The following is a 72,089-nucleotide window of genomic DNA, read 5'->3' as shown; positions in this document are numbered from 1 at the left end:
CTCATGTAACCTGCCTTTTCAAAAGAGTTACATTTTGAAATGTGTTTTACATAACCATATGTTTGAAGCCTCGCATAGCTTATATGCCTCAAACGCAACTTATGTGCACCTGACGAAAACCCATATCTAGTTGATGTAGTTTATCTGTTTGCCCCCGAGACGTGATATTATCACATCCGAAGTCTTGTGACCCCTCATGACCTGAGGCACAACTTGTCGTGGTAGTGTATAGAACTTACTCTGCCTAAGTCACAGTCAAACTGATCGTACCATGTTGGGTTGATGCCATAGTTTAAAAGAACGTAAGATAGAGATATGAGTATGGCGATTGGTAAAGGGAGCTGGAAGTTGTTGTTGGGGAGCTATTATGGTTGGGGAGCTATAAAGATTAGTAAGGGGAGATAAGACTTTTGGATTATTATTTTAAAGACCTTTAATGTTACAGATTTTAAATGTGAAACTCATAATCTGAAGGACTCAAGTGTAATATAGTCAAATATCTCAGAAATAACAAAAAGAAAAATGCTTTCTTCCTCTTTTACTCGTTCTCTCTTCTGAATTCGAATCTCCTAAATATCCCTCTTGCAATCTTTTTCCTTCATAAACTACAAATTTACGACGAATTCTACCCAAGTATTTTCCCCAATGAAGAAGACATCAACCAAAATCGAGAAACTATTTTACTTTTTTCTAAATAGAGAAACTTCACAAATAGATAAACTATTTGATTTTTTCCCCTGACCTGGGGGGAAATTTTACAAACATTTCCCTAGGGAAATTGTTGAACGAACAGAAATAGTTTGCCTCTTTTTGGGCAAATTTTTAAAGTTGAAGGAAAAAAAGAGAAATAAAATTTAACCGGAAATATTTGTCTTGCGAATTCCTTACATCTAGAGAGAGATCTTCATCTATACTAACACTGTTTGATTGGGTTGGTGGTTGTTGGTTCGATTGAAAAATATATTTTTCCTCCATTAAATAAGCAACATCATAAATATCTTGCGATATTGGTAATGGTTGTTTTGTAACTTGATTGTGGAGAAGAAAATAGAGGTATTGTTGTTGAAATATTTAGGGTTTAAGAAAAAATAGGAAAGAAAAGAAAAATTACTATTACACTTTTTTAATTGTAACTATTTGTTTTAATCCCTCTCTATTTCATTATTTAATTTCAAATCCGGAAAAATAACTCCTAATACTAAATTGGTATGGGGAGCTGTAGTACAAAAAACTGGTTTTACACTACAGCTCCCCAACAACAATTTCCAGCTCCCCTTACCAATCACCTATGAGTATTTACAAAAAAATTAGGAAGGAGAGAGAAATTACGGGTAGGGGACAGAAAGATGAGAGAGGAAGATGAAAAAATCTAGAAAGAGAAAATAGAATAGAAAAAATGGTTTATAGAGAAAAAATTTGACCTCGACACAAGAAAGACAATAATAAAGGAGATATATACATAGAGAGATAAAATAGTTGCGAAAGAAAAAAAGAAGAATATAAAGTAAACTTGAATATTGTTGAAATATTAGAAAAGCTTGTAGTCAATTGATGATCAATTCGTGAAAATTTTAGAAATGGGTCATATGAGTATTTCGCTAAGAAAATAGAACCAAACGGGCAAGTGGTCCAAAACAAGGGCTATAAAGGAAATAAGTAATAGTCATTTTTATTTTGATTCCTAAATTGTGATCAACTGACCGTTTGAGTCTTTTGAGCTTCTTTTTTACTCCAAATTTTGATTTTATCTAGTTTTATCCTTTTAATTTTTAACTTTATTTTTTAATTCTTATATCCACCCAATTTTTCTCTTTCACTCATCAGTCACCCCTCCATTTTACCTTTTTAGGGTCTTTTTGCTCTTGATTTGTGCAACCGGTCATTTTGATTCCATAAGTGTCTAACAGTTGGTTTTGCCACCCCATGAGCCAAAAAGAACTCGTCTTTTATGGAACCTACTCTTATGGCATTTCTGTAATGTTTTGTTTTTCTTTATTTATCTACCTCATCACTAGGGGTGGAAATCGGTCCGGACCGGTCGGTATCGGACTCTAACTTCATCGAACCGGTCGACTCGGACATAAACTGTTGGCGACCACCTATTTACTCGGGCGGACTCGGACGGTCACTTTCAAGAATTCTTTGTCCATTGACCGTCCAAGACCGTTTATTTTACCGGTCCAGTCGGACACCGGACGGTCTCGGTCCGGACTTTCCAACAAATTTACTTAATTCAGAACTTTATTTTTATTACCACAAACAAAATTACTTACAAATGAAGATGTTTAGCCCAAGAAATCAAAAGTAAATATAAAAAAGAAAAAACACACTTGATCATCATTTGACAAGATATAATTAAGCCATGCACTAATGTTTGGTCTTCCAGAGGACTATATGACTATAGCCAACGATCATCATATATTCATATGTCTATAAAATTCAACGGTCAATTTCTAAAAATGAGGACAGTTTAGTCGGTCAACCTATTCGGTCACTCGTACCGGTCGGTCAGCGGTCGGTCCTTCGACATAGGATTTTGACCGTGACCGTCCGCCAATTCTTTCGGGCCGGTCGGACACTGACCGTTATGACCATCGGGTGTCCATGGACACTTTTTATCTCGGTCGAACGGGTCGGATAGCGGTCTTCCGGATCTTTTTCCCACCCCTACTCATCACTCCTCCACTTTGTATCTCCCTCTTCTCCACTTCGTTTCTTCTTAAATCTCATGTCACCCGTAGAAGATCACTGACCGATCGACCCTCTACTGATGTCCATCGCAATATTTTTTTTAACTCCTCCCCTATCCTAGTCCCTCTTTCATTCTTTCTTTCTCTCTCCCTCCTTCTCCTCTCTCTATATTTTTTTTTCTCTCTCGATCCCTCTTCTCTGATCTTTATCTTTCTCCATCCCTCTCTTTTTTCTCTCTTACAATGTTTTGACGAAGAGGAAGTCCCCTTCGCCAGAATAGTTCATGTAAGAAGGGGGGAAATTCATCTCCCCTTCTTAAATGAAGATTTGTTTGGGGGTTCTCCAAACCTTAGAAAAAATCAAGTTTGGGAAAGCCCCAAACCAGACGAAGATCTTCTCTTCGTCTGGTATGAGGATTCCGCACACCAGGCTGTCTCAGATGGGGCAGGATTCATCCCCATTCTTTAGCGAACACTTTCGGCGAAGAAGACCTTGCCTTCGCCAAAACTATGTGGAGAGAGAAAGTGTGGGGAGAGAGAAAGAGAAAGAGAAAGAAAAAAAGAAAGAGAGTGGTGAACAAGAAGAAGATATTGCTCGTTATCGTGGTAAAATATTGGGGCAGAGTTTGACATTTTTTTCTTGAGACCAACGACCACCAGCGACCTTCAACGACGACATGAGATTAAAAATGATGAGGTAGAAAAGAGAGATATGAAGTTGAGGAGTGAGAAAGTATAAGATCGTTAAATAAAGAAAAAAAAATATTACAGGAACACCACGAAAATAATATGCAAAAAGGTAAAAAAATCTATTTCAAATGCAAACTAAATAAAATAATTTTTTTTTTATTTTAACTGTTATTTAATGATTGGGCCACTAAAGTCTGATTGAATTCCAGCGTAGGCCCCTTAAGTGAGAGAAATACCCAGATGGTTTCTTTTTGTGTTTTTCAATGTATTGACTAAAAAGTTAGATTTAACTTTCTGAGATTGCCCTTTTGTCTTTTTTTTTCTCTTATTTTTATTTTAGTCCTTTATCTTTCTAACTTTTCATCTTCATTTTCTCCACTTTCATCAAGAAATTTATTAAGATCAATACCTCATCTTTGGATCTCATCGGATTATTACAAGTAGGAGATTACGCCGGTAATGTTTGGGCTTAAAGAGCCACTTTTCCTCAGATTTTCTCTCCAAATTAAAATTTCCAATCAATGTTACAATTAAGTGTCTAATTTTGACCTTTTTTGTTTCTCTTTCCTAAATATCAATATAGAGACACTCTAATTTTTGTTGGTCTCCAATGGAGATCTCTAAAGTGAGTCTATTTAATACACATGTTCTTCTTCAATTAAATAGATAAAAAGTAGTTGAAAAGCAAGATTTTCTATTGGTTGAAATTTAAAAGTAACACTTAGAGAGTCTCAAGTAGACACTCTCATTTTAGAGTTTCTCTCTCTAGACACTCTATAATAAATGTGTCCACCTCATATTAGAGTGTCTAATAAAGTGTTCCATTGGAGATGATTTTTTAACAAAAACTCCAAAAAGTCTATGTGGCACTCTAAGTGTTAGAGATTGAGTGTCCCATTGGAGATGCTCTAAGTATTACAGTTTGAGTGTCCCATTGGAGATGCTCTTAGGCAATTCAATTGTGATCATTAAATGGGAGATTGGCTATTTAGGGTTTATTTCTAAATTTAATACCAAATGTATTTAACTAATGAGTTCTTTAATCCACTCAACAAAATTCCTATTTAATTTTTTGTTCATTATTCAAATGATCATAAATATCTTTTAATTTGCATTGAGGGAAGAGATGAGACATATATTTTATTTTAGTTTAGACTAAATATATTTTTAGAAGATCTCCGTTAATGGAGATCCTCTTGTAGAGAGAAAGTGAAGAAGGTAAAAAATTAGAAAGAGAGAAGCTTAGGGACTAAAACAAAACAAAAGAAGAAAAAGACAAGATGACAATGTTGAAAAGTTAAAGTCTGACACTTCACTCAATAAATTGAAAACAGAAAGGGAGGTTATCTTAGTATGTTTCATACTTTTGGGAGTCACGTGGGAACCTGATCAGACTTTAGGGGGGGGGGGGGGGGGGGGGGGGGGGGGGGGAGTATGGGCGCCTACGAGTAGACTTGAATCGGGCTCGGATTGGTCGGGTAAGTTAGGAGTTTGGTGAATAGAGTAGTGGGGCAAATCCGGTGGGTCTTTTGAAAGTTATTCTGCCCATAGCCCGCCCATGCCCATTTATATACTCAGGCATTCCGGGTTCGAGTGAATCGGGCATCGGATTACTCACCGACGATAGGGTTTAAGAATATTAGGTAGGGGTGAGCAAAAACCGAACCAATTGGCCGAACCAAACGAAGTCGAACCGCACCGATCGATTTTTGGGCCGAATCGATTACCGTTCGACTTGGTTCGGCCGAAAAACCGAACAACCCAAAATCGATTTGGTTTGGCCTCGACTTGAGTTTCTAGAAACCGCCCAAACCGAACCGACCGAACTCTAAGGAAAAATGAAATAATAATTTTGTAAAGTTAGAAAGTGTTAAACTAAAGAGGAAAAAAAAATAAAAATAAAAAACCCTAATTTAAGTCCTCCATACTATTATCCATCCTCATTTCTAGTTGTTGTTGTCACCTTCATCAACCACCTATTCAACTTGACTGAAAGGTCTCAAAGGTAAGTCTTCACTGATTTTCTATTTACCACAACCCATTCTTAGTTAGTAACTTAAAATTATAAATTTTGTACTCACACTTCTCCTTTTTTTTGTAATGGTAGAAAAGTACGATGAATTTTTAATTTTCATTCTCGACATATGTAATGGCGGAAAAGTATGATGGGTTCTTAATTTTTATTTTCGGCATATGCAATGAAATGAATAACATTAGTTTACAGTTTTCTTTAAATTGTGTTCGGCTAAACCGAACCAAACCGAATCGAACCACGTCGGCCGGCCGAATGATCGGCTCGACTGCGGCCAACAATTTAGTCAAACCGTCACTTATTGGTTTGGCTTCGGCTCGAGCCAAAACCGACAAAAACCGACCGTTGCTCACCCCTAATATTAGGGACCCTTTAGTGCACATACATTTAGCTTAAGTGCATAGCCATTTGGCAAGAATTAACTTGATAAAAGATATGACGCCCTACCCTTGTATAAACGATTTCAATCTCAATCTCCTTTGTAAATAAGTCATGTGGGACTATGTAACTTAAGCAATCTTGAACTTGAGTCTTCAAGAATACAATACCACATTGAAAACAAAGAGGAAATCTTGTATGAAGTTGGAGTTATAAACCAACTACCTTAACACTTGAATTCATAAGAGACAGTCCTTCAATACAGAAGGCTCATTACATCCCAGCTATTGAAATAATAAACCAATTATTACGAGCGCTCGTCAGACATTAGCATGCGGGCTTGCGTGTGGGCGGGGGCGCGAGTGAGCCTTTTCATCCGAGCCCGCCCATTCATATTCGTTGGGTTGGGCAGATAATATCAGTCTCGAGTATAGGCGACCATCAGGGCCGACCTAGGCTCAAAGCCACCAAAACGGTGGCTTTGGGCCTCATCTTTCTATAGTAAATATCAGGGCCCCAAATATATTGTTCCCTTTAATAAAAAAATCATACACGAAACTACAAGTAATGAAATTAGCTCTGCTACTAAGATGCCTCTACTCAATTAAAGAGGTCTTGAGTTCGACCCACCATCCCTATTTTTAGGAGAGGATAAATCTAAGGCCCAAAAAAGGAGCCCAAATAGGAAATCCAACCCAATAGGGAATTATATCCCAAAAAAAACCCAAAATGTTAGATTACCTTCCTATCCCTCCTAAAGAAAACGTTACCTCTCTTGTCCCACACTCATTTCCCGCCCAAACAACCAGCCTCTCTCTTTCTCTCCCTGACTTGATTGACACAACCCCTCTCACATGCCAGCCTCTCTCTTTCTCTCTCGGTCTCCGCGCTCTCTCTCTTCATTTAAACCCTCTCTCTTGATTACACACAAACCATCTCTCTCTATCACTCTTCATTCAAACGCTTCCTCTCCATCTCTCTCTATCTCTCTCTCTATCTCTTTTTCAACCGAAACCATTGCAGCCATTAACCACTGAGAATCGAAACGTTACCGGCGATTCTCTCTCTCTCGTGAAAAGCAGTTTAAGCAACTTGATCTACTTATTTCTCTCTCTATTTCGCTCTCTTTCAACAAATCTGGTGCTTCTTGATGGGTCATGAAAATGTCCCATCAGAGTCGTTTAATTTATCCAAGTTAGTCAATTTCGAGTCTTTATTGTAATAAAATGGTTGGTTTTCTTGATTAGGTGTCTTTTGCGGAGTTAGACGTGAAAAACGGTTAAAAACGAGAAACAGATGCATGAAGGGTATTTTGGTCATTTTGAGTCAAGGAAATTCTGGTAATTTGGCCAAGGTCAGTGCGTGGTTGAAAAGTAGAGGTCGAGACGAGTCCGTAGGAGAAAACGGAAGTCAAATCGGAGTCCGGACGAAGGAATAAATCAAGGTCAAAGTTTTGTCAAAGAGGGTTGACTTGCGGGACAATAGCGGGCACACATTTGGCACGCGGGATACAATAGGACACGTGGCGCGCTCTAGGTACCGGTACATCCAATTCCCGTATTTCCGCCAAGCAGCGAAATGGCCCAAAGAGCTTGATCTAGTGTATCCGAAGCAGTTTAATCCCGTAGTCCCAGAAGCAACGTTTTAATCTTGTACGTCCGTTGCCGCGTATCCAAGATCTGACGGCTGATGACCGTCCCGTCCTTTATTAATTATCCCATGTCGCCCGAAGCAAATAGTCTCCGTGCACCCGGACGCGTGGCCCCTTCCTATACCATCCAGATCCGGCGTACATCTTCCATCCGACGGCTACTGTTCCCAGATTGCTTAACCCTCTCTCCAGCCGACACGTGTCTCCTTTTTCTCTGGTTTGAGAAACCAAACCCTAAATTCCCTTACCCTCTTTCCTTGCGACACATGGCAGTCCCTTATCCTTCCCCTACTAACCCAGCCGCCACCACACTTTGTGCTTTAGGGTTTTCTTTTGATTTAAGCCCTTAGAATTCCCAAAGTAACCCTGCCTTTACCTTTTTCTACCATTTAACCCAACCAAAACCAAAAACCTCCTATAAATAAATCACTTTCTCCTCCATTAAAACCTAGACTTCAACAACCCTCTCAAATGGCTTCCTTACCTAATTTCTAAGCCACTTCTCTTTCTATCTTCTAACCCTAATCCCCCATTCTTTTCTTCTACTTTCTCTACCACCTTCATCTATTCTTTCTAATTTCTTTCTCCTTCTAATTTCTTCTTCTAACCTTCTAATTTCTTCATACCTTCTTCTCTAAAATCTCTTCTTCTTCTATCTCTCTTCTAAATTTCTCTTCTTTTATCCTCTAATAAGCTATTATTTGGAGTTTTGAGTAATATTCTTGAGATACTTGGAGCTTAAATTGGACATCAAAATGGAGATACATGGGAATATGGATTGGGAACATTCTTGGTGATTTCTTTCCATTAATCTTTTGTAATTCCATTTATTTTATGAATTCAATGAATATTATTTTAGATTCCATGAATAGCTAAATTTTGTATCTAGGGTGTAGAGGAAACCCATATTTGGGCTTATTTTGAGATATGTTATAAATCAATGAATCCTTATTTTGAGCTTCAATGCCTATTGATTGTCATTTCATGTTGATTCTATAACCTTATTATCATTCATGTATTATAATTAGATATTTCATGCTTTTATTGATTTATTAGATGAGATATGCCTTTTAGATCTTGAATGATAGTGTAGGAAATTAGTTTTATATGGTAGTCAATCATACATTCTTGATTTTGAATTGTGTTATTAAAGAATATATTCCGAAATCTAAATAGTTTATTATGTTAGATTTTGAGTTATACATGAGAAAAGGGATTTGTTAATTAATGCATGTTTTAAGTAGTCCATTTATGTGGTGAAATCGAAAACCCTAGATTCTTCTTCTCATCTTGATTTCATTCTTATTAGTCTTTTAGTATTGCTTTCTTTTTAAAATAGTTTCTTAAAAAAAACAAATCAAAATTAATGAAAGGGGGTTTTAATTCGAGATTTAGATAAAATAGCTTGTCCTTGGGACGATTTCCCGATTTACTAAAATACTATAACTTGACCCCGTATACTTGCGGGAAAAGACCTATTTTTAGGCCCATCAAGTTTTTTGGCGCCGCTGCCGGGGATAGGTTTAGTAGTTAGGATATTGTTTGCTTGTTTTGTTCTTTAGTTTAGTGTTATTTGTTAACTTAGACGTTTTCTTTCTTTATTTTCGTAGTTTCTTATCTATTTTTTTTTTTTTTTTTTAGGTACCACTTTAAGAGAAAAGCCCAAAAACAGGAACATAGGAGCGAAGGGGAACAAAAGAATCAGAAAGGAATCGGAAGGAAGAACGAAACGAGAGGAGCATCCGCTAGTATCGTATTCTATCTCTTTCTTTCTTACTTGTGTGTGATTGGTTGGATGAGTTTTGATTTGCATTGATAGCTTGTTTGTTAGTTCCTTGAGCATTGTGAGATCATGGCCCGTTCTTATAACGGTTGGCCATTTGATGATGATGATGAGCTTATTTCGAGGATTCCCCGCACTAACCGACCTGATATGACCTTAGGTGAATACCAAAGGATGTGTAGGGATGTTTCGATTAGTGAGGGGAATAGACCATTTGAGTCTGACAGATCTCGTATGACCCTAGGAGAATACCGACGGATGTGTAGAAATGGTCAAATTAGTGATGGATATGGTCCGACAGTAAATATGTATGAGAGACCTTATAGTCCACACTATTCTGAGACCAATGATTTTAGAGGCAGGTATGATCCAAGTATGTACGGTGGGAGTTATTATCAAGAGTCTTCATTTAATTACACTTGTGAGCCTTATCATGAAGAGACTCTTGAAGATAGATCTCAATTAGAGTTTGCGAGTCGTCTGACTGAAATGATGTTACAACATGAACAGACGCAGATTCAAATGCAACAAGAGTTACATCAGAGGTTTGAGTCTCTAAATCATCAATTAGAGTCTCTAAATCATCCATTAGAGATGATGCTGTCACAGTTATTAGCCGACGAGGAAGGGGTTTTACCACCCCAAACTCAAGAGGGTATTAGGTCCGATGGCGAGGGTAATACGTCTTACCCTAATACTAAGTTAAATGTCGACGAATCAACTGAGAGGGCCCAAGAGCTTGAACAAATTGATAACCTTGTTGTCTCGGTTCCTCACCATGTGTCATCTCATCATGATAGGACTACATTAGACGTTGATGTTCAGGGTGATGGCTCTACGAGCAAGTTTGAGGATGACACGATTCCAAACTATCCAATTTTTGACACTTGTAAGGAGTCAGTCTTAGATGCAATGCTAGGAAGGCCTGATATTATAAATGACTGCGAGGCCCCAGATGTCTTTGAGGATATTGATGACGTAGTAGTTAGAGACATGTTGGATAGTTTGTCAGACTATTTACCTAAGGAAACCATGGACCTTGACTTGGTCCCCGAGCATACTGCCTTACCCTTAGAGTCTAGTTCGACTTTCCACATGATCTCAAACTCGGTTGTTGATCCCTTTTGGGACATTTCAGACGTCTTTCCAAAGACGTCTATGGACATAGTGGATATTCTGTCCACTAAGCTTCCAGATGATTTTTTGCCTTCGACTGATATTTTGACTCTTCACATGTATGTCGATCCTTTTGATGATTTCTTTGTTGTCGTTCCTTCTATTTATACCTACTTAGTGGACTGTGCACCCACTAAGTTTGGGGATGGCTTGTTTTCTTTTATCGTCTCATGTGCACTTCGTATTCTTTATCTTTTTTTGAGACGATTAGCACCTGTATATATCTTTTTTTGGGTTGACCCCCAAATATTCCGTCTTTTGCTTTATGATCGTTAGGCCGATTGATGGGCCTTGATGTTTGTGGGTAACATCTCTGGAAACCCTCCACGAGACATAACTCGTGTTCTTGTGTGAAATCAAGAGAACTAAAGGCTAATTGCATAGCTCAATGCAATCGTGTATACCCACGTTAGTGGTACATTTATATATGGTCATATGTTTTATGTGCTTCATTCTTATGATATTTGTTGATATTTTAGGAGCAATTCTTATATGTTTACTTCTAAGGCGTGGTTTGTTCCAAGTTTGGGGATGGCGCGAGCTTGGCATCAACTTGGAACCTCTTTATACATGAGCCTTGGTAGTATCATCTTTTATCTCCTTCGGTTATGGTAATATCTCTCCACTCTTCTCTTTAGATTGATGTGTCTCTTTATCTTTTGGTGAGTGTATGCTTAGAACATTGAGGACAATGTTAGTTTTAAGTTTGGGGATGCGGGATATGACCATAACCAATGCATGACCATGGGTTCAAAGACAAAAGGGTTCAAATTAGCCAAAATTTGAAAATTTTGAACATTTTGAGTAGATTTGCATGTGATTCTAGTGATAGTTTTAAGAATTTTGATGCGTATGTGTCGAGTTGATGAGTTTTGTGATTGCTAATGGCCTTTGCATGAAAGTCGAGTCTTTTAGTGTTTGTGTTGTGCCATGTGAGTTACATCTTAGTGAAGAAGAAACATTTCTAAGAGACCTAAAGTAGTCATTAGTGGAGACTTAACCCATGTGAGAGCCCAAAGCCTAAATTGCCATTCGAGTGTACTCTTCCGCGCTAACTCCGAGTAGAATGAAGAGCTACTCAACCTCGTAACTTGTAAAAGAGCTCATTTGATCTCGTGTGCTCAATTTCCTTAGCCACTAGGAGTGACATTAGGATAGCGAATTAACCTTGCCCTTGTAGTCCATGAAACCCAATGGGAATGCCAACTAGAGGAAAGCGGATACTCCATCACCATCCATCATCTTATATCCCGAGAATGAAGACATGAGATAAAAGAATAAAGAATGTCAAAAGCAAGTATTGAAATGAAAAGTTGATTGCAAGAATAGAGTTGTGTGTGTTGTATTTTGTTTTAGTTGATTGTATTTGTGTTATGAAAAAAAAAAAGTGATATGAAGAAAAAAACAAAAAAAGAAAGAAAGAAAAATAGTGAAATAAAGTGATTTTTGTGCATGTGTTAGCTCTTTTGTGTGAGTGATGTGATTGTATATATGTGTTGGTGTTTTTGTTCATGAATAAGTATTCGAAGCAAGAAACAAATGTTGAGATGCTTAAGAGGTTCTATCATGAAGAGGTCGACATTCTCGGGAATCCACCATCATTATTCCATCTCTAGTATCCGTTAACCTTTAGAAGGCATTTTTAGAGGGTAGAATGGGTGAGAAGGGTGAGTGAGCTTCCCCACTCTATTTAGTGGCTAATTCCTTTTCGAAGATCATTCGTTCCATAATGTTGTCCTCACCCCTTTTTATGTGTTGAGTCTATAGTCGTGATCACACTCACACATACGAGCGAACCATTCTTGAGTGATTTCATTTTTTGAGTGTATGTCCGTGAGGCCGAAGTCGAGGCGAAATGTACTAACTTGGGAATCAATGTTTTGTGACTTCGGAACATAGATGTGCTTATTATGGTATGACACTTGCATTTTAGGGTAAGATCATTAGTGAAGAGATCTTTAGCTTTCACTTGAACTTGTTTACTTGATTCATTATGTTTTGACATGCTTAAACCCTTTACTATATCAATCATGCTTATCTACGATTTGGATTTTGGACCCTTATGTATTTGAAACCATGATGTTTGTGGGTGTAATCTATGGAAACCCTCACGAGACCAAACTCGTCCACTAGGGCAACCTAGGGGTTTAACGGCTTGTTGCATATGCTAAATGCAACCGGGATTCCTCCGAAAGTGAGTTAGGCTTTTCTTTTATTTTGTTTTGCTCGAGGACTAGCAAAATCTAAGTTTGGGGATAGGGAAGTTCTTTTGCTAAGTCCTTCATTTTGAACCCTCTTGAATTTTCGAAATGAAGGACTTAGCAAAAGTACTTCTCTAATCAAAAAACTTGATGGGCCTAAAAATAGGTCTTTTCCCGCAAGTATACGGGGTCAAGTTATAGTATTTTAGTAAATCGGGAAATCGTCCCAAGGACAAGCTATTTTATCTAAATCTCGAATTAAAACCCCCTTTCATTAATTTTGATTTGTTTTTTTTAAGAAACTATTTTAAAAAGAAAGCAATACTAAAAGACTAATAAGAATGAAATCAAGATGAGAAGAAGAATCTAGGGTTTTCGATTTCACCACATAAATGGACTACTTAAAACATGCATTAATTAACAAATCCCTTTTCTCATGTATAACTCAAAATCTAACATAATAAACTATTTAGATTTCGGAATATATTCTTTAATAACACAATTCAAAATCAAGAATGTATGATTGACTACCATATAAAACTAATTTCCTACACTATCATTCAAGATCTAAAAGACATATCTCATCTAATAAATCAATAAAAGCATGAAATATCTAATTATAATACATGAATGATAATAAGGTTATAGAATCAACATGAAATGACAATCAATAGGCATTGAAGCTCAAAATAAGGATTCATTGATTTATAACATATCTCAAAATAAGCCCAAATATGGATTTCCTCTACACCCTAGATACAAAATTTAGCTATTCATGGAATCTAAAATAATATTCATTGAATTCATAAAATAAATGGAATTACAAAAGATTAATGGAAAGAAATCACCAAGAATGTTCCCAATCCATATTCCCATGTATCTCCATTTTGATGTCCAATTTAAGCTCCAAGTATCTCAAGAATATTACTCAAAACTCCAAATAATAGCTTATTAGAGGATAAAAGAAGAGAAATTTAGAAGAGAGATAGAAGAAGAAGAGATTTTAGAGAAGAAGGTATGAAGAAATTAGAAGGTTAGAAGAAGAAATTAGAAGGAGAAAGAAATTAGAAAGAATAGATGAAGGTGGTAGAGAAAGTAGAAGAAAAGAATGGGGGATTAGGGTTAGAAGATAGAAAGAGAAGTGGCTTAGAAATTAGGTAAGGAAGCCATTTGAGAGGGTTGTTGAAGTCTAGGTTTTAATGGAGGAGAAAGTGATTTATTTATAGGAGGTTTTTGGTTTTGGTTGGGTTAAATGGTAGAAAAAAGTAAAGGCAGGGTTACTTTGGGAATTCTAAGGGCTTAAATCAAAAGAAAACCCTAAAGCACAAAGTGTGGTGGCGGCTGGGTTAGTAGGGGAAGGATAAGGGACTGCCATGTGTCGCAAGGAAAGAGGGTAAGGGAATTTAGGGTTTGGTTTCTCAAACCAGAGAAAAAGGAGACACGTGTCGGCTGGAGAGAGGGTTAAGCAATCTGGGAACAGTAGCCGTCGGATGGAAGATGTACGCCGGATCTGGATGGTATAGGAAGGGGCCACGCGTCCGGGTGCACGGAGACTATTTGCTTCGGGCGACATGGGATAATTATTAAAGGACGGGACGGTCATCAGCCGTCAGATCTTGGATACGCGGCAACGGACGTACAAGATTAAAACGTTGCTTCTGGGACTACGGGATTAAACTGCTTCGGATACACTAGATCAAGCTCTTTGGGCCACTTCGCTGCTTGGCGGAAATACGGGAATTGGATGTACCGGTACCTAGAGCGCGCCACGTGTCCTATTGTATCCCGCGTGCCAAATGTGTGCCCGCTATTGTCCCGCAAGTCAACCCTCTTTGACAAAACTTTGACCTTGATTTATTCCTTCGTCCGGACTCCGATTTGACTTCCGTTTTCTCCTACGGACTCGTCTCGACCTCTACTTTTCAACCACGCACTGACCTTGGCCAAATTACCAGAATTTCCTTGACTCAAAATGACCAAAATACCCTTCATGCATCTGTTTCTCGTTTTTAACCGTTTTTCACGTCTAACTCCGCAAAAGACACCTAATCAAGAAAACCAACCATTTTATTACAATAAAGACTCGAAATTGACTAACTTGGATAAATTAAACGACTCTGATGGGACATTTTCATGACCCATCAAACATCCCCAAACTTAGATTTTGCTAGTCCTCGAGCAAAACAAAATAAAAGAAAAACCTAACTCACTGTCGGAGGAATCCCGGTTGCATTTAGCATATGCAACAAGCCGTTAAACCCCTAGGTTGCCCCAGTGGACGAGTTTTGTCTCGTGAGGGTTTCCAGAGAATGTACCCACAAAATTCAAAAACATTTCTAAAATACAATAGGGTCCAAAAGCAGTCAAAGTCAACGAAGACAGACCAAAAATGTTTATCTCCTAGAAAATTTTAGCAAGCTAATAGGAATCAGTCAACGTTAACCACACTATACAGATGTTAAAGATCTCTTCACTAATAATCTAGACTCAAAGTGTACGTGACTAGCCACAATGAGAATCACTTCAGTTCCAAGCAGACAGACCCTTGATCCCTATCTTAATACATTTCGCCTCGACTTTGGCCTCACAGACATACGCTCTAAAAGATGAATCACTCAGAAATGGTTCGCTCGTATGTGCGAGTGTGATCACTAAACTTGAACTCAACACATAAAAAGGGTGAGGACAACATTTTAGAACGAATGATCTACGAAAAGGAATATAACCACTAAATGGAATGGGGAAGCTCACTTACCCTTCTCACCCACTCTACCTTATAATAATGCTTCCTAAAGGTCAACGGATACAAGTGATGAGATGGATGGTGATGAGGTCTCGAGAATGTCGACGCCTTCAATGCTAGAGAACTCCAAGCAACTTCCATACTTAGCTTTTTGCTTCAAACACTTATTTTACATAACAAACTAAAGTTCACATGAACTTTTAGACACACTTTCTGTTTTTCAGAGATTTTGTTTTTTTTTTTTTTTTTTTTTTTTTTTCAAACACACTATAAAACACAACTATAAACCATGCAATCAATGCAATACCAACACTAGTATTCTCAACAATCAACTTTTCCATTTTTCGCACTTTGCTTTCACATTCTTCTTCCTTTACTTTTCATGCCTTCATTCTCGGGATTCATATGATGAATGGATGGTGGAGTATCCGTCTTCCTAAAGTTGACACTATTATCGGGCTTCATGGACTACAAAAGTAAGGTTTATTCGCTATCCTGATGTCATTCCTAGTGGCTATGGAAGTTGAGCACACGAGATCAAATGAGCTCTTTTTACAAAGTTGCGAGGTTGAGTAGCTCTTCACTCTACTCAGAATCAGCGCAGAAGAGTACACTCAAAGGTAACAGAAAGGCTCAGAAATCTCACACGGGTTAAGTCTCCACTAATGATTAATCTAGTTCTCTCAGAACCATCTACCCTTCACTTCCATAACACTCACATGGCTAGCACACAGACGACCTCAAGACTCGACATTCATGAAGGAACCTTTAACAACCGGATAGTACAATCAACTCGACTCTATAACTATTAACAAACCAAAAACAACTATTAGACTCACATTTTCGGTCCAAAGTTGAAAAAATTTTGAACCCTCTTGAATTTTCGAAATGAAGGACTTAGCAAAAGTACTTCCCTATCCCCAAACTTAAACCGAACATTGTCCTCAATGTTCTGAAGACTATGCCAAAAATAAAAAGATGAGAGGGAAGATATTACCATACTCCACTGTCCTATATCAGAAGCATGGGTTGCCTCCCAAGAAGCGCTAAGTTTATCGTCTTCAGCCAGACGATGATGAAAGAAAAAGGAAAGAAAAGTTACTGTAAACCTACTGGATTAAGGGTTGATGACTCCCCATACAATAGTAATCGGAAGATTTGAGGGTCAACCCAAAAGATGAAGTATCCAGGAAGGTTCAGTCTCACGTCCATGGAATGATATGGCATTTTAAGTGAGACTTCCAATGTGAATGATTTATCCCCAAACTTAGATGAAGCAACAATCATTAAGTTTGGCGATAAACTAAAGTTGAAAGACATTGGATAAAACGGATCCTCATAAACATGACAAATTGATTGAGAGATTGTGGAAGAATACACAAGTGATTGACACGAGGTTACTTGGACTTCCGAGGGACATGGTGCATAACTATATAAGAGGTTAGACTCATCTTGATCAACACTCAAACTAGGAGGTTCTAAAATAGCCTCATTTGGGTTTAACTTAGGTAAAGACTCAGAAAAACTTTCTAAAATTTCTCTTATTATGATGTCATCGGTGTCCTTAAAGAATTCTAAGGTTTCACCTAAGTCAAATGAGTCATCACTCTCTTTAGACATTCCAACTAGCCATAGTTCTTCATCTTCATCTTTAGTAAGAAATCTAGATTGATCCAAAAGATTATCATGGACAAGATGAGTAAAAGGTTTAGACTCGGGAGACAAAACAGACTCAACTTTTGGTTTCTCTAAAGGTGGTTCAAGAGTTTCCTCAGCAATGGACTCATATGATGATAGCGGCGACTCTATGGTTGGCAAAATACTATGGTCAGAAACTAAACATGGAGTAGGATCAAACAAAGTATTCGCCTCATTTATACTACCGTCCTCATCATCATAAGACTCATGATATTGTGTATTGTACTCCATATTATCAAAGGACTCATCTTCCATGATGTTTGGTTTCTTATTAAGGGGCAACTCTAGATTTCTATCAATTCTTTCATTTAGAGCTAATCTTTCAGCTCGTAGCTCTTGACCTTTCTGCTCAAGCTCTATATTTAACCTTACAAGACGACTATAAATTTGGTCTAATGAAGATGATGAAGAGTCATTAGTTCTAATGTTATCCCATTGAGGTGGTTGGGACATGTTTGGTTCATAAAACTCTTCATTATATCGACTGTAGGATGAACTATTGACATATGCATAATGTGACTCATAACCTCCTTGAGGTTGACAATACTCCCTATAATTATCACCATAGACATTATCCCTCGGATTTTCAAAATAACTTTGATAGTTAAAACGTTGATAATTATTGGTATTTTGTAACTGAGGGACACAACCTTATTGAGGTTGATGATGATTCCAATAGTTATCGACGTTATGACCATCATTACGGGACTGGTCAAAATTATCTAGAGTAGTGTTAGTCGCCTCAAGTCTAGACATGCTCCGTAAAAGTATCTCTTGTGTTCTTAACAATGATTGTTCCTTCCGTCTCTCTTCCAATTCGTCCTCATAGAAGAATCCTTCCATTTTTTTGGTTTTTTTTTTTTTTTTTTTTTTTTTAAAAGAGTAACGAAACTACGAAGATCCTAAGGAGAACACACACACAAGCAAGCTGACTCAACCAAGCAACCTAGACACAATCTAGACGACTGGGTAGTCTTTTTCACCTAAAAATCGATCTAGACAGCTTCTACTTCTTACCAAAACTTGAACTATGATTCTTATGAGGAGTTACTCCGTCACAGTACAACGATCAAGAATTGTGTTCTTGGATCGTTCCCTCTTCCTGGGAAAACTCCAAATACTAATCAAGTTCGAGATTTGTCAAGAATGTCCTATAAGCTCGTTACCCTTTGGCCAATGTCTAAATCGATTTTTAATTTTAGGTGAGGCTTGGGATCGGCGATGTTGTTACCTAGATGGGCAAGAGACCGGTGATGAAATCCGACTCCTATGTGTAATGGGTTAATGCCCTTACTAATATGATAGTTAAACTAACGGTTCGACAATCAATTAGCAAGCAAAAAACATGACAAGTACCCACTTACAGGAGATTCGTGGGTGATCTAGAAGTTACCTCCCGTTCAAGACAGGCGACGACCTTTGTAGACGACCCGGGCCACTCTCCCGTGAGTGTTCGAACCCGAGGCTTCATTTTGGTTTTCGGTTACAATTAACAAGCCCTCTAATTTAGGGTCAAAACGTTTAAACCAAAAATAAAAACTAGAAAGTCTAAAAGTCTCTCTCTCACCAAAAATAAAATAAAATAAAAATAACTAAAAAGGGTCTTCTTGATGTCCTCTTCCTCGATGCTCCCTCCTTTGTGAATCTACAAAAAGAAAGGAAAAACAAGTCAAAGTAATCAAAATAGACAAAAATAAAAATAAAAACCAATTCAAGATTGAAAATAAAATTAAACTTATCCCCGACAGCGGCGCCAAAAAACTTGATGGGCCTAAAAATAGGTCTTTTCCCGCAAGTATACGGGGTCAAGTTATAGTATTTTAGTAAATCGGGAAATCGTCCCAAGGACAAGCTATTTTATCTAAATCTCGAATTAAAACCCCCTTTCATTAATTTTGATTTGTTTTTTTTAAGAAACTATTTTAAAAAGAAAGCAATACTAAAAGACTAATAAGAATGAAATCAAGATGAGAAGAAGAATCTAGGGTTTTCGATTTCACCACATAAATGGACTACTTAAAACATGCATTAATTAACAAATCCCTTTTCTCATGTATAACTCAAAATCTAACATAATAAACTATTTAGATTTCGGAATATATTCTTTAATAACACAATTCAAAATCAAGAATGTATGATTGACTACCATATAAAACTAATTTCCTACACTATCATTCAAGATCTAAAAGGCATATCTCATCTAATAAATCAATAAAAGCATGAAATATCTAATTATAATACATGAATGATAATAAGGTTATAGAATCAACATGAAATGACAATCAATAGGCATTGAAGCTCAAAATAAGGATTCATTGATTTATAACATATCTCAAAATAAGCCCAAATATGGGTTTCCTCTACACCCTAGATACAAAATTTAGCTATTCATGGAATCTAAAATAATATTCATTGAATTCATAAAATAAATGGAATTACAAAAGATTAATGGAAAGAAATCACCAAGAATGTTCCCAATCCATATTCCCATGTATCTCCATTTTGATGTCCAATTTAAGCTCCAAGTATCTCAAGAATATTACTCAAAACTCCAAATAATAGCTTATTAGAGGATAAAAGAAGAGAAATTTAGAAGAGAGATAGAAGAAGAAGAGATTTTAGAGAAGAAGGTATGAAGAAATTAGAAGGTTAGAAGAAGAAATTAGAAGGAGAAAGAAATTAGAAAGAATAGATGAAGGTGGTAGAGAAAGTAGAAGAAAAGAATGGGGGATTAGGGTTAGAAGATAGAAAGAGAAGTGGCTTAGAAATTAGGTAAGGAAGCCATTTGAGAGGGTTGTTGAAGTCTAGGTTTTAATGGAGGAGAAAGTGATTTATTTATAGGAGGTTTTTGGTTTTGGTTGGGTTAAATGGTAGAAAAAGGTAAAGGCAGGGTTACTTTGGGAATTCTAAGGGCTTAAATCAAAAGAAAACCCTAAAGCACAAAGTGTGGTGGCGGCTGGGTTAGTAGGGGAAGGATAAGGGACTGCCATGTGTCGCAAGGAAAGAGGGTAAGGGAATTTAGGGTTTGGTTTCTCAAACCAGAGAAAAAGGAGACACGTGTCGGCTGGAGAGAGGGTTAAGCAATCTGGGAACAGTAGCCGTCGGATGGAAGATGTACGCCGGATCTGGATGGTATAGGAAGGGGCCACGCGTCCGGGTGCACGGAGACTATTTGCTTCGGGCGACATGGGATAATTAATAAAGGACGGGACGGTCATCAGCCGTCAGATCTTGGATACGCTGCAACGGACGTACAAGATTAAAACGTTGCTTCTGGGACTACGGGATTAAACTGCTTCGGATACACTAGATCAAGCTCTTTGGGCCATTTCGCTGCTTGGCGGAAATACGGGAATTGGATATACCGGTACCTAGAGCGCGCCACGTGTCCTATTGTATCCCGCGTGCCAAATGTGTGCCCGCTATTGTCCCGCAAGTCAACCCTCTTTGACAAAACTTTGACCTTGATTTATTCCTTCGTCCGGACTCCGATTTGACTTCCGTTTTCTCCTACGGACTCGTCTCGACCTCTACTTTTCAACCACGCACTGACCTTGGCCAAATTACCAGAATTTCCTTGACTCAAAATGACCAAAATACCCTTCTTGCATCTGTTTCTCGTTTTTAACCGTTTTTCACGTCTAACTCCGCAAAAGACACCTAATCAAGAAAACCAACCATTTTATTACAATAAAGACTCGAAATTGGCTAACTTGGATAAATTAAACGACTCTGATGGGACATTTTCATGACCCATCACTTCTCTCTCTATTTCTCTCTTTCAAACACAAGTACGCCTCTAATCTTCCTCTAAATCTTGATCCTCTCTCTGTTGTTGGTAAATTATTTGGATTGTTAGAACATTTTTGGGGTTTCTTCTTTCAGATCTTTGTTTGTTGGTAATATTTTAGGGTTGTTGGTACAGTTTTAGGGGTGTTCGAAAATTTGGGTGTGTTTTCAAACAATTAGGGTTTATTATTTCAAGTTCAGTACTCTGATCTTGAGTTTGTGATAAAATATTTTGGGTTGTTTTTCAAAAAAGTTTTAGGGTTAAGTTGCTCTACAGTTTGTGATAAAACATTTTGGTTGTTGTTTTGTTATTTCGGAAGCATGCATCTTCACTATAGGTATTTTGGGTGTTTATGGTTCTTCATCAAGCTTCTAGGTTAGGTTTGTTTTAACATTTAGGGGTGTGATCCGAAAGTTAAGTTTCTGTGGAGACATTTAGTACTTTGTTTTCGATTTTTGGGGGTCTGTCTTTGGTGATGAAATGAATAATTTGTTTTAACATTCTGGGTTGTGTTAAAGAAATTTAGGATTATGTTTAGCCATTTTGATAGTTGTTTATGATTTCAGAAGCATGCATCTTCACAGAAGGTAACTTGGGTGTTTATGAATCTTCATCAAGTTTCTAGGTTAGGTTTGTTTTAACATTTAGGGGTTTGATACGAAAGTTAGGTGTCTGTGGAGAATTTAGTACTTTGATTTGGATTTATGGGGGTTTGGCTTTGTTGATGAAATGAATGGTTTTTTTTAAGATTCAGGGTTGTGTAAAAGAAATTAGTATTATGTTTAGCCATTTTGGTTGTGTACATACATTTTGGGCTTGTTTCAAACATGTGGGTGTCTAATACAAACATAACAAATTTTGCAGATAAATTTACCAAGGTGGTTAAAGCTGCAACCGAAAAAGGAGATGGTCCAGCAAGCAAACAACAGACTCCAGTAAGGGCTAGCCCTAGAAAGAGGGCTAGTGAAGAGCCATCATCCGCTGGGCCTAGCAAAAAAGGCAAGAAAGTAGCGAGTCCTAAACAAGCTAAGGTATGTTAGTCTATACACATCTGTGAGAATGTCCTCTAATTAATGTTTGTGCTCTCACATTTCATATAATGGTTTGACATATTTGTTAGTGTGTTGTCATTCTGTAAAATGTTACTTCACTTAATGATCTGTCATTATTGTGTAGACCATTGGTCTAGGCTTATTGTGTAGACACATTGCAAAATGATCTGTCATTATTTATAGTGATGTAGCATTTAGTGTAGTGTTGAACAATTTGGTGAATGCCCTGACATATCTGTTACTGTTTGTGTGAAGCATCGATCGTATACATCGAAAACGAGAGAGCCAATGGTGGAGGCTCAACCAACAGAGGGATTATTAACCCACCCAAAACCCAAAAATCAACTAATATCTCAAATCAAACCCAAATACACATCCCTATGCTCAATCCGGACCCAACTCGTCTCTCTAAGACCTAATTTGTTTCGAGACATTTTGGAGTTTGTCCTCTCAGTATTGTTTGTGGTTTCGTATAATGTTTTTGCATAATTGCTAGTGTGTTGTCATTCTGTAAAATGTTACTTCACTTATTCCTACTCTTATTCCTAGGGTTTTGTGAAAAGTTCTGAAAACCATTGGCATCAGCTTACAGTGGTGTAGCATTTGTAGTCGTGTTGGAACATTTTGCTGAATGATCTAACATATCTATTACTGTGTGTTTGAAGCATCGATCTGCGACATCCAAATCGAAATAGCAGATGATGGAGGCTCAACGTACAGAGTCAAGGGAGCAAAAGAAGAAAAATTATTTAAATTACAAATGTAATTTGAAAGCAGTTCACAAGGTAGCAAGGGACAATTTGGAAGCATTTGTAGTCCAGTTTTTGTTCTCTGGAATGTTGATGAAATGCATTGGTTGTTTTAATAATTTGGGTTGTGTTTCAGAAATTGGGGTTATGTTGAAGCATTTAGTACTTAGTTTATGATTTTTGAGAGTTTTACTTGATTATTACAGTGATGTTATTGGTCAATGTGACAGACAATTTGGTTTATGTTTTAACATTTAGTGGGGTGTTGATGGATTTTGTGGTTATTAATGAGTAAAAATTGATATGTTTTTGACATTTTGGGTTGTGTAGAAATATTTTGTGCAAAACATTTAAAAAATAGAAGCACCAGCAGCAAGACAATAGGTTGTACAAAGAGCTAGCTCTAGAAAGAGGGCTAGTGAAGAGACAACTGCAGGGCCTAGTAAAAAAGGCTAAAAAATATTAAAGGTGACTGAATCACAGACCAAGGCAAGATGCATTCCTAAACATTTTGCATAATGTTTAAGAATGCATACGAAATGACATAAGGTTCTGTGAAAAAAGTTAAAATTTGGGAAAAACAGTGGCATCAGATTTTTGAAATGTCCTCTCATTATTGATTGTGGTCTAGCATTAAGTATAATGTTTTCGCATTATTGGTAGTGTCCCGACAATTTGCAAAATGATCTCGCATTACTGACAGTGTTCTAGCATTGTAAATAATGTTTAGGGGTGCAAGGTAATAACAACAGTTGTTTCTCAAACAATTCCAATAATAATAGAACATTATTGATAATGTTGGAACATGTTCAAGAATGTTTAAGAATTGCAGAAATTGTTCCTCGAGCATTATGTATAATGTAGCATGCAAGTTACCCAATCATCATCCATTTCATAATATATTCGGAAATGTTACACAACGACGGAGTATGTCCGTTTCAAAATCAAAAGTTCTCTCATCAGCGAAGAAGTGTAGGTATTTTAAATTGAATTCTGCTTTGCAATTTAACAAATGTTTGGGCACTGCTTAAAATGCCTAGAAAACGTTAGACTGATCTGAACGTCTTTAATACAAAATTGTGGTGAACATTTTTCAAAATGTTCACACATCCTTTAAAATGTTAATACAAATTGTAAAGTGTTTTTAACAAAACGAGAACCAGTTGCTACTGTTAACATAACTGTACTGAATAGTGTTAACACATCCCGTAAAATGTTTAGACAAACTGTAAAGTGTTGCTTACAAAACGAGAAGTGGTTGCTAATATTAACAAATCTGTACGGAACAACAATGAAAACACCATGAAAATACCCTAAAACCAAGAAGAACCTCACCAATAGACCTTCAAATAAGTAGATCTACAAATCTATATATTTAACTCTCTACAAAACCATGAAAACACCATGAAAACACCCTAAAACCAGATCTGAAGTTTTTTTTAACCTTCATTAAAGAAGATGAAGATGATGATTGAAGACGTGGGTTTGTGTGTGGACTGAACCATGAAAAAGTGGCTGTGTGTGGTTTTATAGATGAAGATGATGATTGAAGAAGTGGGTTTGTGTCGGTTTTATAGGTGATGACTGAACCACGAAAAAGTGAAAAGGGGTTGTGTCTCGGTTTTAATATGGTAGAGAGATGAAGATGATGATTGAAGAAGATGATGACTGTAGAGAGATGAAGATGATGATTGAAGAAGATGATGGTCGGTGAGGTTCGGTTTTAATATGGTAGAGAGAGAAAGTGAAAACAGATTATGGAGAGAGAAAGATATTTGATTTCTAGAAGAGAGATATTTTGGAGAGAGAAAGATATGGTTTCTTATAAAGGGAGAGTTGTTGGATATATATAGGAGGGCAAAAGAGGGATTAGAAGAAAATATTAGGTCTTAGAGATACGAGTTGGGTCCGGATTGAGCATAGGGATGTGTATTTGGGTTTGATTTCAGATATTAGTTGATTTTTGGGTTTTGGGTGGGTTAATAATCCCTATTGGGTTTTTTTTTGTATTTGAGCCCAAAAATTGGGCCTTTCATCAAAATTTTCTATTTTTAGTACATTTTTATATTCTTATGTTTTTAGTCTGTTTTAGTTTCCTTCGACACTGTAACATAAAAAAGGTGATTCATCAAAAAAAATGTGTTTATTCAAATTGATTATATTATGTTATATGAACTTATTTGCGTCCAAATTGATATGGTTGTTTGTTCTTTCAATATGATACTTTAAATCGTCATGACATTGAAAAACTTGATATGCAAGGTTAGGTTGTCTCAAAAAGGAAGCGGCTCCGGGTCCCGATGGATACCCCCTATTTCTTCCAAACTAATTGGGATACAGTCAGCCCCAACATTCACAGACTTGTGCAAGAATTCTTTGAGAAGGCTACCCTCCCAGAAACAACAAATCATACGCACATTTGCCTCATCCCAAAAACAACAACACCCCAGACGCCGTCAGACTATAGACCGATTAGCCTGTTAAACACAACCTATAAGATCATCACGAAGATTTTGGCCAACAGATTTAAACACTCTCTCCACGATATCATCTCTCCTTTCCAGGCCGCTTATGTCCCTGGAAGACAAATATCCGATAACATCATTATGGGTCAGGAAATCATCCACTCGCTCAAAACAATGAAGGGAGCCACGGGATATTTCGGGCTCAAGTTAGACATGTCCAAAGCTTTCGATAGAATAGAATGGAGTTTCCTCACAGACATCTTGTCTAGACTGGGTTACTCAGACCATTGGATCAAAATGATTACCCAATGCATTACCACATCCTCTATGGCGGTTCTTATCAATGGTCGTCCGGGCCCCATCTTCAACCCCACGAGAGGAGTTAGACAAGGAGACCCCCTATCCCCATTTCTGTTCACTTTAGCGATGGAGGGACTTAGTCGTCTCCTTAAGAATGAACAGGATAGGAATAACTTCATAGGCTTCCCCACGAAAAACCCAAATCTCTCCATCTCTCATCTGCTTTTCGCTGACGACTGCATCATATTTGGTCGAAACTCTCTAGACAATATCCACGCTCTCAAGACAATCCTCAATACCTTCTGCCTAGCATCCGGCCAAATGATTAACTACACAAAATCCAATATTTTCTACTCCAAAAACTCCCACCCAAAATTCAAACGCATGATAATGCGAACTCTTAAAGTTAAATTCGCTTCTACATCGGAAAAATACCTAGGAACTCAATTATTCATAGGTGCTAACAAAAAACAAATCTTCAATGACATCCTCCAGAAAATAAAAATGAAACTAGATAAATGGAATCATAGTTTTCTTTCTCAAGCGGGCCGCACAATAGTCATCTCGACCATTGCAGCGGCCGTACCCCGATACCAAATGCAATGCTTTGCCCTTCCCAAGGGCATATGCAATAGCATTACGACTTTGCAAAGGTCGTTCTGGTGGGGTAAGTCTAAGGGCATATGCACGAAATCTTGGTCAGCAATATGCCTCCCCAAACACTTGGGGGGGCTGGGAATCCACTCCCCAGAGCTTGATAACCAAGCCATGTTGAGTAAATTAGCTTGGAGAATCAAATCGGAACCGGAGTCGGTATGGGTGAAGTTCTTGAAAGCTAAGTATTTCGAGAAGACTGAGAACCCAGGACCAGCAAAACCAAATCATTCTTGGATTTGGAAGAATATTAATAAATACCTTAGCATAATAGGTAACTACACGATATGGGAAGTGCACAACGGAAAAAGTATAAATATCTGGTCTGATAACTGGATCCCAACGCTCCCATCCCTCCCGCAGAACCAAAATTCTAACCTTCAAAAGGTATCTCAACTGATAAACCAGGGTCAATGGAATGAAACCATCTTGAACAATGAGTTTGATAATGAGACTAAAAATCTAATTTTATCGATCCCTATACCATCAGACAGTGACGATCAAAGGAAATGGTCTTTTACCAATTCTGGTAAATTTAGTGTCAAATCAATGTATCAACACCTTTGTATTAGTAGGAATACTCCCCAACCCCAATCCCCTAATTGGAACTTTCTCTGGTCCATCCCAGTGGTGCCTAGGATCAAACTGTTTCTATGGAAAATTTGTACGCAAGCTCTCCCGGTCAGGGACAGAATCGGAAAATACATAGATAACAATAGAATCTGCCCAAATTGTAATGAGATAGAATCAATAGAACACGCCATCCTGCACTGCCCCATTGGCAAAAAATATCTGGTTCTACTTTAATATTATTTCTGAAAATATTACTTCAACTCGCGAATGGATTTTCTCTTGGGAGTTAAAAAACCAGAATGCGTACACGACTAACAAAATTCACTACGCTACCATTATGTGGAACATATGGAAATTTAGATGTGACCATTGCTTCCAACACGAAATAAACTGTATTGACAAGATGATCACCATTATATCGTCATTCCCACAAATCCCATCTGAGAATGAATCAAAGCTCAGAATGGAAAACGGAAAATGGATTCCACCTGAAATGCATTTTGTAAAAATAAATGTGGATGCATCTTTCATAAATACCCAAAGTATCACTGGAATTAGCATTCTAGTACATGATAATGAATCTAAGATGATCGTAGCAATAGCTTCCACCACCAGGAGTAGGAACGCAGAGGAAGGGGAAGCTTTTGCCATCTTAAAAGGAATACAATGGGCAGAATCTTGTGATTACAAAAAAATCATTATTGAAAGTGACAACATCAATATCATCAATTACCTTAAGAAAGGAAAAAATAACATTCAATGGCAGTCCCTCACACATATCAAAAGAATCCAGGAAATAAAGAAGAGAATAGAAACAGTGAAATTCTCACATACAAGCAGAAAGTTCAATCAGGCAGCGGACAAAGTGGCAAAATGGGCAAGAAATAAAAACAGATCGAAGGTTTGGAAACAGGTTCCTTATTTTCTTTGTAAATTGTATTGTAATAGAACTCTGATTTCAACTTAATATATTACTACTTTCAACAAAAAAAAAAAAAGGTTGTCCACACCATATAGCAATCTTATAGAGTGTCATTATATAAGCTCTATAATCTTGTTCTCTATACCATGTAACTAAATCAACTGAAATACCATTTGTTTCCACATAATTCTTTGGTGTAACTGATTTTCAATAAAAATGTTGTTTACAATATACCTAGGGCCTATATTAGGGAAATCAGACAACATAATTTTATATATGTAGTGTATTTTTTTTTAAATTAAAATGTAGTTAAAACACATGATTGAAAAACGATTGTGTTAAAAAAAAATCTCGTGCACCCCATTTACAAGTTTTACATTTATTTCAAATATAAACTAAAAATGCTGTCGCGTTAGATCAGTCCCTAATTGATAATACTACTTGTGCGTTCATCCCTAATCTAGTACTTATAGATTAGTCTGGGCTCTTTCTTTTTATAGTTGTTTTAAGTAAAATTTGTGCAAAGTTTGGTCAGCTATTAAGAATATGGTTCATGTTCAGGTGTTCAAAGTTTCAATTCCTCTTCAAAGACTATTAAGATTTCTGTTTTTACTTCTCATTATACATAAAATGATCCCAATATCAACTTCGCTTTAGGCCCCCATAAACCCTTGGGTCGGCCCTGGCGACCATGGGCCAAGTCAGACCCGGGCGGTATTGGGCTGTCGGGAAAAAATCCCACCCCAACTTAAGGTGTCAATTTTTAATTTTTTATCGAGAGTAGTCCACCGGTCCTTCACACGACTTTCTGCTTCATTTGGCAAAGAAGGGTGGAGGAGGGAGAGAGATGAGTCGGGTTAAAACCGATTACATCATTTTCCAATTGTCAAAGGAAGACTGCAATTTTTCTGTCTACTATTGGTAGTAGGATGACGTCTTGGAAGATGGGGACGTCTGAAAGCGCCGTTTATAAGTTACCCCACCACCTATCACCCATCAGCTATCACCTATGGTGGCGCTACGTCATAAATAGACGAGAGAGACAAGTATAAGCTGGAAACCAATTCCTGCATGTCACCACTCTACTCATCTCCCCACTCACAACGGCAGGGTCTCTTTATTTTCTCTCTCTAAAACATCTCCCTCTCTCTCTCTCTAACATCTCACTCTCTCTCTTCTGCTTGCTTGCGCTTTGTGTGCGTGTGGGTCCTGATTGTTTTGGGGTTTTTCCCTTTTTATTTTGATTGGCCCCCGGATCTCCTCTTTCAATTATCTACTCAACTCATCTTCCCCTCTCTCTCTCTCTCTCTCTACTTCTGTATATTCTTCACCAACCCCACCAATAATCTCTTCTCTCTTTCTCTCTCTAAAACCAAGCTACTGTTGTAGTTATCTGAGACTATTTTCAAGTGAGAGCTCCGAATGGCTTATATGTACACCGACGGTGGAAATTTAATGTCAATTGCAGAACAAGTAATCAAACAACAACAAGATCACCAAGAACGAGACCATCATCATCAACAACAACAACAACAACAACCCTTCATCATGGGTGGTGTTAATAACTCACTTTCATGGTGTGGAGGTGTTCCCTATCCAAATCTTACTATTTACAGTAATACACCTTCTTTTGGGTTTCAGCTCGCCGGCGGTGACTACCCTGAACCATATTCTCTCCTCGATGGTGTCTCAGATACCGGAGACTCTGACCCACTTCCATTCCCTCTTCATTTTGATCAAAACTCTGCTGGGTTTAGGTTTTCGGATTTGGGTAGTTCTGAGTTCGAATCAGACGACTGGATGGAAAACATAATTACTAGTGATGGTGGTTGTGGTGGTGGTGGTGGTGGAGATTCAACGGCAAGTTCAGAACTTCCGTCCGCATGCGAGGGTTGGCCGTCGAATAACCTAGATCCGATGGTGCCCTGTTCAAGTCAACTCAGTCACTCTGATATTTGCTTCCCGGTTCGAGTTCAACTTCCATTGCCGGAGTCTCCTATTCCTCCGCCGCTATTACTAAAGGAATCGCCGCCGCATCAACTCAGCCTTCAAAGCGACCCAATTCTTTCAGCTACCACCATTTCATCTCAATCCTCTGATACTGAATCAACTTGCCCACTTCTAAAATCACTTCTAGACTGTGCTCAAATTTCAGAATCAAACCCAAATCAAGCTATTAAATTACTGAATCGTATTCGAGACTCGGTATCTGAATATGGTGATCCAACTCAACGAGTTGCTTATTACTTCTCTGAAGTTCTTCACAATCGATTAATGGCGGATTCATCAAATATTAACAAAAACCCATGTTTAGATTTCGAAGCTTCTTCTGAAGAAATTATCCTTTCTTACAAAACGTTGAATGATTCATGCCCTTATTCGAAATTCGCTCATTTAACTGCAAATCAAGCGATTCTTGAAGCAACAGCTTCAGCAACTCGGATTCATATTTTGGATTTTGGAATCGTTCAAGGTCTTCAATGGGCAGCTCTTCTTCAAGCTTTAGCAACTCGATCCGCCGGAAAACCATTACTAATTCGAATATCCGGTATCCCAGCCCCTATACTTGGTAAAACTCCGGCATCTTCTCTTTTAGCAACTGGTAATCGTCTTCGTGATTTCGCCAAGCTTTTAGACCTTAATTTCGAATTTGAACCGATTTTAACCCCAATTAATGAACTCAGTGAGTCAAGTTTCCGATTCAACTCAGATGAAGTTCTGACTGTAAACTTCATGCTTCAGCTTTACAATTTGTTAGATTCAACTCCTCTAGCAGTACAAAAAGTTCTCCGATTTGCTAAATCGTTAAGCCCAAAAGTAGTTACACTCGGAGAGTATGAAGCGAGTTTGAATCGGTTAAGTTACTTTTACCGATTCAAAAACGCTTTGAGATACTATAGGGCTGTGTTTGAATCACTTGAACCGAGTTTAAGCAGAGATAGTTCAGAACGAATTAGGGTGGAAAGAATTTTATTTGGAAGGAGAATAGTAAGTGTTATTGGAGCAGAAGAAGGACCGATTCAACGAGAGAGGATGGAAGAAAATGGGGTATGGAAAGGTTTAATGGAAGATTGTGGGTTTGAATCGGTTTCTCTGAGTCATTATGCAATTAGTCAAGCTAATATCTTACTTTGGAACTATAATTACAGTTCAAAGTATTCTCTAATGGAATCACCTCCTGGGTTTCTCTCTCTAGCTTGGAATGATGTCCCTCTTCTTACTGTTTCTTCATGGTCCTAAACCCCCTCTCTCTCTCTCTCATATTAGAAAACCCTAAATTGTGTTTTCTCTATCTGGGTAAGGAACTCTACAATTAGAACTAGTTATTGAAGCTTTTCTATTTGATTTTTCATAGGTTTAAGTAAGCCTTAAAACTGTAAAAATGGTCATGATTTAGTTTGGGAGTTCTTTATAAACTGTAAATAGTTTTTAATAAAGGGAGATGAAATTCAGCTTCTTAAATTACTGGTTGAATTGTTTTTATTGATACGGCCAGGCTAGAAATGAAAAATAGGTCACTTTCTTGTAACAGGGTCTGAGAATGGCTTCCAGATGGATAAAACAGAGCTTTGAGAGTTAAACATTTAGAGTCATTTTGCTGACAAGGGCACAGGGAAATTTGGCTACACCAGTGGTTTGGCTGAGATTTCGGGGGCCCGGTGCGAGATTTTCATTTGGGCCCTAAAAAATCAATATGAAAAAAAATTGAAACACATAATGTAAGTACAAAACAATTTGCCCATAATATCTTGAACACAATCATACAAAAACGTATTATGCAAGAATTTATACATGAACGTACTATTTGCATAACTAATTCACTTGAATATTCAATCATCTGAATTTCGATAAGTATTCATATAATAAATTAAACATGGGATATACAGAGATATAAAAATTACTCCATAGAACGAAATAAAGAAAGAAATATGTGTATTTCAAACAAAAAATAATAAATCTAGAGTAAATATGTGTCTACAACAATTGTTTAGGTTAATATGGAATTACTTAGAGCAACTCCCAGCCCCAGCCCACATTGTCCAACCCGGGAGGCCCGGGGCTGGGAGCCCCATGCTCCCTGGCTCCCAATATTCTTACCGTTGGGAGCTCCCAACGGTAGTATTGGGGTGGATCCCCTTTAAAAGGGGATCCACCCCAATACTTTTTTTTTTCACTTCACATCTATTTTATCTCTCTCTCTCTTCTCAATTTCTCCTCCATTAATTTTTTTTTTCAATGGATCCAAATGCCAATTTGCATAATTTAGGATATATGGAAATGTTGAACTCCGATTTCAATTTTGTCGATGAAGTTAATTTATCGAATGATGGGATCGAAGAAAGGGTCGAAGAAAGTCTTGATTGTAATGAAACGCCAATGTCGTCGGTTTCTAGTAAGCGTTATACTAATGATGATGATATTGTGCTCGTTAATGCTTATTTACATATTGCCACCGATGCGATTATTGGTAATGATCAAAGAGCGGGTACTTTTTGGAGCAAAATTGCCGAACACTTCAACGAACGTACAAATCAAAATCGTGTACCAAAAGGTCTTAAATGTCGTTGGGGCGAAATTAACAAGCAATGCGCGAAGTTTTGTGGGTATTTGGCATTGTTGCAAAGGAACCCATTAAGCGGAGAAAATGATAATGATCGGGTAATTACTCTTATTACATTTTGACAACATTATGATTTATGTTTGACACATATTTGAAATTTTAAAATTTTATTTTTGTAGATAAAATCCGCAATAGCGATGTTTAAACAAAACGGCAATAAAGAATTTAAGTTCGAACATTGTTATAAAATTTTGAAAGACCATCCCAAATGGTCATTAAATTTATCTCAATCTTTGTCGCACAAAAGAAAAAAAAATCTTTTGACCAAGACGAAGGATCTCCCTCAATAACCCAACAAAGATCACTTGGAAGAAAAGCAAGCAAGGAGGCTAGAGATAAATCTAAAGGTAGTGAAATTTCCGCGGTGCTTGAATTTTGGAAAGAGAAAATGGAGAAACAAGATAGTAGAGATAAACTTATCAATGGAAGTATGCTCCTTTAAGAGAAACAAATAGACTACAAACATAAAGAATTAGAGGTGGAAGCAAAAAAATTAGACGTACAACTAGATAACAACAAGGTTCAACGGATGCAAATGGGGATAGACTTGGTTGGCAAAGATACTTCAAAAATGGATCCCGAACAACTTGCTATTCATAGGATATTGCTCTCAAATTGGAAAAAGGAAAATCTATGAATTTTAGTTGTTTTGATTATGTATGAATTTTAGTTGTTTTGATTATGTATGAATTTATGTATTTTTTTTAAATAGCACTTCATTGATTGAAAACCAAATAGATAATAACTCCCTACAAACACATAATTGAAATACATAATAACTCCCTACAAACACATAATCGAAATACATAAAAACAAGTAAAATAACGGAAATAGTTCCGTTTAGTCGTTGCGATCTTTAGTATTCCACAAGTGTTGTACAAGATCTGCCCTTAATCGTGTATGCAAATCTTTGCTTGTAACTCGACCAAGACGATTGAAAATTTCTTCATTTCCCCCAACAACCACTTCTTCTGGAATTCTTCCATCAAAATCATTAGTCGCATTAGGTCCTTCATCTTCGATTATCATGTTATGCAATATAATACATGCCTTCATGATATCACCTAGTGTTTCTACATCCCAAAGACGTGCCGGTTCTCGGATGATAGCAAAACGAGCTTGCAATACACCAAAGGCTCGTTCAACATCTTTTCTTACCGATTCTTGACGTCTCGTAAAATATTGTTTTTGCCGAGTTAACGGATTTTGTATGCTTTTAACAAAACAACCCCATTTTGGATATATCCCATCAGCGAGATAATAACCCGTATCATGTTGATAATTACCATTAATCTCAAAATTAACAGTTGGAGCCTTACCTGTGGCAATTGCATCGAACACCGGAGAACGCTCCAACACATTGATGTCATTCGATGATCCAGGCAACCCAAAAAATGCATGCCAAATCTAAAGATCCGACGATGCAACAACTTCTAGTATGACTGTTGGATTAGGGCAATGGCCAGTATACTGTCCGTGCCATGAGGTCGGACAATTTTTCCACGCCCAATGCATATAATCTATACTGCCGAGCATTCCAGGAAATTCTTGTTTTTCACCAAGTGTTAAAAGCCTACAAATATCGGATTCATTAGGAGACCTTAAGTAACGAGGGCCAAACACATTGACGATCGTTGATACAAATTCTCGTAGTGAATCGATTGTAGTCGTCTTTCCAAGTCGAAGGTATTCGTCAATTGCATCTGCTGGTGTCGCATAAGCAAAGCATTCTCAAAGCCGCAGTTATCTTTTGATGTGGCGATAAACCATCTGCCGAAGGCGTCTGACTCTTGTGCAAAATAGTGATTATGAGCAACCAACGTATTGAGGATATGAAGAAATAATTCACGACTCATGCGATATCGATTTCGAAATGTAGCAGCATCATAAAGTGGATTCTCAACAAAATAGTCACGCATCAGTCGTTCATGACCCTCTTTTCTGTTACGATTTATCGTACGATGCCCCGGAATAGAACCAACATGACGGGAACGTGGTCGTTGATCCCTTTCCTGTAACTCTTCTAGATACAATCCAAATAAAAATTCATCATCTTCCCTATCTTCTAACTCTTGTTGAATGATCAAATTTGCTAACTCATAACTATCATACATTAAAGGGAGAGAGAAGATGGAAAGAATGTAGAAAGAAAATGTAGAGAATATAGAAACAAGATGTAGAAAACTTAATGGATAAGTGGTTGTATTTATAGGTGACCAAAAAGTAAAAAAAATTCGAAATTCAAATTCCCCCCAAAAATTTTTGTAAAATTTGAAATTCAAATTCTCCCCTAAATTTTGGTAAAATTTGAAATTCAAATTTCCCCCAAAATTTTGGTAAAATTTGAAATTTCAAATATTAGAGCCAAAATCTAATGGGTGAAAATTAAAACACAAACCTCACACACGTACACCACACATGTACAAACTTTAGATTTGGGAGCCCAACGTTGGAGTTGCTCTAAGCCCCGGGGCTCCCAAGATTCAGGGGCTCCCAAAATTGGGAGCCCGAGCCCCACATTGGAGTTGCCCTTAGAAGTGGGTTAAAATCCAAATTTTGTAAGAGAGTTGAAGTTGATAGGATGAATGGATTTATGGGCACTTTTTGAAAGTTGCTTAATAGTTTACATTAACTGAAATATCTGGGAATGCCCAAAGAGACACTTATGTAAAATATGACAAAAATTGTTGTGGCAAAGGGGATTCAAAGCCGGGACGTTGGGTGCGTTCAACTTAATCACGGACCAACTAGACAACACCTACTTCTTGTAATAATTTTACACTTACACATATATGATTATTGATATCTCTCAGGATTACCAAAAAGGGGCCCCTAGGGTGAGGGGGCCCGGTGCAGTCGCACCTGTCGCACCCCCACACCCACGCCCCTGAGCTACACCTCCCTAAAAAATTTGGACTTTGGTTAAAAAGAATTTATTACTAACTTTTTACAGGCTCCAGTTCTTGTGGCATTTTTGTAAATTATCTAGCAGAGGAAAAAAACGAAATTGACCTTATTGGTCAAAACGCAATGGTTTGCACTGTTGTACAACTTAGTTAGAAATATTTGTTTGAAAAATAATCCAAACATATTCACATGTTTCTTTAAATCTTTTTCAATAGATGTCGAAGATGACCGAAAGATTAAAACAAAATTTATGCAACTTTGATGTTTCTTCTAAAATAGTTTCTAAGTCATCAAAATTTAACACACATGGTGTACTAAAATAGTTCCTTTGTTTTGAAGTCTATGCAAGTATGTCCAAAAATAATTTAATTTCCATCTAAGTTGCAATTGGATTCCAAAACTTTTGATGACTTTGCAATGAGTTTGCAGAGCTTTGGAATGCTTGCAATGACTTCCAAAGTATTTTCTATCTAATTCGAAAAAGGTTTCCAAAGCTTTGGAAGAGCTTGCAACAAGTTTGCACTGATTTGCAATGAGTTTGCACTGCTTTGAATGAGTTTCAGTGTTGAGATGCTTGCAACAAGTTTGCAGTGCTTTGCGATAACTGTAGCCACCAACATTTTGTTCAGCTACTACAACATAATTGGAAGTTCAAATTACTTTTGTATGTATATATAGAATTCTTAAAACAATGAAATAAGTAAATCAAAAAGTATAATTATAGCTTGAAACAATAGAAGATTTTGCTTCCATTATTATGGCCTTTGGTATAAGAAGAGCATTGTTTAGTAAAGGCAGTGCGTCAAAAGGACAATTTAGGCATTTGCTCTTCCTTTACCAAATTATTTTAAGGAAGACGTTATAAGGATCATTTAATAAATAGTGCTAAAATATAAGGACTTTGATAAAAGTTAATTATAAATCTAATATTCTATTTGCTGATGTCAAAAAATAGCCCTCCGTTATATCAGCATGAAAAAGGGAGTTGATTCATGACAGCCTCCGTTATGATGGTATATTCCGTTATTTGAGGTAAGATTCCTGCGTCTGTTCCTGCTTCCAACTCTGGTGCTTCGTCTCCTTTCTCTTGCTCCTGCTCTCTGCTCCTTGCTCCTGCTCCAGCTCCTGATTCTCGTCCTCCAAGATCCTGATCTCCAAGCTCTGTTCGTCGGTTCCCAAGGGTGAAAACCTGCAAACGGTTCGAAAACCGCTCCGACGCTCAAGACATTCAAGGTGTTATTTGCAGTAAAAGAATGAATGTTGATCGATCCTTTTGGGGGCAAGTTAAGAGAACTCATAGGCTTAAGAGGCGGCGGGGATGGCCGTGGAGGGAAGTTTTCCCTTTATGTTTATCTCGGATCTAGGATAGATGAAAGTTCCTAAGTTCAAGGATTTTTCATAGATATCATGCCGATGTGATAGATCTTCTAGGAGAAGTTTCCCCTCTTAGACGCGTGAAAAATCCAAACTTGCTTAAACACTCCGAGATCCGTAACCGACTGAAATCTCTGTAGATATTTCAGGATTAAGTCGGTACGTTGCTAGTGCGCTTCTGCCTTCCCAGTTCTGGGCGTAAGGCATCGACCGAACCTACTTGGACCCCCCTCATTCCTTTAGAGACCACAGGGCAGATCCGTACATGCCAAGGGCGTCACAGGGTTGGTTTCCTCTAGCCGACCTCCCAGTTAGGGGAATATGTGGCGGATCGTCGAGGATTCAGTTGTCATGTACCTTAAGCCGGGTTGACCCAGTAGACTTCAGGTCTGATCTTGACTCTTCAGACATTAGTCAACGTCTGGACATTTTATACATAATCATGAGTCCTGCCACTCCTTAGTCGAAAGTAATGAGACTGAGGAGTAGAAGTAACTCGTGTTTTTTAAACATTGAAGACCCTGAAGTCAGGGGGTTTACCTGGACCAAAGTTGTTTCGTAAAGCTTTGTCTTTCTTTTGTTTTTTCAGAGCTGCGCATTCCTGAGCTGGTTAGTATCGAGCTGTTCGGAGAGGCTAACTGCGCTGGTGGAATTCTTCTTTTAAAACTGCTTTTGCCAGAACTGATTCTAACGATGCTTGCTTGAGTTGATGGACACGTGGTTTATTCTTCCGTGGCACGTCTCGGTTACTGCCTGACTAGTTGATTTCCTTTCCATGCGAGATTCTGTGACGTCGCGGATTTGATCCTTTAACCGCGCATTTTCTGACGTTAATCCTTTGGGTATCTGCACACGGCAATTCCGTTCCCATGCGTGGATACATGGTGTTCAATGAGTGGCGAGACTAGTGTGTTTTTTCAGGTCCCGCTAATATCTTCTCCGACTTGATCAGTCTCGAGCCGTGAGTACCTCCTAGTCATAATGACTTCGAATGTTCCCGAGGTGCTTCCACTTCCTTGCCTTAATGATCTCTGTCTGTTGAGAGTCTTTTGGCTTTCTTCTTCCACTATAAATACCTTGCTTTGGCTCTTTAATTTCCCAATACTCAGAAACCTTTTCTTCACTAATATTTTTCGATATTTCTTCTTAGCTCCTGTTTCCATTAGAGACCCGAGATGAGGCCTTTGTTTGAATTCATACTTGTTACCTGTTTGATGGGTGATTTTCCGATAAAGGAGATAGTTAAGGGTGACTTTTCAGATAATGGAGATAGTTACCCGGGATGCCAATTTCGGTCCGGCCCCAAAAATGGTGGTCTGGTTGGACGTTGTTTATGGCGTACCCGTTATTTGAAGATTTCTTCTTTTCAGCCAAGATTTCTCCCTCTTTTCCGTAGGGAGAGATTCTAGGTGGAGGGATTCTTTTCCCAGGATCGCCCTCTTCCTGGCAACTCTTTAGAAGACGTTTCCTGGGCGCAAGGGCACAAGTTTTACCTCGATCTACAAGGTAGGGGTGATCCAGATGCCGATCGAAGGTCTGTCGCCTGAGGAGGACGACTTGAGCTTTGTCCAGATTATCCACATCGCTTCCTTGTGCTAAATGTTATTTATTTTTTGCGATTCCTTCTGTAACAGGCCCGATCGCCCGCAATCCTCTCGGTGCATTCGATTGTAATTTCGTCTGTAATAGACTTCTTTAAAAAAATCTATCTCTTTGCTTTCTTCCGACCTATTGTGTCTCTTTGATCCCTCGCATGTTGATTTATATATTTTTTGTTTATTCTTCTTTCCGCTTTCTTCTGCACATAAAACATTTACGAAACAGACATATGTTACGCTTAGCCCTATGCTTACTAATGTTATTCTCTTAACTTACTACGCATGCTCCAAATGATCGCCCCTGCAAAAACAATAACTATTTAGACCTATTCTATCATGACCTAGTCTTACTAATTCCCTCTGCAACATAAAGCCCAAATTATCCCTGTAAAAATGCTTTCGAATAATTCCTGAGTCTGGGTTCTGCCCCTGGTCGTGGCTTTCGCTAGGCTATCTTTAGAACCCCTAGTCGTTGCCTTAGCTACCTGGGCTATCTTTAGAACCTCTGGTCGTCGCCATAGCTATCAGGACTTTTTTTGTTGGCTTAAGTGCAACTAGTTTAGCTAGGAGCTCTCCTTGGGCCCCTGGTCGTTGTTCTCGCTATCAGGGTTGTTTAGTGGTGGCCAACGGGTCGTGTCAGCCCGGAAACGGCACGACACGACCCGCTTATAAGGCAACACGGCACGGCACGGAACATCGCGTGCCGTGCCATGCCAACCCGTCACGGGTCAAACGGGTCGTGCGGGTCTGGGATTTTAAGCTCCCAGACCCGTCAACCACGGCACGTCAGGAATGGAAACACGACCCGCCACGGCCCATGGCGTTCCTAACCCGCCACGACACGCTAAAACGTTAGAAACGCTTACTGAATTTATAAAATAATATTATTATTTTGTTGAAAATAGTTATTAATTAATAAAATCAATAGTTAATAATATTATTAAGTAATAAAATAAACATAGATTTTAAAGTTTAAACAAAGATCACAACGTTTGACTTGAAAATTATTTAGTGGTTCATTTTGTTACGTCTGGGAACAACTGACCCATTAGCCACAACCCGGCACAGCAACGGCCAGAACCGGCACGGCAACGGCTGGGTCGTTGCCATGGGACGTTTCTGTGCCCAGACTTTGTGGTCTGGGAACGACACAGCACGACACTGCTCAAAACCATGTCTAGCGTGCCCGTGGCGTGTCTAACACGCCACGGCTGTCAAACGGGTTGTGCAGCCACGGCACGGCCCGTTGGCCACCACTAGGGTTGTTTTCGTTAGCTTGAGCACAACTAGTTTAGCTAGGACTTCTCCTTGGGCAGTTGGTCGTCGCTCTCGCTATCAGGGTTGTAGGTTAAGTAGGACTGCTCCTTGGGACCCCAGATGAGGGTCGCGTTTTACTCGAGTAAAGTGAGGTTAACTAGGACACCTCCTTGAGGCCTCTGGTCGTCGCCTTAGCTACCAGAGCTGCATGTTTTGCCGGAACAAAGTAAGTTTAACTAGGACTTCTCTAGGGATCCCTGGCGGGGGATCACATTTTACTCGAATAAAGTGAGGTTAACTAGGACTCCCTCTTGAGGCCTCTGGTCATCGCCTTTAGCTACCAGAGCTACCTATTTTGCCGGAGCAAAAGTGAGTTTAACTAGGATTCCTCTTTTGGGCCTCTGGTCGTCGCCTTTAGCTACCAGAGCTACCTGTTTTGCCGGAGCAAAATGAGTTTAATTATCATAGAATGGTTTTGACCAAACCCCCTATGATTTACCTGGCTCTTGATAATATCTCTATTTATTGTGGTGTCGGGTAGACGAGCTTACACTTGATCTCTTCGATTTGGCAAGTCCTAGGGAATCTAGGGTGCGTTAGTGTCTTTCTTCTGAAAAGCAAGCTTGAGGTGCTCCGCATTCCAGGGGTGTGTGAGGATTTGTCCTGACGCTTTTTCTAATTTGTATGTGTTAGGTCTTATTATCTTTACTATCTTGTAAGGCCCTTCTCATGTATGAAAAAGTTTGGCTGCCGAGGGTTTTTGGATGAATTTGGAATTTCTCCATACCATGTCTCCTACGTCGAACTTCCTTATCTTCATGTGGGACTTGTGCTGCTTTGTCATCGTGTCTTTAAAAGCTAGGTTTTTTTGCTCTGCCTGATCTCGGACCTCATCGATCAGGTCCAGATGCCCCAGCATCAGCTGTTCATTAGTTTCGCGATCAAAATGTTTAATTCTCAGACTCGGCTTGCCTACGGCCAGCACGACGTCTAGTGCCCTATACCATTCGGAAGGGCGTTCCTCCCGTAGCTCTCCGTGGCGTGATGTGGTAGGTCCATGGTACATCCGGGAGCTCATCCACCCAGTTTTTGTTTTCGTGCCAGTTGGCCTTAATGTATTTTACCAGAGTTTTATTGGTGACTTGTCCATTTCCGGCTGGGTGCGCTGGGCTGGCGCAGGCCGGCTTGATTCAGTATTCTGCGAGGATCTCCATTGCTTCGTTGTTGAATTGAGGCCCGTTATCCATGACTAGAATCATAAGAATCCCAAATGGGGTTATCACGTTGTTCCACAGTACGTTCACCGATGATGTCCTCCGTTCGGGTTCTGGTTAATGCCGCCGCTTCCTCCTATTTGGTGAAGTAGTCCATGATGACCAACAACATCTCTTTTCATCCCGTTCTTGCTGGGAAGGGGCCCAGTAGGTCAAATCCCCATTGCGCAAAGGGGCATGGACTAACGATTGGCGTTAGCTCGTTGGGATGTAGCCGATAATCGTTAGCATACCTCTGACAAGGCTCACAGTATTTGGTGAGTTTTATGCAATCCTTCAGCATTCCCGGCCAGTAGTACCCAGTCAGGATTAATTGTCTGTTTAGTGTTCTGGGGCCCGCGTAGTTCCCCGCAGCTCTTTCGTGTGTTTCTGTCATCACATATTTTTGTTCATCTTTTGCCAAACAACGTTACAAGGGGTGGATTAGGGATTTTGGGTACAGGAGGCATCCGAGTAAGGTGTATCTCGAGGCGTTCCTCCGGACCTTCTTAGCTTTGCTGGCGTCCTCGGGTAGCTTTTGCGTTAGTAGATATTCGACGTATGGTCTCATCCACTCGCCTTCCTGTGTTATTCTAATGGCCATCACTTCTGTTGCTCTGTCAATGCTCCCATCTTCCAGTGTCTGGAAGATCACATCGGGGATAGTGGCTTGGCCCTTAATCATTTTGGACAAGGCGTCGACCAATGTGTTTTCCTCTCGAGGGATTCGGGTGATGGCGAACTTTATGAAATGTCGGATCAAGTCTCTGACTTTCTCTACATACTTCACCATGTCGACCCCTTTTACTTCGTAATCCCCGTTAATGTGATTGACGATGAGTTGGGAGTCGCTGTATGCTTGGACGTTGGCAGCTCTGGCTTTTAAGGTCAGTCTTAATCCTGCTAGCAGAGCCTCGTATTCGGCTTCGTTGTTTGTTACGGCGAACCTGAACGTGGTTGTTTGGAAAGTTTTCTCCTTCTCAGGGCTGATCAACCCGTCTCTGACCCCTTCATAGCTTCGCTTGATGCCCCGTCTACGAAGAGAGTCCAGACCTGCTCTGGACCTACGTCCGCCGCCGAGACGGAACACTCCGTTATGAAGTCCGCTAACGCTTGTCCTTTTATTGCAGTTCGTGGTTCATACTTGATGTCGAATTCTCTTAGCTCTACCACCCACTCGGTCAGTCGTCCTGAGAGATCCATCTTCTGGAGTATAGTCCTGAGTGGTTTATCGGTTTGAATGACCATTGTGTGAGCCTGGAAGTAGGGGCGTAGCTTCGGGGCCGTCAAGATGAGCGCGTAAGCCAGTTTTTCCACGATCGGATAATTCAGTTCTGCTCCGCCTAGCACCTTGCTGATGAAATATATGGGGTGCATCGCCCCTTCTACCGTCTTGATTACCACTGCTGACACTACTTCTCCTGAGGTTGCGAGATAAACAATGAGCTCATCTCCGGGGTTGAGACTGACCAGTAGAGGGTAATCCCATTAAGTGTGTTTTTAGGCTTTGGAATGGTCGTTCTGCTTCGGCCGGGTTACCGAAGTGTGGTACGTTTTGGAGGACTTTGAAGAAGGGGAGAGCCTTGTCCCCCATTTTTCTTAGGAATCTGGAGAGAGAGGCCAGCCTTCATGTTAGTCGTTGGACGTCCTTTCTGCTTTTTGGGTTGGAAATGTCTTTTAGCGCTGTGATCTTTGTCGGGTTGGCTTCTATTCCTCTATGACTCACCATGAAACCGAGGAACTTTACTGATGTTACCCCAAACGTGTACTTTTCAGGATGCAACTTCATGTTATAAGCTCGAAGCCCGTCAAAAGCGATATTGAGATTAGGTATCAGATGTTTTCGGACCCTGCTCTTCACGATCATATCGTCTACGTAGCACTCGACTGTTTTCCCTAGCTGGTCTTCGAATATTTCGTGAACCAAGTGCTGGTACGTAGCCTCGACATTCTTGAGTACGAAGGGCATCTGTTGGTAGCAATATAAACCTCGATCTATCAGGAAGGCGGTATGTTTTGGTTAGCCCAGTGCATGGCTATCTGATGGTAACCTGTCGAACACTTAGAGGAGAGTATTCAACAGGTTTATGATGATGACCTCTTCATTACAAAGATTATGGAGTGTAATCAAAAGACTTACATTTCTAACACTATGGTATATGATTGAAATTAAGTTCAAGGTGGTGAATAATGACAACAATATTTTTTTTTTGTCAGACGTTAGGAAACGTACAAAGTTCAAGAGTGTGATTGCGTCATTTTTATACAAATTTGAAAACTCCGAAGAACAACCTTCCAATACGAATAAACTAAATATCTTTTGATTAGACTATGTACGCTTGCGTCATTTTTATATAAATTTGAAAACTCCGATGAAGCAACTTTTACTAGTAATAAACTAAATATATTTTGATTAGACTATCAGCATTGGCCTACAAAATAGAGTAAACTTATGGGATTTCCTTTTTACAAATTTGTGATTGTTATTGAGGTTGCTTCTCCAGTTGACCTTCAAAAGGGTCCTCAGCTTCCTGTGTGACCTCTTAATTTAGAAGAACTATGAAGATGACCTCGTTTTGAAGTTTTTCATGCCTAGATAACTCTCTTTTGTAGTTCCCTTTTGTACTTTCTCAATTGGCCTACATAGGTGTGTCAACTTGCTGCCCAACCGAAATGTCGAGATGACTTTCATCTGTATTGTTGTTTTAGTACCTTTTGGTTCTATCTTCTTCCTTTTCATTACCATCACAATCTTCTTTTCTTTTTGAGAAAATTAAATGGTTTTTTCTCTACCTTTCTCTCTCTTATTTTTTCCTTTATTCGCACCATTCTTTCAAACTTCCTTGAGATGTTTGACGGCTTTCATTAAATACTTGGGCCGTTTCATTTGTAAGAATTAAATAAATACAACGGTATATATAGGTACATGAAGATGTTTGGGGAGAGAGAGAAAGATAGAACCGAGAGAAACAGAGGGAGAGAAAAATATTAATCTTTGTTGTATATATATTATGTATGTGTCAATAATATAACGATTTATGTAGGTACATGAAGATTAAAGTTAATCTACGATACAAAATCTAAACAATCTTAATCTACCTAACCATTCGGTTGTGACTAGGTCAACAGGGTTATACTTGGAAGCCTGAGCTTAGGTCGGGTCGGACCCAAAGGATCCGATTGATCCTAATACTCCCCCTCAAGTTTGAGCGGGGATAGAAATGACACGTAACTTGTAAATAATTTTCTTAAAATTGTCTGCGCCTAGGGGTTTTATAAAAACATCAGCAAGATGATCTGCAGTTGGTGTGAAGGGGGGTGATCGTCTTAGCTTTGATCTTCTCACGAACTAAGTGGAAGGCGGTCTCAATGTGTTTGTTGCGTTCATGGAAGACGGGAATCTCAGCAATGTAGAGCACCGCACAGTTTTCATAGTGTACTTTAACCATTGTACTTCATCATTGAGTGTGGGGAGAGCGTGATGCTCAGCCTTGGCGGAAGATAACTTGTTTTTTAGATTTCTATGACATGGGAGTAGATCCGAGCATGGTGAGATTACTAGTAGTGGATCTTCTTTTAGATAAGTATCCCGTGAGATTACTAGTAGTGGATCTTCTTTTAGATAAGTATCCCGTCTAGTCGGAATCATAATAACCAGAAATATGAAGAGAACTGCTCGCAGATAAAAAAATTCCTTTTCCAAGATAACCTTTTAGATATCGGGGTACTCGATGAGCATCAAGATGAACATTGCTCGTAGGTTGCAAAAATTGACTTAGATGATTGACAATATATGTGATGTCAGGATGGGTGATAGTGACGTAAAAGAGTCGACCAATCAGATGACGATAAACTGTCGGATCCAGAAGGGGATCACCATCAGATGGGTTTTTGTTTTGTTGGAAACGAGGATGGACGAGAGGCAGTTAAACTTGAAACTTTGATTGTGTTGAGGGCCTAATTCGTTGACATAATAAAGATGCCTTGAGAAGAACGAGATACTTCAATGTCAAGAAAATATTGAAGGCAGCCAAGATCCTTCGAGGAGAAGGTGTGATCAACAAAAGACTTAGGTTGAGCAATGCGGAATCAACATTACCAATAATAATGAGATCATCGACGTAGATTGAGGTAGAATTTAATGTAAAAGAGAAGAGAAAATAGTTAGACTTTGACTGAGAGAAGCCTTTGCTGAGAAGAACAAAGGAAAATTTCGAAAACCATTGGATGGAGGCCTTTTTGAGGCCGTAAAGGGATTTCCGAAGGCGGCAAACGCGAGAGTCCCCTTCAGGAGAAAAATTGGGAGGAAGTTTCATAAAAACCTCTTCATTGAGGTCACCTCGAAGAAAGGCATTGCTAACATCGAGCTAGTGAAGAGACTAACCACTAATTAAAAAAATGGAAAGAAGGACACAAATTACCGTTACTAATTTTGCGAAGGGGGCAAAGTGTAGTCATGGTAGTCTAGACCCTCGGTTTGATTGTAGTGCCGCATATCGTTCGATGGATCCATCAGACCGAAATGTAATTTTATAGACCTATTTACAACTAATTGGCGCTTACCAAGTGATAAGAGAACAATTTACCATGTGTTATTTGTTTTCAGCACCTTAGTTTCTTTGGCTATTGTCTTACGCCAATGAGGAGATTGCATGTCCTAAGAAAAGGATGTTAATTCAATCGTGGAAAGAACGAAAATGAGAAAAAGTTCATTTGAATTTAAAAAAGAATTAACAGAGAAATAATTCACTGGAGGATAAGAAGTTTTAGATGTAGTTTGGCAGACATAATCATCAAATCGAGAAGAGGGGTGTCTTACCCATTATGACCGAGAAGGAGTAACAGTGGAGGTGGCGGTGCCTATAAAAGCCGAGGAGGTTCCTGTAGGAGCTAGAGTTTAGTCTGGAACAACATGCGGTATAGGCGTCATTGTGGCATCAGGGGCAGGGGCACTGAATGTGCTTAAGGTGCCACGGTGGTGTCCGAGGCAGTGGATTTGAGAGGCACCACAGTGGCCGGTTGGGACAGAGACGGGGTGCTTAAATGGGGATGAGAATTATGAGGGAAAATTTTGGAAGACCTATTATCAAGAATGGAGATAAATGGGGTAGGAGAAGGAGGCGGAAGTGGTGATAAAGAAGAATGATTTTCCATGGGAAAGCGATCCCCATGGAAAATGACAACACGTGAAGTGAAAAAATTTCGGGTGCTAAGATCGTAAACTCGATAACCCTTTTTTCTGTGAGGGTATCCGATAAAAACACCGGAAGAAACATGGGGTCCATTTTGGTCTTGAATAAAGAGATACGTGCATAACATAAACATCTGAACTGAAGGTAGAAAAAGTTAGGGGAGAGCATAAAAGTTCTAATAAAGTGACAATCTACAAAATAGGGGTGTCAGAATTTTATTTATTTATTCAATAAACTGCGGTAAGAATACATTTTCCCCAACGGGAGATAGGGAGATTTGCTTGAATACGAAGAGAATGAGCCACTTCGAGAATGTGGCGGAGTTTTCTTTCTACTACCCCATTTTGTTGTGGGGTGTGGGTACAACTTCTTTGACGGAGAATGTCGTGATCTTAGAACCGTTGTTGGAGATCATGGTTTATGTGTTTCGTTCCATTGTCGGAAGAAAACGTTTGAAGTTGAGGAAAGAGAATGAAACCCTTACCGTAGTGGATACTTGAAATTTGCGAATGAAATTGAGTAGAAATAAATAAAAAATAGAGATGTATTTTTTAGTGTACAATTTGGAATGCATAAGGTATAGCCATATAATAAAGAACAATTGTCTACTAAAGTTTGAAAGTAACGATAATTGAAAGTAGATGGGATCGAAAATGGCCCCACAAATCAACGTGAATTAATTCAAAAGGTCTAGAAGAAAAAGTTTGAGTATGTGAGAAAGGCAAACGAGTTTGCTTAGATTGAGGACAAACATCGCACGATTTATTATTGATAGTAGAATTAAAATTCATACATGCACATTTGGAAAGTAAATACTTGAAACGGAAAATAGAAGGATGACCCAAACAACTATGTCATACATCGGAAGAAACATTACTATGACTATTATTTACTAAACTAGAAAAAGACAAAATATTAAACAAAGAAAATAGAGGACATCACGGGGATCACCAAGTTCAATCGTCGTGTCCGTTGCTTGGTTCCGGAATACAAAGAAAGTAGAGTAAAAAATATTATACAATGATGAAAAGAGGAGATTTCAGAAATCGAAATTAAATTAAATTTAAAAGAAGAGATGTGTAGAACTTCATTTTAGTAAAATATATCTGGAAATAAAATAAAACCGATGTGGAGTACTTGGACTTGAGATCCATCCGGGAACAAAACATAATAATTAGCGAAACACGAAAGGACTGGGCAAATATGCTTGGCAGCCCAGGAATCAATAACACATGAGATGAAAAATGGACATACTTGTGAGGTTAATGAGCAGCTCGGGTGTGCCTATGGAGGAGGTGCTTACAAACGGCTTTCGGGTGTGCCTATGGCACCGTAATGAGGCTATTGTCGCTAGAAACCAAGACAACTACTGGACCAAGGCACAGTCGTGCCTGACCTTTTGGACCGATCTATTGTGTATATAACTGACAACACGCTGACATAATGTGTCCATGGACCCAACAATGATCACAATAAGGCCAGGTTCTCTTGGGTTTCGACTTTTGTTGGTCAGACCGAAAATAATAAAAACCGTCATAGTGGCCGACGACAACAGCCACGGGTTTCAACACCGGTAGTGGCGGAGGAAATATATTTTGGTAAACCTCCTCCTCTTTTACTAGAGAATGAATTCGTAAAATGGACAAGAAAGGGTCCGTTAAAAGGATTTGACTACGAATGCCTTAAATTAAGTCATGCAATCCCTGAAGAAATTTCATAGCCCTTCTTGATTTGAACGATCAATAATGGACTTCCCATGACAACAAATGCAAGGGTCAATGATCATGAGAAACTAGAGCCCATCTTAGAAGAGACTTAAGATGAGTAAAGTACGAAGAATCATCTAGAACCATTTTGTTTAACTGGAGATATCGCATGTTTGAGTTTATGAATTTTTGGTGCATTGGTTTGAAAGAAACAGTCGTGGAGATCCTGGCAGATATCGGTGACATTATCATTATACAAAATTGAAGACCGAATGTCTGTAGCAATGGAGTTGATGATCCAACTTACAACTAGGTCATTGCATCGTTCCCATGAATGGAGTTCAGCGGGAGAAGATGGTTTTGGGAACTGACTCATCGACAAAACCAAGCTTATCTTTGGCTCGTAGAGTCATTTTTATGCCCCGAGACTAGGAGGTATAGTTATCTCTAGAGAGAGATAGAGTGATGAAAATAGTTGTGGGTGAGTCAAAATGATGAACATCAAAGTTTGGAGAAGCTTGTGAAGGCACAATCAGAGTAGTTTCAGAAGATAAATCATCAGTTATAGTCGTGACCAAAAAAATTGAAACTTAGCTCTTAGACCATATGAAGAGGTAAAACCTCTCTTAATAATTAATGGAGAAGTAAAGTCAATAATCGAGAGGGAGAGAGATAAAGCCGAGAGATAGAGAGAGAAAAAAAAATTGATTTCTGTTATATATTATCTGTAAATAGTACAAAAGGTATGTATAGGTACATAACGACTAAAGTTAATCTAAAATACAAAATCTAAACAATCCTGATCTACCTAACCATTCGGTTGTGACTAAGTCAACCGGGTTATATTCAGGTGGCCGAGCTTAGACCGAATCGGGCCAAAAGGATTCGTTAGATCCTAACGGAGTTTGACAAAATTGATTGTAATTTCTATAGCTTTTTCCTCAATGAAACAAATAAAATGACCTACTTATATTAAGAAGATGTTTTTCAGACCATTTTCCGATATTCGGATATGTTAAGCTAGAAGTGAGAGATGACGCTGAAAATCTATTGTTATAGAAAAGTTTAACATGGTGTACAAAAGCCTAGAGGTTAATCTGATTCATAGAGAAGCGATCATTAACTAGTTTGACCAGGGTCGTGTTTAAGTGGGGGAGGGGGGTGGCAGGTAGAGCGTCCGCCCTGGGCCCCCCACCACACAGAGGTCCATGTCCTATGAAGGTCGAATTCAACTTATACATAATTAACAGTAAATACTAGGTCATGAAACTTCCATTAGCTCTAATGGTGATGTTTAATCCATACGGGTTCAAAACCCATTGCTTTACCTTTCGCTTCTTTTTCATTTTTTTTTTGTTAAATGTGTAAGCTTGAGGGAATTATTGCTAAATCAATTCTTATAAATGCTCCGTTACACTATCTCTTTATAATTTTTGAGCTTATAGCCCAAAAAACGGGGCCTAATATGACATTTAGTCCACTCTAATCTCATTAAGGGTTTGAAAACCAAAATAATATTGTAAATGGATATCTAGTCCATTGGTATACATCTAGAGAGAAAACACAAATCCCTAGAATATATATTAATTCATAATACCTAATATAACCTTCCTCATATATTACAACTGATTTACCAACAAAATCCTTGAATATCTTTTTCCATTTTTATCTCCCACATTCTCTCTCCAATCACGTTTCTATTTAAAGTAATGTTAGCTTCATTATCTTCAGTAACGGAAACAATTTATTTTCTCTCACTAAAACCGATTCACTTAATAAATCTCCATTAAACTCAGAAATCTTGTTTCATCTTGATTAGATTGTTGTGCAAACATTCATCCTTTATCAGGTTTGACACTGTGAAATTAATTATAATCACCATTATTAAGATCTAATATTGTTTCTCATGTTAAATTATCAGATTATGTTGCTCTATTATGGATCATATCAGATTTATGATCCAATTCTATAAGATCTGTTTACTAATTCATTAACTTCTAATGTATGATGTTTATTTTCTCTCTCTAAAATTTTCATAACTATTTTAGATCTTGATGTTTATTCCTTATTCAACGATTCTTTCAAATTTGTTATTTTATGTTTGTATTCAATGATAATATCACATTTCTTTAGATTTATATTTAATCGTCTGAGGTTTATTATATTTCTTCAGATCAGATTTATCCATCCGTACAACTTTGGAACCTGGTGATTATCCGTACGGTTTCTCATAACAGAATATACAATATAGATAATGTACGATACATTCCCATACTTTACAGTAAATTACGTAAAATTTCCAGTAAGTTGTTAATATTACTGAATGATATATGTGTATTTATCATACAAATTATACGTACTTTATCAATGATATCAAAAGTTCACATAAATTATGTATTATTTATTTATCATTACGCGTACTTTTCACACAAAACAGTAGCCTTGTTAAGCTTACCAAACTACTCAAAACCTTCAAATATTGTCAAAATTTGAAAAACATTATACATAATTTACGGAACTGTACATGTAGTTTATAATACAATATATATATATATATATATATATTTTAATGTATGTGTAATTATGTGTGTAGATTTGATGTAACAGATGGAATCTCAAACAGAATCATCAAATCAAAGTAAGTCAACGAAACTAAAACATGATGGCTCGGATAAAATATTTACTAAAGTTGGTCAGTTGTTTCCTGGTGGTGCAAAAGCATTTGGATATACTCTTCGACAATATAGTGTAACTGTTGTTTGTCCTGCTCAAGACTACAAATAGAGAGTACATGGATGAGCACCATTTTTGAACCAGAGAAGATTTTGTACTTTTGTTTTTGTAACAGAATGTAAACGATGTGTAATGTAAAAGAAATTATGTGTAATTTATTGAACAAGACCCACATACATTTGATAAATTACGTTGAATACATGACAAATGATGGTTTCCTTGTCTTAAATAACACATAATTTACGTATTTGTTTCATAATTTGTATTCGATGTGTATTTATGTATGAGTAAAAACAAAAACAAATGTTGCTTTAATGTTCCCAGAAAAATCTACTATTTCCAAATCTGAAAGTTAAGTGAGAGAAAGTGATATATGTTTTGTATATTAACCCCCAAATCACGCTAAATTGATCCCAGAAAATATACTCTTTCCAAATCTGAAAGTTAAGTGAGAGAAAATTGGTTTGAATCGAAAAAAAATTTACTTAGTAAGATAGAGAAAATTGATTTGGTTTCCAAATCTGTAAAGAAGAGAGAGAAAAGTGATTTGGAAATATCTGTGGTGATGGCGTTTTGTTTTGGTTAGGATTTTGGTTTCTGATTGATTCGGATAATAGGAAAGAGAAAATTTGATTTCCAAATCTGTTTAGAGGAGAGAGAAATTATGATTTGTTTCAATCCATTTTTTGCTAATAAATCCCTCAAATCACGCTCAAATCTATCTTTCCAAAACACGCGAAATTTGAACGTGGGACATTGACGGTACTGTGTTTAGAAAGTGAGAGTTTTTATGTCCATAATGTAAAAGGACTAAATATCCATATTTTGGGAAGATTGGATCATAAACCTTTTTTGAACAATATTTAGGTCTACATACCCAAGGACTCTTTTCTTTAAACTGTTTTGTTGTTTGTGTGTATCTTTTGACGCGTTTTTAAGAAAAAGAGATCTAAGTGTTTTTTCTTATTCTAGCAATACATAAATACTAATGAGAAAAACATGATACAAAAGATAACATATTCAAAAATCGCTTAGACTCTAAACTATACGTTGTACAAAGATTTTTTTTATAATTTTAAGTTAGTTGTGCTCACTAAAAGTCTTTAATGGCTCGTGGTTCTACTTTTTTACTTGTAATTCTTTTATTATATGAAAGGTCAATTATCAAACTTCGGACAAGGCTCTCAAATTCTCAACCACGACTCTGAGGTTGACTTAGGTTGTATAGTGGAGCAGGCAGAGTTATTAATTTTAATAATCTCTCGAGGGAGGAGATGGAGTTACTCATAAAATGTATAAGCTCAACCCCTAATTGTATGTGCATCATACGACCTAGATTAGTGTGTACAACTTCTTGATTCCTAGAAGCAGAGTTTCTCAGTCTAAAATCAAAATAAAGAACTTGTTTTTTCCAAAATATAATTCAATTAAAAAAAATTACCCAAGAGATCAAATCAGGGCTAGGGCTTGAACAAACTCATCAAATTTGACAAAGTTAACTTGGTCTCGCCACCTAATTTGGCCGGAATTATGGCAGGGCATAGTATTAAGGGTGTATCAAAATAATGCAACTAACTTTAAACCAAAATTTACTTAATTACCAACATTATTCAAACAAATCCTCTTTTCCAGACAAACAGTACTACAAATAGGTAAAAACAAACCCAGAAACAATCAAAATCAAGATCTAGTTCAGACTGTTAAAAAACACAATTGAGTTTAGATATGAGTAAACTAGTTAACAAATAAAAGGAGCATCAACAAAATAATCACCACAGTATAGTCCAGGTTGTTGAGTAAACCCTTGACGTTTCAATACCTCTCTTGCTTTCAAAACAAGTTCCTTATTTGTAATTTCTTCCCTTTCTGATTTTGCAATTATAGTTTGAATTGCATTACTTAAAGCTCCATATGCATTATCAGAATTCCCTTTAGGGTTTGCATCTGCTGATGTTTGATTAGATTGACACCCACTTATTAATATCCCATTATCGTATCGTTCGACCTTGTTTGATCCTGCATATACTTCATGTTTGTTTTCTATTTGATCATTTTCGTCGAGTTTTTGCTTGAGAAATTCCATTGCCAAATTCCCCACAACACTGATAAATCCTCCACCTTGATTTTCACCACTAGAATCTAGTTTGTTCATTAAAAACTTCATGAACTTTTTCACTTTTGGGCTTGAATCTTCTCCAAATATAGTAAACAAAGTTGGCCTAATCTTACCCACATCAATATCGTCTTTGCCTGTCTTTTGTTTTAGTATGTCTATGAGCATCGATAGTGGAAGAGATCGGTTCTTATGATCTGAATCATTTTCTACATCTTCCTCTACCGAGTTTGTGTGTTGTCGTCTCTTTCTTATATGAATACCACGCGATTCGAATTCATCCTTTATTGTTTCTTTTAAGAAATCTCTAAAGCCAAATGAAGAGCTTGAACTGTTTTTCTCGGTGTCGTTGTGCTTGGTACTGTTTCCAATTTGCTCTTTAGCGTTATTGATTAAACCCCCGCTATGACAAGAATCTGATACAATTGTTAAGAGACAACCTTCGGGGACTTGGTCGACGATTTCCCTAAAGTCATCATCTGCATATGTAATCAAGATTAGTATATGAATCAAAGAAAGTGAAATGGGCAATTGAAACTAGCAAACCCACTAAATAATTTGCTCAACTCATTGATAAAAATAAATATAGAGGACGACATCTTTTTTTCGTTGAAACAGGATAACATCTTATTGAGGGAAAAATATATAATACTCCATAGATGAAAGTATTTCTACAACCAAATAAGAATTAAGGTGGCTGCATACCTATGACACCCAATCACAACTATTTAATTTAATGTTTCAGAATGGATTAAGAATTTACGCTTAAACAAATAATTGAATCAAATAATGATGCCTTGATTTTATATAAATTGATTATCTATTAGACTCAGTCATATCAAAGATTCTATCAACTATGAAATGTGGAACCATTACCAATAAAACATCTTATGTTAGCCAGGTTCTAGGTCTAGATAACTGTCGAATTATTATTAGTAACGGGCGCTGATAAAAGCGCTCGCCTTTGTGCTATAATCGTTCGACTCTATTAAGAGTCTGACTATTTTAGCAGCACCCTTAGCTTCAAAACCCTCTGGTAGATGGGTTACTCTTGCCCTAACTATCTATAACTAAATATTGGATGGGTAGTTTACCAGAAAAAACTTAAAAAGTAAAAAGAGTTGGATCAGCATTTCCTCCTGACCTAACCCTGGGTCAACTGGTTCTTCATGCCCAAAATTCAATCCCAAATTGAATTCTAATTTCAACCAATTCTCATAGTAAAAATCTAATCTCAGATTAGGGTAATTGGTATAATTAGCTGGTTCTTAACAAACAATTTCAAAATCAAAATAAAATTTTAAAATTAAAATAGGTAGATAGAAAGAGATTACCAGTAATAAGGTTCATATCAGAAGGAACTATACACTCATCATAACCAGTATCATCATCTTCACCAGTTTCAGCAGGAAGACGAGTTCCATGACCACTATAATGAAAAAACAAGATATCCCCTGATTCAGATAACTTAACCAGATCATATAAAGCTTTTCTGATGTTCTTCCCAGTTGGTTGAGGAAAAGATTTATCAGTATCTATTAATACTTTTATATTTTCTTCAGAAAACCCATAACGTTGGATCAAACAAGTATGCATTCTTTTTACATCATTGACACATCCTTTTAATTCTGCTTTTGTTCCTGGGTAATTGCATCCAACTAAAAGAGCTTTCTTCCCCATTTTGATTCTCTCTTTCTCTCTCTCTCTGGAATGATTGACTTCTCTCTCTACTTGAATTTCAAAAGAATGTCTTCCCCAATGTTTCTCTCTGATCTCTCTAGGGAATGGTAAACAATTTGACTAGGTTTTTTTCCTTCAACTAGGAGTCTTTATCATGTTTAAATAGTATATATATGTCAAAATATTAATGTAGGATTTCTTGTAAGTGGATTGATATAATCCTTTAGATTTACTGACTAGGAAACTCAATTACTGCATAGATTATATTTTGACACATAATCTCAGTTATTGTCCTCATAATATAATGTGCATTTTTGATGTTAGAGGAGTGAAATTTTCAAAAAGAAAATCATTATGAAAAAGGCAAGTTTTTCATTTGTCTTTGGGTTTAATAGTCAAGTTATAGTCCACCACTCTTTGGTGGAACAGTTGGACACCCATCTTAAGCTCATAAGGTCGTGAGATCGAGTCTTGGTGGAAGCAGTTTGTAATCAAGATTGATCTCATGTAATTTAGGCAATATATAAAGTTAAATATTGTAATAAATTTGTCGGACTTTAAGCCTCTTTCGTATTGTCCCGCTTTAGGCCTCTTTCATTATGGTTTAAATTAAGCGGTTATCGTGCGCATTACATTTTCATGATGTATCTATAATGCCTTGTAACAACGAACATAGATCGTAGTCAATTTCTCAAAAAAAAAAAAGATAGTCAAGTTATAAAAAGCGAAAAAAATTTGTGAAAAGTTATGATTTTCTTTTGTTATTTAAGAAAAAAAATTTGTTATGGTGGTTGAGGAAAATAAAAAGGATTAAGTTGGGATTAAAGAATAGGATTAGAGTTGGGTAGTTGGAACGCTGTTTGACGACCTCGCCTACCACAAAAAGGAAAGGGTTATTTTCCTAATGGCCCTCAACTTTGTGACCAGTTTCCCGTCTGGCTCCCTACTTTACGAAAAATACCCATATGACCCCCTTCCGTTATAACACCGTCACTCTCTCTCCTCCATCATGTTTTCCCTCTCTGCCAAGTCACGCCACATCATCTGTTACGCCACCTCGTCATCTTCTCCGGCATGGGTCGCCGGCCGGCCAAATTTCCGGTCGGCGACCTTCAAATTTTTTTTCTCTCTCTCTAAACTCCGGCGAAGGGGTTTCCCTTCGCCGGAATTTAGAGAGAGAGATGTGAGAATAAAAAAAATATATATATATTTTTTTAGAGAGAGAGAAAAAAATATTTTGAAGATCGCCGGCCGGAAATTTGGCCGGCCGGCGACCCATGCCGAAAAGATGATGAGGTGGCGTGACTTGGCAGAGAGAAAACATGATGGAGGAGAGAGAGTGACGGTGTTATAACGGAAGGGGGCCATATGGGTATTTTTCGTTAAGTAAGGGGCCAGGCGGAAAACTGGTCACAAAGATGGGGGCCATTAGGGAAATAACCCAAAAGGAAAATGTCCAAAGCCACAAAAAGTGGACGTGAAGATGGAGTGAACTTCAATCGGGTGATGGTTGGATTCATGTAATTTTCTCTCTCATAATGAAATAGGATGATAGTGGATGACTTCGGCGTTGGATTTTAATTGACACCACCCTTCATGCCAAGATTTCGGTTGCCCCATCATTACTCCAACATAACTAACAACTATTAAGTTCACCCTTTAAGTTCTTACCCATTCACATCTTTTGAAACAACTTTAATGCAAATTGTATTTTTCGACCACTCCGCAAAGATTTAGTACATCTATCGTCTTCTTCTCGCACGGAAGAAAATAAGATCGATAATGTAGAAAATCTATTCATACTTAAAAGAACATGTATTTCTTTGTGTCCATCTCTGCTAATTCAACTACAGTTTATATCCCCAGAGAAAGATGTAACCGGCTAGGAAACGTGGAGGAGAAGATGGAGGGAGTGCAGTTAAACTTAGAGAAGATCGTGGGACCATGGCTTATCCTACGATTTTGTGTTAATCAAAGATTAGGTCAAATAAATTTACTCCGAGCCAAAGGAGTTTTATTTTTAAATTCCTCAAGCCAAAAGCTTGACCGGGATCGGATCGGCCAAGCGTGTGTATGTGTGCGCGCGTGTGGAGACCCTTATTGACTCCTCTTTGAGAGACATTTTACCAACTAGTGTTGGTCCCACTATGTGCACAATAAATGGTGGACCCCACTCACAAAAACAAAACACACCAATCTCATACAAGGTGGCTATCAAAGACTTTCAGATACAGAGCAAAAGTGGGACATGTACTTACGTGTTCAATATATTTAGATTTGCAATAAATTGACAGGTAGTGAAGTGAGGGAACAATCAAAATATATCTTCGAAGTGAAATTACGCTTGAACTTGGTGGTTCTTAGTTGAAACCCCCACAACACATACGATACACGTTGACTTTCCACATTATCCATGATTCATTCATGTTCACTAAAAGGTCCTAGACTTACATTGGGTCTAATGAGTTTTCTTAAGAAGACTACTTCTAGTCTTCTGTAGAAGGTGGCCTTCTGCCCTCAAGCTCACGTAGGTGGTTTCTTTCTACTTCAATATAGACACAAAACCCCTCATATAGGTTTTAAAATCATTAACAACATTTACAAGTTCATCATTATCATCATACCCATCAAGTCCGTCTTAATGAGACCATCATAATGGTTATGGATACATTCAATTGTGGGTCATCAAGTCCGTCTCAAAAGGAGCACCATAGAGAGATAAATGCATTAAGAGTCTTATGATCAACCTCAGATCCGCTATTGACCTACTCAGATTAGCTCTGTTAGATTCTTCCCTCAGCTAGCTCTGTTATATGCCAAAGAAATAAGAAATCATCACAAAGACCTTAGCCTCATCTCCCTCGAGGTATCGAGCCTTTAGTAAGTGGGTCCGCCAAGTTTTGCTCTGCATTTACGAGTTCTAAAACTATTACACCATTCTTCAGCATATGTTTTACAACACCATGCCTTATCCAGATATGTTGACCTGCCAACTCAATAGGAAAAAATTAGGAGTCAACAGTGGAGCTTGTTATGCATGTATGTTTGGAAGACTTTCATTACACAATACCTCTATTTCAATTAGAAAATAACCACTAGTCAAAGACTAACCTCTATATTCTTTAAAAGGGTTGTGTTAGGATCATAAAGAGTTCTCATAGGTGCTACACCATAGGAATTGAACTTTCTCAATATTTGTTCTAACGTCCTCAGATTGACTCAAAGAGATGTCATTTTGGATTCTCTTGATCTTAATCTCTGAAACGACATTTGCCCCTCCTAAGTCCTTAATCGCAAATTTAGATGATAAAAAAACTTTCGTTTCATTCATATTATTCACATCCACATAAAAATAAACATGTCATCAACATATAAGCAAATGATCACATACCATAATTATAAACACACGAATCATAATTTTTCGCAGTATATCAGCCCTTAAGAATGTACTATCAAATTTCTCGTACCTTTTCTTGGGTGTCTAGTTCGGGCCATACAAAAACTTCTTCAGTCTACACACTTTATTCTCTTTATCACAGACCACAAACCCATGGGTTGAGATATATAAATTTCTTCATCTAGGTCTCCACCTAAGAAGGTTGTATTTGACGTCAATTTGATGGATCACTAATGCACTATAGTTAATCTTGTACGTTGTTTAATTTTTCTGCCTATTATAATCATTTTCTTCCATTTTTATTTTATATCATACAGATATGGAAAGAACATTTCTTCGCTATAATGTTAATGACCAGGGTGATTATACAATTTTTCTCTCGCCATTTCGACATCTGTAGAATAGAAAGTTTCCAATAAATTTTAAAAAACAAGAGTTAGAGCAAGTGTGGTATGACCCACATAATAAAAGAACTGTGTGAATCATGACAATCAACTAGGGAAATAATATTTTCCCGTATTAACCAAGGAAGTATTCCGTTCATATGTACCAACTCTTATAAACAATATCATATTCCTAAGCAACCTCTTTAATAAGAGAAAATTTTATATACTTTAGGCCACGTTTGGGGTGCAGGATAGGAATGTGATACACCAACTTTATTATATATCTTAATAAATATCATATATTCAAATTTGTACATATGAAATAGTAACACGATGAACCAACTTTTTGAAGATATATGTATGTATTAGGTGTCCACTGCGTTCTACGGACGCGATAGATCCCTTTTGACTAACGCCTTATGAGGAATGAAAATGTTCTCACCAAAGTCGAGCGAGTGTGCATATATCCAGATGTCTGGTGCTTTTGAGAATGCATGTATGGTGCTTTTGAGAATGCACCGCGTATGCATATACCGCGGTGCTCATTTTCACATCTTTCGGCTAACTCCGTCATTAGTATAGATAAAGCCGTAGATCCCTACCGGCGCGGTAGCTCCCTTTTGGTTAACGTCGTCATTAATATAGATAAAGCTAAGATATATATTGCTGCTATGTATTTGTTATGACCAATCATATCTCCGAGATGCATGTATGGTGCTTTTGAGAATGCACTGCGTATGCATATACCGCGGTGCTCATTTTCACACCTTTTGGCTAACGCCGTCACTAGTATAGATAACATTGTAGATCCCTAAGGGCGCGGTAGATCTCTTTTGGCTAACACCGTAATTAGTATAGATAAAACTAGGATATTTATTGCTGCTATGTACTTGTTATAATCAATCATATCTCCGAGATGCATGTATGGTGCTTTTGAGATATGATTGGTCATAAATATTAATTCAGGCAAAATAATTAGAAATAAATATTAATTCAGGCAAAAAATTAGATGTGAAAAAGAGATTGATACACATATTCATTCTCACTTTCTTAATCTTCATTCTCACTTCCTTAATCTTTTAAGGTTTTTCCATACACTAACATAAAGGTAAAAAATTCCTCCGGGTGGAAGAGACAGAAAAAATCCGAGTTTTTCCTTCCTATATACCTTATCGCTAAATGCCACGTCATCGTAAAACTTGTTTGGAGTTAGTTTTGGGCTCTATTTTATGGGCGTCAATTTCGTTTGAGAAGGGTTAAATATGCCATGTAGTTTTGTTGTTGGGGCCTATTTCTAAATATTTGTAATCGTTTTACCCTATGACGGGGCCTCAAGAGCAATATATGTAAGGGCGCCTTTAGCACTACCCTTCCATATGATATTTTCAAATCTCCACTTAATTTGATAATTGATAATTGAGGTGGTCAATTTTAACCAACGAACGACATTGGAACCAATTTTGATAGGGTGGAGAGGGGTTATTCGCATGGTAGGGCTTTAATTAACTCCCTTGTCGTCTTGTCACTTCCCTTTCCACTTTTTCATGGGTGTAGTTGTATCTACTCCCTGTTTTTCAATTAACTATCATTTCAGCTATATATTTGTCCTTTTTTTGCTTCTTATTTTCAATTCAATATTTTTTAGTTTTTTTTTTCTTTGTAAATTCGTGTTGACTCTTGTTAACTTGTTTACAACTATTTTTCTCCATACTACTGTAAATTCGAACACATTAACATCGAGATCTTCGTTTCTTCCACTTCGGATCCTTCAAGCTTTTGAAGGACATAAATATATAATTGAGCATATGACCCATCATTTCCTTCATCTGGTTCTAATGATTCCGTTTTATGATGCATTTCTCCATATATCATGAATGATGTAGGACCCCTTCCTTGTAAAACTCTCGGTTCTAGTGCACACCCGAGACTAGATAATGCATTAAATGTATTATATCGCCGAATATTATTTCGAAAGCCACTGATGTTTCATCATCACCATCATACAATGCTTTCAGAGATTCAGGTGGTTCACGGAGAGTAGGTAGACGAATTTTTCCTTGTAAACAACATGTTCCAACTGAAGGACTTCTAATGGATGATGTAGTTAATTTTTCGTCAATCCAATGTAAAGATCCACAGTGAGGGCACACTATATTCATGCGGCTTAAGGAATGACATCAATTGAGCTACTAATAATGTTATTATTTGGCAGCCCCGAACCAAAATGTAAGTCATCATCAGTCTCATCATCTTCATTGATATGCTCTGGAATTGTTCTGACTGGTTCTTCATAACATTCATTAGGGACTATTCCGTTTGTAGATGTCGAAGTACTACTGCTCGTATTCTATGTCTAGAATTAAAATGAAACAAAACTTTAATCGAATTGTTAAAGAAAATGTTTAAAACATTTATTTATGAATAAAATAATATAATTGAAAATGTACCTCATTAGAATGCTCAACGTTGACTTGTGGAAGATTAGGGTTTGTGGGATTTTCATTTCTTTCAACAATTCTCAAAGTTGGGACTCGAGTAACACATATTAGTTCTTTCAACAAAAAAAAAAGAGTAACACATATTAGTTCAGCTTCGAGGCGCGCACGTTCTGCTAATTGTGCCTTCGAAGATTAAGGGAATAAAGCGTTTGTTTAAGACTACTATAAACATTATATTATTTATATCTCAAAAATTTACAATAGGGAAACAAAGGTAACATAAGCTACTTACATAAATTTAAAATATAACCTCCAAAATCCATTCTTAGCCAACTCCTTCAAATGCATGGGGTCTCTAGAAAAGTAGTATAACCAAAGGTAAACAAGATTTGGACCCATTGTGGCACAATTTTCCATAAATCAATATATTTAGGATAATCATCTAACTTCGACATAATCATTTAACTTCAGCCTACTCGTGAACATGCCCATCCGAATTTGTTTTAAAAACGTATACAAACATAACCTTTCTCAAGTAGGATGAAAAAAAAAATTAAAACCTTCATTGAAAGTTCTGAACTTCCAAAGAGCTCTCTGAACTTCTCTTAAAAGAAAACTAATATCCGACCATTTTCTAGAAGAAAAACAGTTAGATACCAGGTACGTAAGGTTGGGAATGAAGCTCTTGGATTTAATATTTGCGAGAACTGTTGTAGCAATTTTGTACTCAGTTTTTATTTCTTAATTTTCTTCATTGTTTAAGATTACAATTGAATAGTTGTGTATGTGATATCGTGTAAAATCGTTTTGGATAGGAAGGAACCTTTGACCCTTAAATGATTTTGATTTGAAGTAGGATTGGTTCTTGATAATCGTAAAATAGTTCCTTGTTAGACTTCAATGTCTTCGTGATCTGAAGGCCCGTACATGTGTGTCCTTAACTTTCTCCAACGTAGCTGAAGATGTACCTTTCTTAGTAATGTTTTTCTTGATGAAACATTTTTCTATGTCTTTCTTGATGATCCAGAAAATGATCATCAGTTGACTACGTTCAATAAGTGAAGAAAGACAACAAGCCCAACAGGTCAACCCGTGTTAAGTCATCAGAGAGCTTGAATCCGAAATAGATATATCACTCAGGCCTATAACTTGGACGGCAATATGATTCTCTTAGGCGCCTAAGCCCTACTCTAGCTCAAATACAACAATTTCATAGGATTTCAAAGAAGAAAAGGGAAGTTTGCGTAAGTGGGGTCGGTACCTCAATCCCGAAATATGGGGGTGTAGAAGCGTGATTAATGCTTTATCGACTTAATCCCAAACCCTATGAAAGATCTTAGTCAGAAGGATCTTAAGTTTTAATAAACTTGGGATACAAAAGTCCCGCGGGAAGGAAACTTACGCAAGATAAAAATGACAGGAAACTTGATTTATCTGAAATGTTGAGTTCGTTGAATAGGGGAACTTGCATCTATAAAATATACGGGATAATCCAAAAATGAGTCCTAAAATCTCAAGACTACGAATAATAGTTTCAATCCAAAACGGTATATCTCAACCGCCTCATCAACACAACCTATCAACAATCAGATAAAGAAGCTTATAAAAGGTAATGAACTCACCTCGAAGAAGGCACGACGAATACAACAATCACAACTACGATATTACCAGCGAATACCATCAATCAGAGGTCCAACTCATAAACTCGGATCACCCAATATTCATTACTGTTACTACAAGAGCACCCTATCTGGTTGGAGCATCGGAGGGGTTTTCGAGTGCTTTGCAGGTTTCATCTCCCAGTTCGTGAGGAGTTGTTCGAGATTCAGCAAAACAACTCTCTCATCCTGAATGATAGCGAAAGAACAAATTTTGACATCATCCTTTCTTATCTTTGGTCTTTGAAGGACTTTTAGTTTTCACCATTTTCACAAAACCTCTGCAAAAGAGGAAATGTATTAAGATGTAATAAATTAAGCATTTTCGTAAAACTCTCCAACAAAAACGAATTTGTACAAAAGAAAACATATAACCATTGATCCAAAACAATTTCTTTATTTTTTAAAGCAAACTAAGATTTGTCAAAGTCATTTTGCTAACAACTTTTGAGCAAAAACAAATTTTTAAATAAGAGAGAGAGGTGAATTGGAGAGAGAGAGAGAAAGAGGTGAGATGGAGAGAGAGAGATGAGATGGAGAGAGAGAGGTGAGATGGAGAGAGAGAGAGATAGGTGATGTGGAGAGAGATGTGTGGTGGAAAGGGAAGTGAGGTGGAATTCATGTTTTCATTTTTATTTTATTTTGAAAAAAATATTTATAGGAAGGGTAGTTCTGACATTTACATTAAAAAAGAGGATCATATTTGAATTTACGAAAAATAGGGGGTCATAAAGAAAGTTGGTCACATAGTAGGGGGCAAAATAGGAATTAACTCATGCAAAAATGAATTGAAATTAATTAAAGTAAAAAACTCGGCTTGTTTCTTTTTAGTAGAAGTTCCACTTCTCTGAAGAAGTTCAAGTTCAATAAGACCAAAAGACACATAATTCCAGCGAAAAGAACAAGAAAAACCCGCTTAAATAAACCACCATGGATTTCCAAATAGAGTATCATCTTCTTCAAGAACAAAACTTTTGCTTCAAGAACAAAACTTTTGCTCATCATTCTAGCTACTCCTAGTCCTAGGGCATTGATTAAATATTGCTTCTTCCTCTTCTTCTTCAGTATAGAGAAAGTAGAGAGACATGTTTCGTTTTCAGAAAGTAGAGAGAGTTGATGTTCGAGAAGAGAAGATGGGGAGGGAGAAGGCGTAAAGAACCTAATATTTCTCGCGAGTTACCGAGCGGAAATTGAACGTGTATTAATGGGCGGAATTAAATAACGAGTCAATCAGACTTCGGGTAGCGGGTAGGTATCGGACGGGTATAATGGTCCGGAACTCGGGTATGAGGCCTTACTCGACTCCCGACCGCTTTCAACCGGTATCACAAGCCGTGTAAGCCCGAGACGGGCTTTTCTCGGTCGTCGAATCTTGACGGTCTGGGTGGTTAGGGCCGGGTTTCCGGACAATTTTCCCGGCCCTACTTGGACGTATGGGGAAGCAAGAAACCAACCATTGACAGGTACGCAGCACACAAAACAGCCTGTCCCCCGAGAATATATACAACTCCGTCAACCCTATATAAATCAACGGCTGTTATTTATTGATTCCAAATAATCCTTAATTAACACGACACCGCTTAGAAGACAAGGTTATTATGTTTCTTACGCAATCATCAACACCCGTTGATTTCTAACAAACAATCAACTACCACCGTTAGATATCTTCACTGCTTCTATAAATACCTCTCTCTCCCTACAAACCTTTTTCATTCCCTTCCGTCTTGTGGGTTTGTTTCTCTCTTCTACTTTTTTTGTTTCTCTCTTCTACTTGTTTACGTATCAAATTTTTCCCTATTCTTGATTCTGATAGATCTTTTGATCGTAGACGATCATCGTCTTAATAAGGTCTTGATTATCTCGCTCTAACTGTTACCCGAATGGAGTCGATCGATCTTCTGTTCTTCCGGTAATTATTAATTTGTAGCATAATAATTTCTTGTTTTTCTTTTGGATTTTGTTTGTCCTGTTGTTTTTTTTCAGGATTTGATAACATGGAAGAGGCGATTATTGCTGGAACTGGCTTCTTGATTTGGTTTTATCATCAGATCGTTTGATCCAAGACGAGTTCGTCTATGCGATTTCAAAGATGAAGCTGAAAAAAAAATAGATCTGAGATTGCTGAAACTGCTGTATGTAAAAAAAAAGTGAGATGTAAAAGAGAAAAAAAAAAACCCTGAATCAGTTTTGTGATGGGGGATCTTTGCCATGTCAGGTGCGCTTGCTTGGCAGATCCCAACAAAAAAAAAGTAATAAAAAAGATGAGTTTTGGTGGGTTTATTAGGAGGAAAGATCGCACGGGCGGTTCTATTATTATTATTTTAGCCCGGGATCTTTCCTCCTAACTAGTCTTGTGTCTCTTCTTTTTTCTCCTTGGCACAATCCCTAATTTCATTCCTGTATAAGAATCAAATCATCCCCTTATCAACTACCTACCTGGGTTGATGAATTGCTATCCCCACGAGCATCGATATCGAATTTCTCAATCAGCAAAATTGAATCGTCCGAGCAAAGGTACTACATCTAATATTCCTGACAATCGAATCATCAACTTTTACAATTTCCTAATTTTATAGGACTTCCAATCATATAATCTGATCTACTATTTCCGTTATATCCATTATTAATTAATTTTATAATCCTAAATTTGTTACAGCTAATGTTCTCCAATCCAATATTATCCATTATATATACATATTATTTACTATGTTTTATGGGTTTAAATTACTTGTTTAGTTATTTTAAATGTGGGTTTATATTGAAATGTAAAGAAAATACTGTAGTAAGGCTATGTTTAATTATCTCATGATCTTGATCATTGGGTCTTTTATGGGTTTTCTACATCTATACTTGTACTTATTTTCTTCTCTACATTATTTATCATTATAATCATCTAGATCCTTCGATGATCTTGTTCTTGTTTTGACTTAAATATCTTACTAGTCTAAATTGTTCAATTAAAATGTTGGCGTTGGATGTTAGTTTGAAATCTGTTATGAATGAGGTCTGTACTAGATTTGTGTCTATAATCTGAAATCTCCATCAAAGGTTACATGCCCCATGGTATTATGTTTAAAATCGATTATGTCGCAGTAGCTTGGGCTATCCTCTGGTGGTTTTTGGCAGTCATAGATGGGAAGAACATAAATCTTGAAGTTGGTGGTGTTCTCAAATTCTTACCCTGTCAGAATTCCATTCTAATTTTAGTCTTATTTAGAAGGTACAAAGAAGAGCTAGGAAGGGCAAAAGTTGGTCTATAATTTGATTTAAAACCTTTGACAGATTAAGCAATTGAGAACAACACTGACTCGAAGATTTCAAATCCCCTTGTAGTGAAGAAACTCATTTATGTATGAAAAAAATATGTTTCTACGACCAAAACGTTTGCAACAGGTTTACAACCTTTCATTGATTGTTGATTTAAGTGAATAACCCTGCATGGCCATTGAGTGTCAATACAATTGATTGATCCATTGTAACCTAAAATAGTTGTACAAGTAACAATTGAATCTATACTTTGTATTTGTATGTAGCACGACTAATATGCTTTTATTGTGCAGGTACGTACTGCTAGGGTTTGGCTCTGTAATGTTCTCAAAATAGTTCTTAAATCTCGTAGTGTTACTGTCTTGTGGTCAGAAAAAATGAAATAGACAACCTTCAGATATTGGAAAATTTTCGGTCTCAAGGAGGATTCATAAGCTCAAAATGGAAAGAGCGCTCGGGACTTAATTGGGCCGAGAGGTTGGTGGTTCAAATCCATCTGAATCCAAGGTTATCCGGTACAAAGAAGCGAAAGATAAGAGGGAGAACGTCGAATGTGGGATGCAAGGGAATAGAACTATGCCAATTATAGTTTCAACTTCTTTACTTGACAACAGGGAGAGGGAGCTTTACAAAGACACTTTTTCTACAAAATAATGTATCTACATAAAATTCTTCAGGAAACTGTTAAAGGACGAATTGAAACACGAGTGATTTTCGTTTTGGATAACATGGCCAATGGAAAAGTTGTTGGAAATAGCCTCTTGAAGTTGGAGGGTGTTCTCTACCTCGTATAAGAGCAACTTCAAGGTTTTTTTTTATTTTGTTAAGAACTTCAAGGTTAGCCTATTTGTAAAAAAAAAATTGTGCATAATGAGTTCACTTTGCTAAAATCTGCCAACAAAGCTTATGTCCAAAATGCTCTCATTTTTTGGTCTAAAATGGCACCTATGTCATAAATTCATTTCGAAAATGTCATATATTTCTAACATTTTGTACAATTAATATTCACTTTGCATATGTATCTTTTGGTGGCAGAATCACATAAGAGACTTACGTACCAAGTACTCAAGACAAGAGACTAGAATGAAAAATTCCACTTTTACTACACAAGCACTCATCGCAATTCACTCACACCTTGGACTAGGGGTGGGGATGGGGAAGGGCGAGTTACCCGCGGGTAGAGGTCCGGGCGGGTAACTAGGTCTGGTGACCATTAGGGTATTCGGACGGGTAGGTAAAATGTAAATTTCAGACCGCCATTACCCGCCCGAGCCCGGCAAAATAGTCGGGTAACTCGGACTAACGGGCAGGTTCAGTCGGGTAACCCGAATAGAAAATTGAAAGGTAAGTTTCATGGAGACTTGAAGAAACTTTCGTGGACACTTGATATCACTTGTTGACTTGCACGGTTGAAGATATTACCCAAAACTCAAGTTGAAAATATAGATTTTATCGCAATAGCAACTTCTTCGACCCTCTTTACATCACCATGGTTCCATTGTTGCCTCTATTTGTGGAAGATCATAAACTTATAACCAACGCCGAGTTATGGCTTTCAGTCTCACACTCTTACCTTCAATCTTTAATCACTACTCACCTTTAATCTACATCTTCTTCAATCCTTGGTTTCTTTGGTTATAAATTTATAATCTTCCCCAAATAGAGGCAACAACAACAATAGAACCTTAGTGATGTAACGAGGGTAGAGGAAGTTGCTCTTGCGATAAAGTCTAATTTTCAACTTGAGTTTTGGGTAATACCTTCAACAGTGCAAGTCAACAAGTGATATCAAGTTTCCACGAAAGTTTCTTCAAGTCCCCAGGAAACTTATCTTTCAATTTTCTATTCGGGCTACCCGTCCGTTGGCCCGAGTTACCCGACTATTTTGCTGGGCTCGGGCGGTAAGGGCGGTCTGAAATTTACATTTTGCCCGCCCAAATACCCTAATGGTCACCAGACCTAGTTACCCGTACCCGCCCGGACCGTCTACTGTTCTACTTGCGGGAAACCCGCCTGTCCCGATTCCCACCCCTATGCTTGGATGACTTATTGAGGTGGTTTACAAATGAGAGGGACTCCCCCTTATATAGGACTCGTGGGATTCCAGAACAACCTCCAGAATTCTCTACACACTTCTTATCTCTAGGCTACTCTAGAAGCTTCCGAGTATTTCTCGAGTTCTTTTCAGTCTTCTGAAATCCTTGAGAACCTTCTGGCTTGATACTAAGTTCTCTAGACAATTGCAGGAAGTTTCACCTAGACAATCCATCTTTAAAGGCCTCCACCAAGGAAGGTGGATGTCGCATATGCACAATTCCCTGCCCATTCCTTAAACAGAAATTTATAAGTGTGACATACTCCCTCACCTAATTAGCATACGTCCTCGTCGCAAACTTGGTGGTTGATGCACTACCACAACTTAGGCAACACACGACTGACAAAGAAAACTCTGTATAGCATCATCCAACATAAATGGGAACTTTTTATTGATATAAACACAAGCTTACAAGAAAAGTCTTTAATATCTATCCGTCTAAGAACTACATCTTAAGAAACCATTCTGTTATCAGATCCTTGTTAAACAAACCCATAAAATGCAAAAGACAGAATCAGCTACCAAGTTAGCTGTTTTTTTTACTACCTAAACATTCGGAAAACACCGAATACGAACATCTCAAGAACACCGCAAAATTAGCTTCTATTTTGGATTTTCCGGGGATTGAATCTTGTAATCAACCAGGCCAGATGAGCAACTGGCACATGTTTACGGAAGTCGCCTCTTGAAAGTTCTAGTAGTTGTTTGATATGTTCGCATTAGCAAACCTACTCCGATTCCAACTCCAACGCAAATTCCAAGCCCGATTCCTACTCCTACCCTCACACCTGCGTTAAACCATGAAAGCTCGCCATCCTCACCCTCTATATAATCTTCCCTCGAGTACAAGTGGTTGTAATCTTCTTCATTATCTGGTTTGTAGTCTCGGTATCCCGATATCTGTAAAATGGAAGTCAATATGTAATGGGTAAGTATGGCCATTAGGTGTCTCTCCATGGAAATTAATCAAATTATACTATTACAGTAACTGATAATTCTAGTAAATCCTATATGTACTTCGTGTATCTCTCAGGGGCAAACATCGCAATCAGATGGGAATATCAAAGCAAGAGGTGAACTCATTTTGCAGCTAATTCTCCTAGAGTCGTCTTTAAGTAGGGATCCTTCAAAAAAACATAAGATTCATTCTTCTATATCAAGGTGAAGGGAAGAAGAGTTAAATCCTGTATTCTTGCTAAACCAACTCCAGAAGATATTAGAGTAACATGATATAACAGCTAAACACGTTGAGTATGAATATGAATTTGAATATTAGGTCTGTAGTAGAGGACTGATGGCAAAAATAGTAAGGGATTCGGGAAGAACATGATTCTAGTTATTACTCCAATCTTAACAGACAGACATGAGATATCAAACATGGATAGCACAGAGGTTCATGACTTCAGTAAGAAAAAAAATACTGAACTTAGATTCAAAAGGAGAAGTATGTAATTTAAAATCATCAAGTTCTAACCACATTCCCTAATTCAAGTCGATTTTGTTGGTTTTTGTAAAGTGTGGTGCCTGCAGAGAGTTTATGATACCAAGAGGCTGTTTTTTGTGAAGGGTAGTGCCTAAAATCTTTTTATTCGAACCCCAAGGCATAAGCCTCGAATAAATGGATGTACATAGTACTCACGAGAGTGACACTCTTCGTACTGAAAACAAGGTATCATATATATATATATATTACGCAGATAATTCCAACTTGTAAGAAATAACGGAAATTGATCGAAATAAATGAGAAATGTCATTCACTCACAAAAGAAGTGCAGATGCAAAATTTGGTTCTCATAGTGTTAATGAAGTTAATTGAAAAGACAACCAGATGATGCAAATAGAAATTTTCTATGAAAATAAATTTAGGTCTGCTATAAGCCTATAAGGTTGTTGAAAAGCTAAACTCCAAAAGCACCTTAAAAGAGAAGATATCCAAATTCTAATACAACATAAGACACAAACACAGCAAAGAAAAGAAGAGGGTATTAATGTATTATTCCATATACTTAAAATTATGTGCCAGTGCCCATACTCTCCTGACCTATGTAGAGATAAGATTCTCATTTGCCAGTCTAAGCTATCCCCCAGCAGGAAATGGTTTTTTACTGTAACAAGAAAACATGTTCTAGGAGAGGAAACATTTGGCAATCGATTAAACCTAAGAGATTCATCGCAAAGAATAAAACATGATTAAGCTTTCGCATATTCAACCATAACATTTGATTAACAATATATAAAGTTTTAATGGGTGTTTTGTTATCAACTTAGTACCTGCATTTTGAGTTCAGATTGATCATCTTTCTTGTATTCTGTTGCTTCATACTCTGGAATCGAATCCAACATCCCTTTTCTTGAGTTCTTCTTTCGAAAATTTAGTTGAAGGGTTTTAGTCAAAATGATTGGAGTGTTTGAGAAACAACCAGCAACATAAACCTCAATAGTTGGCGAATGGATTTCGGAGCTACCCGAGTTTTTCCCCTTCAAAAAGATCGAACCCGAAGTAACCTCGGATTGGCAATTTATATTCCATTGCTTATTTTTCGACATTTCTAAGACCCCAGTTAGCACATGATCTTCTTTATCAAAGACCTCAAATTTCACACTCCCTGTCATTCTTATACTATCTGTGCTTACAAATGTAGCTTCTTCAGATTTTTTATCGACTCGATCCCTTCGAAGTAGGGAAGAAACTCCATCAGAGTATATACTAGTTCTTCCACCATTTACTTCAAGTAGTGTATCAGGGCATAATGGGATATGATTGAGAGTTAAAAACTCAGGAGTTGATTCATCAATTTCACAGTTACTAATTCTAACATAAAATACTCTCATATCAAACCAAGGTGATGAAATCTTACTCCGAGGCGATAAGTATGATGATGAGTTTCTAATGATTTTACGGCTAGGGTCTGCTGATTCATCACCATTCGTCGATTCGTAAGAAGAACCCATCATAAAGTTTGAAGTTAAACCCTCTTCTTGTTCACTCAGATCCTTCCATATCAATAAAATCTAGACCCAAATTTGGTACAAGAAACCTGTGAAAATTAAGGAAAACCAGGAAGTTAATAATGAACTTTAGGCAGGAAATAGAAACAAACATCTGAAAGTATATGATTCAAAGTTAAAAAAAAATTGAACAATTCAGACCTATACTACCGTTTATTGACAAATGGACTAAACAATATTATCTGGGTGCCCTAGAATTTTATATTAAAACCCAAATCAGAGAAGGATAAGAACAAGATGACTAATTTATAAGAATGAATATATAAGAGAAATCTAAAACCTAAACAATAATCTGATGATGATTAACTGATCTTAAGCCACAAAATATGGGAACCCAAAGAAAGAAGTGGGAAACCTTCAATTTTTAGCTAGACAAGATCAAAGAAAACCTACCCATCACCAGTAGAAGCATCAAACAGCAAATAAACTAACCCACTTTGAGATTCAATTTCACAGTGAATGACCAAACTGCTTTTTTGTTTTTCATTTATTTTTAAACGTTTAGGAGTGACAAACTCAACAAATTTGCTGGCAATTTAACCTCACAGAGTCACACGTTATACAACCGTCCAAATCTATCTCTCTCTCTCTCTAACACACAAATAGAGTGAGACCCTTTACTGTAATTAACCAATAAAAAACTTACCAGTGAGAAGGAAATTTGGCCTATGTGGAATCAAATTCAGGCACCAGTGATTTGACTAATAATTTTCTTGAAAGAAATCCTACCCAGACAATAATAACCATGAAAAATTGAAGAAATTGTGAAATATGAACCACCCAATTACAAAAGCATCTGAGATTCAGAATTGATTTCAAAGAAAACAAAAAGTTTTGAAATTTTGCTAATATACTTCTCTTCCCAATTGGACAAGATTTAGTATTTATATATATATAGAGACCTAAGCACCTGGTGAAAAGATGAAGAAATGGGTTTTAATGGAAATGTTGACCTGTTTTTGGATCTTATCCTAAAACAAATTGACATCACGAGCTCCAGTATCTCTATCTATCTATCTATCTATCTATGGACGGGAGTTTCAAGTTTTCCTCGGATTATTATTATTTAATGGAGGATAAGAACCAGTCATTTTTACCTTTCTTCCGGTACATCAATGAGCCCATGTCTTGATGCCACCGAAATGGATAGTAGGATTCTTCGGATTTTTTAGGGTTATTTTCACGTGAGCAAGTTTTTCAGCCTGTCAGATTAGCGTAGAGGTGGCAGAGAGAGATGATGAGTTGGAGGAGAGAGAAATGATGACTAGTTTTTTTTGTTGAACTGTACATTGTTTAAAAATGATTACTAATTAACGGTGTTATAACGGTAACTTAAAAAGGTAGGGGTGATTCGGTGAACATCGGTTGGATAACCGACTTTTTTAGTCAATCCAAAGTCCAAACCGAAGGGTTTGGTTTTTTCAAATCTAAATCCGAACCAATCCGTTCATGGCTTGGTTTGGTTCAGTTCCCGATCCGAACTATGCATGAATGGTTTGGATCGGTTGGATAACCGAACCACTTGTGACATTTTACAATATATAAAATTTCGCCCTTTCGACTTAAAAACGTGGAACTAACTTAACTGTTGAATTAAGCTACAATTCTCCACGCCATTTACTTTTTGTTACACATGCATTTAGCTACAATATCGACAAACATGGAACTAACTTAACTATTAAATCTCAGCCGTCCATCATTCCCATCATATATATTTATATATATAATATGTAAGAAATAACAATAAATGGTTTGGTTCGGTTTGTTCGATTATCCGACAACCAAATCCATAAACCGATCCAAAACACTCGGTTTTGCCATTTTAACATCTGAACCAATCCGAAATACTATTGGATCG

General features: G+C 37.6%; 3 protein-coding genes, 1 long non-coding RNA gene and 1 pseudogene across 6 annotated transcripts; 2 read left to right on the top strand and 3 right to left on the bottom strand.

The window, feature by feature from the left end:
* Positions 1-28,077: 28,077 nt before the first annotated feature.
* On the top strand, positions 28,078-31,009 carry LOC147537518 (scarecrow-like protein 4 pseudogene; annotated as a pseudogene). The gene has a single exon (XR_015226107.1). The product of XR_015226107.1 is annotated as a scarecrow-like protein 4 pseudogene (transcript).
* Positions 31,010-33,008: 1,999 nt separating this feature from the next.
* On the bottom strand, positions 33,009-34,282 carry LOC147537517 (uncharacterized). The gene is made up of 2 exons (XM_086642792.1): positions 33,779-34,282; positions 33,009-33,575 (listed from the first exon to the last, which is right to left on the bottom strand). The coding sequence occupies exons 1-2, from the start codon at positions 34,280-34,282 to the stop codon at positions 33,009-33,011; spliced, it is 1,071 nt and encodes a 356-aa protein (XP_086498918.1).
* A 17,482-nt stretch (positions 34,283-51,764) lies between these two features.
* Positions 51,765-54,124, bottom strand: LOC147537516 (metacaspase-4-like). The gene is made up of 2 exons (XM_086644461.1): positions 53,636-54,124; positions 51,765-52,780 (listed from the first exon to the last, which is right to left on the bottom strand). Exons 1-2 carry the CDS (start codon positions 53,979-53,981, stop codon positions 51,927-51,929), a joined length of 1,200 nt encoding a protein of 399 aa, XP_086500587.1. The 5' UTR covers positions 53,982-54,124; the 3' UTR covers positions 51,765-51,926.
* A 9,453-nt stretch (positions 54,125-63,577) lies between these two features.
* On the top strand, positions 63,578-66,142 carry LOC147537515 (uncharacterized). The gene is made up of 3 exons (XR_015226173.1): positions 63,578-64,374; positions 65,421-65,934; positions 65,965-66,142. It is a non-coding gene; the product is annotated as an uncharacterized LOC147537515 (long non-coding RNA).
* Positions 66,143-67,589: 1,447 nt separating this feature from the next.
* LOC147537514 (uncharacterized protein At1g01500-like) lies at positions 67,590-71,340 on the bottom strand. Of its 2 annotated transcripts, none has more exons than XM_086642141.1 (3): positions 70,878-71,340; positions 69,494-70,260; positions 67,590-68,122 (listed from the first exon to the last, which is right to left on the bottom strand). In XM_086642141.1, exons 2-3 carry the CDS (start codon positions 70,175-70,177, stop codon positions 67,892-67,894), a joined length of 915 nt encoding a protein of 304 aa, XP_086498267.1. In that variant the 5' UTR covers positions 70,178-70,260; positions 70,878-71,340; the 3' UTR covers positions 67,590-67,891. The 2 variants fall into 2 exon arrangements, with proteins under 2 accessions (XP_086498267.1, XP_086498266.1); XM_086642140.1 differs by having other exon boundaries at positions 70,625-71,125.
* Between the last annotated feature and the right edge of the window lie 749 nt (positions 71,341-72,089).

This window comes from Eschscholzia californica, unplaced genomic scaffold (assembly GCF_041429995.1).
Source record: "Eschscholzia californica isolate CP2 unplaced genomic scaffold, dmEscCali1.0.p SCAF_5, whole genome shotgun sequence".
NCBI classification, from domain to species: Eukaryota; Viridiplantae; Streptophyta; class Magnoliopsida; order Ranunculales; family Papaveraceae; genus Eschscholzia; species Eschscholzia californica.
The sequence above is the reverse complement of the archived record's forward strand: the minus strand, read 5'-3'. Positions and strand labels throughout refer to the sequence as shown.

Excerpts from the sequence above, each read along its gene's own strand:
- LOC147537517 (XM_086642792.1), bottom strand. The coding sequence starts at position 34,282 with ATGTATGATAGTTATGAGTTAGCAAATTTGATCATTCAACAAGAGTTA. Across the intron at positions 33,576-33,778 it reads CGTCAATGTGTTTGGCCCTC|ATTTGGCATGCATTTTTTGG; the intron begins GTTACTTAAGGT and ends TCGGATCTTTAG.
- LOC147537516 (XM_086644461.1), bottom strand. The coding sequence starts at position 53,981 with ATGGGGAAGAAAGCTCTTTTAGTTGGATGCAATTACCCAGGAACAAAA. Across the intron at positions 52,781-53,635 it reads TGATATGAACCTTATTACTG|ATGATGACTTTAGGGAAATC; the intron begins GTAATCTCTTTC and ends TTACATATGCAG.
- LOC147537514 (XM_086642141.1), bottom strand. The coding sequence starts at position 70,177 with ATGATGGGTTCTTCTTACGAATCGACGAATGGTGATGAATCAGCAGAC. Across the intron at positions 68,123-69,493 it reads AATCTGAACTCAAAATGCAG|ATATCGGGATACCGAGACTA; the intron begins GTACTAAGTTGA and ends TCCATTTTACAG.